The sequence below is a fragment of the Pseudochaenichthys georgianus genome, chromosome 21 (assembly GCF_902827115.2).
Source record: "Pseudochaenichthys georgianus chromosome 21, fPseGeo1.2, whole genome shotgun sequence".
Lineage (NCBI taxonomy): Eukaryota > Metazoa > Chordata > Actinopteri > Perciformes > Channichthyidae > Pseudochaenichthys > Pseudochaenichthys georgianus.
The window spans coordinates 5,377,427-5,449,515 of NC_047523.1; positions in this window are offsets into that span (position 1 = coordinate 5,377,427).

A 72,089-nucleotide genomic window follows, 5' to 3' on the forward strand; every position below is an offset into this window, starting at 1 on the left:
GCCCACCTGCCTTGATTGATGATTTTGTTTTTGGAAAGTGAAAATAGTTGAAGGTTTTTTCACTGAGGGGCAGGGTGTGATGGGGGGGGGGCGAGACTCTCGCACCAAAAAAAGTCACATTCCACTGGGAATAAAGAACGCCATTGTGGAGACTAATCCACTTCAGGAACAGGACCGCTACTCTGTGGTGAGCGTGTGGGGGAGGACATCAAGTGTGTTATCTTGTCGGTGTGACTGTGGGTGTGTGTTTGTTTGTGGGTTTGTGGAACATTTATCTTTGTCTGGGTATAGAAGTGTGGCACATGCTTCCATTACAAGCTGTGTGTGTCCCTGTAATGTTTGGGTGACTGCATGTATTTAAAGGCACCATCCCCTAGTGTTACGAGTTGTAGAACAATGTGCAGTTTATGAAAGTATATACTGTATGTATCCATTAATCAATCAATATGTTTATTTGTTCACCCTGTACAGTATTGCAAAGGGCTGGAGTCTACCCAAGCTCCAAATGGGCCAGGGTTGGGGGGTCAACAGTCTATTAAAAGCCATGTAGATTAGGTCAAACTAATGTTGTTGTCTCAGTAGAGACTGCGGGAGCAATTCATGTTCGATATAAAGCCAGGAGTGACTACATAAAGGGAATACCGGCAGATTGCTAAGCTAAATGCCGGCTGCTATCTAACATTCTGCTAGCGGAAACATTTCCAGCAAGCTAACCAGCTATTACCATCCGTTAGTGATGCTCAGAAACTCAAGTGTAAATTAAAACTGACAAGAAAGCTCAACAGTGCGGAGGAAACTCATCAATTGATCGGACTTAATTGTCAAATATATATGTGACCCGCTCTATCGACGTGGATTTGTGTACAAAAATATTTGTTCGGGTGTTTTGTTTGATTTTAAATAAACAGAGTCTTGGCTTTCAGAATATGGAACTTTTCATTCGAAAATCACACGATAAATACATTTTTGAATCTTGTTAAAGGCCCTGTCACACTGTCCCGAAATTGACACCCGATGGACACACGACTATGGAATTGTGAATTTCGCACGAAGATGGCCCCGAGCCACACGAAGGCAACATTTACATTACATTTAAGACATACAACTGCAATGAAAGTACCAAAAACAATTATGTTACAGTACTATGATACTGTACTGATATCTTCAGACTTTTTTCTTTACTTTATCCGTCTTTATATGTAGAAAATATTATGTTTTCTCCGTAATGTTGTTTCCATAACAACAACAATTTCCTGTCAACTGTCCTTCAAAATAATATATTATATCCTTTTTAGTTTCACAGAACACAAATTGGGTTATTTACATAATATATTTACATGATTTTGTTGTGCAATAAAACAACCCGATGGACACACGATAAAGGAAATGTTCAAATTCGGCTGTGATCGTAGCAACATCGGGCCATTCGTGAGGGCATCTTAAGCCTTCGTATGACCGCTGGCGGAGTTTCTCAGGATCCGGTAGCAACTTCGTGAGCGGAGGCAAAATCTTTGGCATGCCAAAAAATTGCCGAAGGACCTTGCGAAGGTTCATTTTCGTGTTGAATTCGTGTGTCAATTTTGCCCTTCGTAAGGCCATCGTGAGGGCATCTTGTTATCCTCGGTGCCATCGGGCATTCGCCCCGATCAGAGTGTGTGAATGCACCGATGATAACACGAAGATGACACGATTTGACAAGATGCCCTCACGAGTGCCTTACGAAGTTGCCGCTCACGAAGTTGCTGCCGGAGCCTGAGAAACTCCACCGGCGGTCATACGATGGCTTAGATGCCCTCACGAATGGCCCGATGTTGCTACGATCACAGCCGAATTTGAACATTTCCTTTATCGTGTGTCCATCGGGTGTCAATTTCGGGACAGTGTGACAGGCCCTTTAGGGAAGATGACAGGCACCTCTCACTCGCCACTCTGCTCTTCCGCAGGGCCACCCACCTCCCTCCGGCTAAAATTATGAATGTAAGGCGTATAGTAATCATAGATAACACGGCAGGGTCTGTTACAGTTTGTTTTCATCTGATTTAAAATAAACAAAGTCTTGGCTTTCAGAATATTAAACTTGTTTCGGCAAATTCAAATGATGAATTTTGAGCTTCGGCATAAATACAAGCGGAGAACGGAGTAACTTGACGTCACAGCAGGCATAACAACAGCCGGTGTTTCTCGTGAGGGTTTTCCCCGGGAAACAAACACAATACACACAAACGCAAAAATAGACAAACACACACACATACACACACACTCGCGAACTTCCCCCAGACCAGTAATCCAAACGAAAATATCTTCCCTCCGTAGTAGTTTGATAATTTGCTAATAATCAATCAGATCGATGGATTCCCGAGAAGAGGAAACTTTGAAGGCCTTTTTCTCAAAATGATGACTCGGTGACAGTCATTATATAATGTGACATATTTTGCTTAATATTTGGAGTAGAACAACAACAATCCTGATATCATTAGAAAGCTAGGAATCTCCTCTTTCCAACAGTGTACACAACTCAAAATGTGTCTTCGGGTCAATGCGACTGATTTCGATGGAGCAGGTCACTTATCAGAATGTAAAGTTTCACAGCTATTAGATTCCGTGAAGCATTTGTCCGCTTCCATGTTTATCAGCACACCCGTGCATCTAATACAGACGAAACAAATATATTTACTAAATAATGGTATAAACTCACCTCATGGTTCCTTTATTCAAGACATTTTCCAGTCAACTGTAGTCAAATCTATTTCAGAGCCAGAATTTTTGATAAATGTATTAATTATGTTCTCAAGATACATCAGCAACATGTGGCACCGGCCACCAAATGTGAAAGCTTCCTTCTAACCTTGAAAGCAGGGACGTGCAGGTACGGGCTATTGTTGCCCGGGAAACGACCCGTTTTCCCTTTGTGGCTGACCTGCCCCTCTGGAGAGAGCGGGAGGTTTTTTTTTTCTTTCTGTTGTGGTCGAATCAACATGATAAGCCCACAATTAGTATTGTAGCGTCTCGCTGCGGGAAACACACCAGCTTCATTCTTCTTCTACTACTTATGTTACTTCTTCTTCTTCTCCTTCTTCTTACATGTAATTGCCCGCGACATTGTGAATGAAGAACTCGTTTCAGTGTGAACTCATTCCACAGTACGACCACAAAAGTGTTTTAAACCAGGTAGGCCTACGTTTTTATTATTTATGTTCTATATCGCTAAGTGTGTGATTACACATGTAACGTATTATATGTATATATATATATATATATATATATATATATATAAAGATATATATTTTTTTACAATTACAAGGCCTGTGCTGCTGCTCCTCTTCTCACCCTCTGTCTGAAACCAGAGCCCAGTCTGCTCTGATTGTAAGCTGGCATGCTCTGTTGTGATTGGTCACCCTCCCTCTGGAGGGAACACAACGCACACAAACCTATAGAACACATTACAGTAGAGAGAAACCCCGAAAATAGGGCCTCTTTACATAATAATAAGTGGAGGCTGTTCTTAAAATGAGAGGTAGAAATGAAGTTGGTTTGAAGTGTCTGTGGCAAGAAATAAGAAAGCTATCTGAACATTTATTGTACATGCACTTTCAGACAACCCCAACCCTATCATCATTTATTTATTAAGTCAAACACAAAGAACAGGCCTTCAAAATCCAAAGGTACAAATACAAATGTGCAATTTCAGTGAAGCTTTATTTCATTTCATTTCAAACCTTTATTTAATCAGATTGGTCCCATTGAGATCATAGATCTCTTTTTCAAGGGAGACCTGCAGCATATAGGTTCCACATGAAACATAAAACAATAAAGGACATTATACATTATATTTACAGGATACATAGTTCTAGACATTTAAAAGGGCCCATAGTATCAACAAGCATTTCATTTAGCCTAGCTTTAAAAACATGCAGAGGAATGAGATTGCTCAGTTTCAATTATTGCTGTAGATTGTTCCAAGCAAGTGGAGCTGCGCACATAAAAGCTGTCTTAACTAAGACAGTCCTTGCTCTCGGCACATCTAACAAGACTACATCATGTGACCTCAGACAATAGCTGCTTGCAACTCTCTGTGTTATCAGAGAGCCGATATAATACGGGAGTTTACCAACAAAGCTTTATAAATAAACGTGTACCAATGACTGAGCCTCTTTACAGTAAGTGATGGCAGACCTGCCTTGGCATACAGGGTACAGTGATGAGTAAGTGCTTTACAATTTGTGACAAATCTCAGTGCGCTGTGATACGCAGCATCTAACTTGACCAGGCAATAGGCAGGTGCATTCATATACAACAAATCACCATAGTCCAGCACAGGTCAAAGGTCACAGAGCCTTTTCCTGGCCTCAAGCGAGAAACAGGACGTGTTCCTGTAGAAGAAACCTAGCCTAACCCTCAGCTTTTTAAGCAGGTTATTGACATGAAGTTTAAAAGTGAGACAATCATCAAGCCAGATACCTTATAACAGGTAACCACTTCAAGTACTTGTCCTTGCATAGTAACAATATCTAAAACAGTGTATGTAGTCTTTTTAGCTTTAGAAAAGAGCATTACCTTGGTTTACTCAACATTTAAAAGAAGCTTTAGTTCAGAGAGCTGAGTCTGAATAATGTGAAAACAGCCTGTAATTTAACACCAGCCTCCTTAATGGAGGGACCTGCACAGTACATCACGGTATCATCCGCATAAAAATGTAAAGTAGCTTCATCCACATTTTCACCTAAACTGTTGATATGGAGAATAATGATAATAATTATGATTCCGTGCACAACTACTTAAAGCTTCATTTGATCTGTTCTTGTTTAGAGAACATCAAAAGTCCCTGTTCACACGGTTGGCATAAGTTACAGAACATCACTTTTGAAGATATCAAATGTTGATGAATATCATTTTGATCTGATGTTATAAAAAACTGGAAATAGGATTCAAGGATCACAGGATTAAACGACTACAGACCCATCGCCCTGACCTCTGTGGTTATGTCCTTTGAGCACCTTGTCCTGTCCCACATCAAATCCATCACCCCTCCTGGACCCCCTGCAGTTCGCCTACAGAGCCAACAGTTCTGTAGATGATGCTGTGGCCCTTCACTTCCTCCTCCAGCACCTGGACTCAGCAGGAACCTACGCCAGGATCCTGTTTGTGGACTTCAGCTCTGCCTTCAACACCATCATCCCGGCTCTGCTGCAGGACAAGCTCTTCCAGCTGCACGTGCCCGACTCCACCTGCAGGTGACAGGAAGCAGCACGTGAGGCTGGGGAAACCAACACAGTCTCACTCCCTGATAGTCCAATAGCGACGCTTGGTCAGGGTCCTTTGGCGTGCAGTTGGGACGCACCGAGGCTCCTTCAGCTTCATAAACGGACGCAAAGAGCTTTCAATTAATTGCAATGTATTCCCATCGGCGGCGGTATTTGACGCTCAGGGAAGCACCGCATCGGTCCATGTCCGCGGAATTTAAAGGCAATGTGAGCGTCCATTCCCATTGGATAACGGAGGATTTTACACCCGGAAGTAAGTATTCTCCTTACTGTCGATTGCTTTTACAGTGATATCTGCACTACTCATCGACTCAAAAACACCATATTATCCTTGTTAATTACTCAACATTGATTGGCTTAAATTGTGTGCAATGCTTTTGTATTTTTCCCCTTCGATTCGGAGAAACAAATATTTTTTCGGAGTTTAGGATGGCAGAAGACACTACACTACCCAGAATCCTCAGCTATTGTTCCGCTTTGCTCGACAAACCCCGTGATTAGTTCTCAAGCTCTATGATTGGTTGACCTCCAACTGCATTCCATATGAATTTTTTTTCTTTTCGTAAAAGATACAATCATACTTTATTCAGCAGTGCTTCCTTTACTCTTTGAAAGTCATCACATGAATGCATTGTAATAAATGGTTTGGCTGCATTAAATAGTACACATCTATCGTAGTTCTTTATTTATCTACAGAGATTGGGCCTCAGGATAGACCGGAAACTATTCTTTTACCGTTCTGTTTTAATTTCACAATAAAGTTAGTAGTAATATTTTGTTTGATATTATTGTTATTTATTAACTACTAGACCGCTGGGTCATGTTAAGACCATCTTTTCTTTTCTTCTTTCAGCTTTCACTCTTATGCTGATGACACACAGCTCTATCTCTGCACCAAACCGTCCACTCAGCTCCCCCCTCAATCACTTGTCAACTGCCTACAGGACATAAACAACTGGATGTCATCAAACCTGCTCAAAATCAACAGCAATAAAACAGAGCTCATGATTGTGGCTCCCAAGGCGCAGCTCCAGAAGGTTGGAGACCTGCTTCTCTCCATTGACGGCTGCTCCATCTCCCCGTCCACTGAAGTCCGAAATCTGGGAGTCATCCTGGACACCACCCTCTCTTTCCAGGCACACGTCAAATCTGTCACCAAATCCGCCTTCTACTACCTAAAAAACATTGCCAGAATCCGGGCTTCACTCTCTGACTCTGTGGCAGAAACCCTTGTACACGCCTTCATTACATCCCGTCTGGACTATTGCAATGGAGTCCTGTCCGGGGTTCCCAGCAAAACCCTGGATAGGCTCCAATACATCCAGAACTCTGCCGCCAGGCTTCTCACCCACACCAAGCCATGGCACCATATCACCCCCACCCTCATCCACCTACATTGGCTGCCGGTCAAGTCCCGGATTCAATACAAAACACTCATCCTCACGTACAAGTCCCTCCATTCCCTCGCCCCCCAGTACTTATCGGACCTCCTCCATCCCTACACCCCTTCTCGGAGTCTGCGGTCCTCAGACACGGGCCTGCTCTCCATCCCCCGCTCTCGCCTCCGAACTGTTGGTGACAGGGCATTCAGTGTTGCGGCCCCCACCCTCTGGAATGCACTTCCTGCCGAGATCCGTAATGCTGCCTCCCTGGACATCTTCAAATCATCACTAAAAACACACCTGTTCACCCTGGCCTTCGGGCCCTAGCCCTTTTCTGGTCCCCCGGCTTCCTTTATTTATTTTTTTGGTTTGCCCGTTGATTGTCTGTTTGTTTTGTTTGTCCACCATGTACAGCAACCTTGGGTCCATTGAAAGGCGCTATATAAATATCATTTATTATTATTATTATTTTCTGTGTTGCTATGGGCTTTTTCCATCGCTTTTGTGTTACAAATATCAAAACAATAACAAAATATTGTCATAAATAAAGTATAACTGTAAACTTGACAGTGTTTTAACTCGCACCACGTACTGGTTAAAGCACGTTTAGAGTAATTACAATGCAGGTAGATTGTGTTGCTTTTTAAAATGCTTTTTTCTTAATATCTTTCATTTTTTTTAAGCACTTTGAATTGCCTTGTGTTGAAAGGTGCCATACAAATAAACTTGCCTTGCCTAAAGTCTGCTGCATGTTTTGTTGAATGTGTTTATATTTGATGAAAACATTTACATATTAAGACTACACACAAAATAGGGGGAAAGTAGAAGGTCAATGATAGAAATATAGAATAGAATAGATGTCTAGATGACCCAAGTTGTTCATTCATTGCATAACTACACTAGTCACAGTCAGGGTGCTGAGCCCTGAGAAATGAGCAGGCGTTTAGAGTGGCTATATCAATCATGTTGTACCACAGCACCATGGGCCACCTCTGTGTCTGGCGCTTGCAGGTGTAGTAGCCAACCATCTGGTCAACGGTATCTACAGCTCCTTTGTTCTGGTTGTAGAAGAGGATTATTTCAGTTTTTTTCTTTTGGCTGTTTTCATCCACCATCTTGCTGTGGTGCATTGTGCTGAGAAGCAGAACAGCCTTTCCCTTTTTTCTGATATAGCTGATCATGGTCATGCTGCCATTGAACCCAAATTCAGTGCTGTGGACCTCCCTCGACTTGGAAGCCTTCATCACTGGAGGTATGTCTGGCTTGGTCTGTCGCAACGTTCCCACAATAGTCAGACCCTTCTCCAGGAGATGCTCTGCAAGGGGCACACTGGTGAAGAAGTTGTCTGTGGTGATGTTGCGACCTGTGTGTCTGAATCCACTGCACAACTGACGGACAGTGTTTTCCCCTAGATTCTTCTGGACTTCTTCCCCTGGTTGTCTCCCTGTGTACACAATTCCATCAATTGCATAAGGGGTGCGTGCATCACAAACCCAGAATATCTTTATGCCGTACTTGGCAGGCTTGCTTGGCATATACTGCAAAAACGTGGTCCTCCCTCTAAATGGTACTAGTTGTTCGTCCACTGTGACACAATCACTGGGGATGAATTTCTGCCTGCAGTTGACCAGGAACAGGTCCCATATGTAGCGGAAGGCTGTCATGTGGTCTGTTTCCAGTTGGGAAGCTCTGGTCCTCTTGTCATCAAAGCGCAGCAAACGGCGAATATCTTCGAAACATCAAATTGACATTGTGGTTGTGTAGAGGACTCCCAAAGAGCACACGGATTGGTACATCCCAGTTTTTCTCACTTCCTGCAAGAATGGTCAATCCAATGAAGGCCATGAGCTCCTCTTTGCTTAGATTTTTCCACTATTTTCCTCTGTTTGTTGCGATTCTTCTTCCCTCCATGTTTGTGCATCTCAACACCTCTTCTAATATACTATCAGTGATAAACAGCTTCCATGCATCTATTGGAGAGACGGTGCTAAACCCAGGTGCAGGCCCTGACCGACTTCTCAGTAAATCGTGGCTTGGTGTTTTAGCCTGGGTGGGAGGTAACTCTGCCCAGTAAGAGCCCTTGCGGCTCATTCTGTTGGACACAATATCCATTTCCACTTCGGAGGACACAGAGGACTCCTCCGTGTCTGACTGATTTTGTTCGGCAGGGGCAGGTTGGTTCCCAGACGGCCTGACATGTCCAGGTGGACAATAATAATAATAATAATAATCCTTATATTTATTATAGCGCTTTATCAAAGACTCTCAAAGCACTTTACAAATACACATTACATATACAGATCATAAATCTAATGGTCATCTACTGTGGACAATACCCACAGGAGCAAATTCGGGTGAAGTGTCTTGCCCAAGGACACAACGGCCTGACGCAGTGGGGCGGGAGCGGGTTTCGATCTGGAGTTCCTCAACGGCCCCTTGATCTGATGATCAAACGCACAGACCACTGCGCCACCTGTCCCTATGGGCTCTTCATCCCATCCGTTCAGGATCATATCAGGATCATATCTCGAGCAACGTCTTCGGGTATCCTAGCTGGCCTCCAAGTAGCCATGATAGTCTAGATGAGAAAACATACAACAGACAATGTTTGAATGACAGACAAAACTATAAATCAATATGTAAATGTCTGTGCATTTATAGGCACAGACATGCATGTGTGTGTGTACACACACACACACACGCACACACAGACACCAATCAATATTCAATAATCATATAATAGGTTTTAGCACTTTGAGTTTTGTTTACGCAAATGAAAAGTGAGCTTATAAATAAAATATATTATTACCTAACAGGTTAGCTTTTATTAGAAGTAATTATGAATACAGTGAGTCTCTACACAACAAATGCAGTAATATCAGCTGGTTTACTAAGCTAGTGTAATGTTAGCCAGCTTAGTAAGATAGTGTAATGTTAGCTAGCTTAGTAAGCTAGCTAACAGAGTACTAACACTACTAACACATTTTGAAGAATAATGTTCTTCCCCTCTGGGCCATTTTTGACCCCACTTATGCATCTAAGGGTTAATACTGCCGATTTTTTTTTATTCCATATTTTATTCCATTCCATTGCAATGTAAATACTGTTATATTTAACTATATTTAGTATTATTTTTTCTATTTTTTCTAGTTCTCTATCTGTGTTTTACCTGTTAACCCGAGCCTTTTTTTGAGGTCTCAGGCTCGAAAATGACATTCCCAGAACAAATGACCATATCTTCCCTTCTAAAAGGGTTAAATTAATAATCTTTTTTCTCAAAGTAATGATGAACCTGTGAGTTGGATGTAGAAAAGTCAGAATCAATATAGATGTTTTTAATTTTAAAGAAAATTCAGATTGAACATAGTAAAAACTGTAAATTATAGTGTGCGTCCAAATATAATTTTGTATTACTTATAGTGAAAACTACCCTTGGATGATGGGATGGTAGACTACAAGCTTTAGGAATCCAAAGTACAACATATAATAAGTACCCTGTATCAAGATTGATGCAAAACAAGTGAGATTTGACCTTTTGAGAGGTTTAGAAAAAAAATCCCACTTATGGGGTCATTTGGGTGGATTTTCCACATCTCTGGCCCCCCTTGGTCGATTTTGCTGATTGACACCTCTTTCTAACCGTCAGAGCCAATGGAATCGAGGGAAAGTTCCCCATACACACACAGCTTACCAAATAAGGAGTGAGAGAGACGCGTAGAAAAACCGGAAGCTGGGCTAACCTCTGGTAGCTACCATTAGCAGCACATTTTTCTTCTCCGATTTTTGGATAAAAATTGAATTATGGATTATCAATACTTTTTTCAAAGTGACAGACACATTGCTATAATCTATGGATTAACCTTCAGCCGCGAGAGAGGGGAGGCACTTAGAGCGTGCTTGAGAGGGGAGGGACTGCAGGCACGGCTGCAGTGCAGGGAGTGGAAGCAGAGCGCTGAATACACACGGCTCTTATTAAAACAGCGCTTTCTCACCGGATTACTTTCCCCCGTCATTCTTAAAGTACCGATACTAATGAAACGGAGGAATCGTAACATTTTTAACGGCAGAGTATCGCGGTACCTTTCAAGTATCGTTACACCGTGCAACACTATCTCAGACTACTGTTTACATGAATAACTGCATTGAATAGATATAACAGGCCCCGCTATGCAGGGCGCAATGACAGATAATATTCCTGCAAAACAGGAGAAATTATGAACAACCAAATGAGTTGCTGCTCATTTGGCGGATCTTGCAGAATGGCAAGCCAACGGCAGCTCCGTCACCACATCAGTCCATTTGTGGCAGGGGCAAATCACAACAAACCCTTTATGGTAGTGTTACCCTGTAATCTACTACCCCTTGCTGTCCATAGTTTTTTTTAATGATGTTAAATACAAACATAACATTTAGATTGCACACTTTGTGTGGGTCACATATACAAAGACTAGACACTGAAAATGCATTCCAAAATTGCCATATAAAATGTACAACATAGCTAAAGTATTTGCCATCATAGTGAACCCGGAAATGTATAGTACAGGTCCCCAGCACATAGAAACTGCTAGATGCTAACTTGCATATGTTAGGTAATTAGCACAATTAGCATACATTGCATTAATAAAATGAATGGCTTATAGCTTTTATTGTAAACACTATTTAAAAAATGACTTGGCTGATGTGGACACAACCACATTGAGTGGTTTTGGGGGTTATTGGACCAGAAAGTGGCCATGTTTATACTCTGGGTGGGCTGATTTTGACTACCATGAGTACTGTTGCGACCATTGGATATAGAGAGCACACAATGAACATGATTGCCTCTACTGTGGACAATTCTTTTTCAAATAAATAAGCAATCTGTGCAATTCAAATGATGCAGAGTCAAGTAAATCAGCCCAAAATTCTTCAAAATTAGTCGACCGGGACTACAAATATGGCTACTCTTTGGTTAAAACAGCCATCTTTGATCGTGAAAATGTCAGAAATTGACTCAATTAACCCCGATTGACCAAATCTGTCATTCAATTTTGTAACTATTGTCCACATATAATATATAATGGTAATTCATGCTAATTCATGCAAATTGGCCAACATACGCAAGTGAGCCTCCGGCAGTTTCTAGTGCTACTGTAGGGATTGTACTATACATTTCTAACATAAACGTTTGAGGTACTAAACATTTCCGGGTTAGCAATATAACTCTATGAGCTGGCAATAGACTAAGCTGTAATAAAGTTGACTAAACCACTCAAAATGCTATAAAGGGGTGATCAGCAATCTTATATGTTCAAATGCTACTGTGGATGATAGCATAAGGTCTTGAGGCAATAAAATGTCAAACACAATATTTATGATTGATGATAGTATAAAATTGGCCAGAATTGACCCGAACACATGACAATAAAAAAGAAAGAGAAACATTATATTCATTGCCACGGAGGACCTCCTAAATCCCTGGGGGGGGGGGGGTTCCTTAGCCCCCACTTAGTGCCTCAATCATTGTAATGGAGACCCTTTAGCTTTTTCCCAACCAAGAAGTTCTGAGAGGTGGGGGGCAGGATATAGTCACTCAGCCGCTGTCACCAGTGATGATTTATACTTTTTCTCCCCGGGGCAACCGCCACACCAATCCATCCATCCATCTTTTCCTCCACCCAGATCCCCATCCTGCAACCCCAGGCCTCCCCTCCCTTTGTCTGTCCATCCATCCCTTCTGCGTAGGGCATGTATCCATGAATCCAGCTGATCCACCAATCAACCTATCCCATTTTCCTGCCTGCCATACTGAGAAAAATAGTTTTTTATAACAACTAATTGTATATGAATAATCATTCATTGTAGTGGGTTATGCACTGGGGTTTTAGATTACTCTCATGTATTCTTAAATGTAAAATTACAGAGCGGCCTTAAAGAATCAAACAACTAGAGAAAAGTGGTTATGCAAACTATTAAAGCCAGAGTGAACATGTTTCATGCTCGATAAAAATACTGCCAATAAAGTAAAATAAAGTCCATTAATCCTCAGAGAGGCAGAATTATGAAGTAATAGGTTATTTGGGTTTTTTGGCCGTCTTTTGGCAGAAGTTGAAATACTGGAGGAAGAATTCATGGAATGTTCAGTATTTGTAAATCACCGATCATTTCAGAAATCATCAGTTGTTACCCCAAATAAAAAGCAATCTCAAATTAATTGAATACATTATTACCTTAACTTTAGCCCTTATGATCATGAAGACAGCTTTGTTGAAGATAGATATAACATCAACACATATCATTGACCTGATAGTTCACATGACTCAAATATATCTGTTAGAGAATCTGCTATGCTATGTACAGTATATAACAGAAGTGATAATGAAATGGCAATGCTTAAAACCTGCTGTTACAGTGAGGAATTCTGAGGAAAATACAACATCTGAATGCATTAAACCAGCCAACTGTGTGTTATTGCTAAGGAATTTCACTTTAAATACGCTTTTTCTTCTTTCATAAATCATATTGTCCGACTACCATGTCGAAGATATTGACATGATAAGTACAGAGTATGAAACAAATGCAAATAATTGAATAAAGAGCTTAGTTAAAAAAGAAGATGCCATAGATTGATTTAGGAGTATGCACAATGTAAGATACAGTAGGTCTTAGTTAGCCCATGCATCATTAGGCATCAGAATCCATGCTTCCATCCTTAAGCCAGATTTCCATGCACCTCTCGATCCTGCTTTCTGTTCTCCTCTCAGTGACAGCACCGGGGTCACTACCTGTTTCACTTTAACACCCACAGCGCAGCACCAGTGTCAATAACACTATGCCGTGTTATAGACACTGGTGCCGTGTTTGAAACATGTCAGGAACTAAACTTCTGCATCCTCCTGTGTTAGGTAATATACAACGAAGAGGATTAAAGAGGCAGTGAATGCAGAGTGAGAGTTCTGAAGAGAATCCAGGAGTCATTAATGCTGACTGACACAGAGGGAGGGGAGCGGATGAATACAGAGAGCAGAAAGAGAGCAGTTGTTGGACACAGAGAAGTAGAGTGTGCGAGAGTTTAAAGAGGGAGAGGGAGACAGAGGAGGGAGAGAGAAACAGACGAGGGCTCAGGCTGAGCTGACAGCTGTAATTGGAATCTAAATAGCAGAGAGTGACGTTGACTGACAGCAGCTTAAACCTCCCTGTGAAGCCCCGCCCTCCCAGGCTGCCGCACTTCCTCAGACACACAGCGGCTTCATGTTACCCCAATGAAAACAGTATAGAAGAGCGACTACACACACCTCCATGCTTTACTGTCTGCCCTCACTCTGTGACCTGACCAGCCCTATGGAACACAGAAAGAACGTTTTGTGCTCGGATAAAACGAGTCACCTTCCAGCAAGAACGATTTTCACACCAACAAGCTAAACTTTCATCATTGCTTCCTGTTATCATGAAAGCAAATTGCAAACAAACACCAACACACTGCCCTGAATGCAAACAATATGTATATGAGACATTTTTTGGTATGCATTTTTCCCTGATGAAGTACTGTACGGAAGATGCGGGCCAAAGTTCTTGACTCAAAGTGATTTTCTTTTTGAATTAGGAGAAAAAACATTATTTTTACCAACAATTCTAGGATCAAATTTTTAATTCGGTTTTTTATTCTCAGAATTCATTAAAAAAAAAGAATCATTTTTGAAAGAAAGTCTTTATCATAATTAGGACTTTTTTTAAGTAAGATTTAACTTTTCTTTATCAATAATTCTGGGATCAAAGTCAGAATTCAGATGTTCTTTTCTCAGAATGTTGTTTGATATCTCAGAAGTAAAAACATCAATCTTGGTCAGATCTCACTATGTTGTTTTAAAAAGTTGTTGGCATAATTTGCAACTTTTGAGCTACTCATCACACACACACACACACACACACACACGCACGCACGCACGCACGCACGCACGCACGCATGCACGCACGCACACACACACACACACACACACACACACACACACACACACACCTGTTTCCTAAAATAGAAAGTGTTTTTGTAATTATGAAACCACCTAGATATGTGCTTCCATATGGTCGTTAGTTTCAGGCACAGTTTAAATGGTGCACCTAGAAAAATGTAGTTACTGTTGAGCGAATCCATCCTGACTAAAGCTAGCAGCAGAAGCTATGGTAAACAGCACATTATCCAACTAACGTGGGTGTATAAAAAGGTGGCAAGTTGAATGTGTTCTGTTAGTGGTGTAATAGAGGAAGACTATTGCCATGGCAACAGCATTAACACACATGCACACAAAAAGACATCATTGGATCTAATCAGCCGGAAAGCTGACAAGTAGATGCTAACGCTGCTAATGGCTGGATGTGAGGGGAACAGACGTTTTGGAAATGGCAGAGCTTCATCTGGTTGATCCACCTCGTGTTATCTGTCCTCCCGTCCTCCTCGTTCACTCTCAGCGTAGGCCATCCACTGGGGTAAACAGGGATGTTATGAAAGCATTTTGAAAAGACTTAAGAGCCAGAATATCAGTTGAGGATGTGCGCTGACCTGTGCCAGAGACGGCTATCACAGGAAGCAGCTTCAGTACACTAGCAGACCATTAGTACCTGAGAAACAGGAAAAACACATATTGTTCTAGTATAGATCGGATGTATATTGTGTAAGTCTGCTGTTAAAAAACCTGATGCAACTTTTCTTAACATTTGCACCATACTGAGTATGTTGCAGTGTATGAAAGGCAGCTAATATGATGCAAAAACATATGGCAGGCATGAAGAGTAGCGATACACGTCTAAACGTAAGGGTTTCCAATAAATGTTCCTAATGCACAACCAGCTCTTTTGGCTGATGACGACTGTGGCTGTGAGGGAGTGCGTTCGTCTTGTTGGTTCGATCCCAGCCCATGCAGTCAACATGTCGATGTATCCTTGGGCGAGATACTTCACCCTGAGTAGCTCCCTGTGGCCAACGGTGTGTGAATGTTAGTTCCTAGAGCAAGGCACACTGCTCTGTATGAATGAGGTGTGAATGGGTGAATGACTTGTAGTATGTAAAGTGCTTTTAGGGGTCGAAAAGACTGGATAAAGCGCTATATAAGTACAGTCCATTTACCCTGATATGGAAATTGTATTGATTTGAAAAAAATTTAATTGCATGAAATTTAGTTTTTGGCCTCAAGGAGATATGGAAAAGAAAAAATGTAAACCTGTAATCATTGTATGATTTCATCAGACATTTGTTTCCACTGTAAACAGCTGTTTGCTCAAATGTGGTTGATAAAGTTTGTGTGCTGAAAAATGTAACAGTTCAAAATGATTCCACTGAGCTTAAATAGGCCCTTTTTTTCCTGTAGTGCAGCGGTTTTCAAAGTGTGAAGGGCGCCTCCCTGGGGGGCGCCAGAGAGCTTCAGGGGAGGCGCAGCGGGAGAAAGAAATAACGAGAAAAAGACGAGTAAAGTGTCACTTGCACACCTTTGGCTGTCTGTGGAGACCGAGTTCCCCCACCTCGCCAAAAAAGCTGTAAAAGTGCTCATTCCCTTCACCTCCACCCGGGGGCGGACTGGCCATCTGGGTGTTCTGGAGAATCACAGAACGGCCGGTTGTCAGCGAGCCGTTAACGGCCGGCTCGGTTCGATGACGGCCGGCACCGCCCTTTATGTTTTTAAACGGCATCATTTAAGTTGCGCAGACAGGCGACAGAGGTCCGTTCAGCGGGCCGTTTCCACGCAGCGAGGCTCCCCCCCGTTGACAGTTCACTTGCGTGCTCTACCAATTTGTGTGGGCTGGGCTGGGAGAGATTCCAGGGCAGATTGTTAGTCCCAGTCGGCCCCTCGCTCCACCTGAGTGTGTGAGTGAGGGTTTTCCACGTTGACTTTGATCAAAAGCAAGTACCGGTCAAGGCTGCAGCCAGAGGAGGATCTGCGTTTATTCCTGTCTCCATTACATCCCCGCATCATCCGCCTGTGCGCATCAAAGACGCAGACTCATTGTTCCCACTAAAGTAGGGGTGAGTGTAATAAGGAGGCCAAGATGACGTTCAGTGTGTTGCCGGGAAAATATAAGGATGTATCCACAATGTTGAAAATGTAAAAAAAACAAAGATAAAAAGGTTTAAAAAGTTATTATTTCATGTTTTAAGGAGGTGACGCTACTCAGCCAATCAAATCGGTGCAGTCAGTGAGTCAGCACGATATCAAATATAATCAAATCAAGTTTTATTTATATAGCACATTTATAAACGATTTTTGGTCGAGCCAAAGTGCTGTACATATAATAAAAATAGCCTACAGTAGAGACACTTTACAGCAAATACAACAGCACAGATTGTTCAGAATATCAGTATGAGAAAAACGACACCCTCTGTCCTTAGACCCTCTATCCTTAGACCCTCTGTCCTTAGACCCTCTGTCCTTAGACCCTCACATCGTACAAGGAAACACTTCCAGAGAAAACCCACAGTTTAAGGGGAACATGGGAGAAACCTCAGGGAGAGCAGCAGAGGAGGGATCCCTCTCCAGGACGGACAGACGTGCAGTAGATGCCGTGTGGAAATCCAAGAGATAATACATTTGACAGCATATAGACCGAATGTTAGGAAATGCATGTGTCTGTAATAAGAAGATGAATCCACGAGGATGTCAGCTACAATCCTGTGGAAGCCATCAGGGAAGCAGCATGACGAGACCCAAGGCAGTACCGCAGAGACAGGTTCAGCCACGACCCGAAGTCCACGACTTAATCCAGAACTCAGGATAGAGGATCCAGGACACAGGACTACAGCAAGAGGATCAGCCTCAACTCCGGATCCCGGCGTTAGATTCAAACACACAGAGAGACGAGAAGAGAGAAACAGTCGGAGTCATTTCAAATGGCGTGCTCAAAGAAGAGAAAGCTAGACAGCGAAAACAGAGCATTTAATGACATGTTCTCTTACTGGACCTCTTTGAAATGCAATTGAATACCCCTGCATTATAGCAACAAGAACAACAATACTAGTAATAATAGCAATAGTAATTGGGAGGGGGGTCGCGGCTGTTCTTATGTTCTCTGAGGGGAGGCTCACCTTCCCACACTTTGAAAACCCCTGCATGGAGTGTGTTATATAAACTGGTATGCATGCTCATGGTCTGCAAATGCTAACATCCCAAAGTTCAAAGTCTCCCGGTTCCTCAAAGAAGCGACATTTGTGTCACATATCCTCTTTAATGCTGTTGCAAAACAGATGTTAATGAGTTAACTTTCATAATTAGGCACAGTGTTTTTTTAAGTAATGTTCCTATTGCAGTGTCTCTCGCCAACGCTGTATTCACTTAGATGACATCACACTAGTGTCAGGCCCATTTAAGTGTGGCCAATTTCTTCTCACAGCATGCGCCATATTTTCCTGTCATGGAAAAATATGGCAGAAAGCTTCTTTGAGGACCCTCCATGTGCACCCTAACAGCGGGAGGGGCTTCGCAGGATCCAACACTTCTGCAATCAACGCTGTGTTATGAATTATGTTGTCCAAACTGCTTCACCTCTGACATTTTCTTTCTTTAATCCCTCCAAAGAAAAGTAACATCGCTCATTTTCTCGGAACAGTCTTCATACAGTAATAACCATAATTAACATGCCATTGTTGGTTATTTAGGTATGATTGCCATGGCAACGGATTCACCTAAGCTGGCTGGAGTAGGCAGTTCTCCAGAGCCCCATGCTGCCACACAGTAATCTGTGTGGAGGAGAGGGAGGAGAAAAGAGAAAGAATGTCTGAAGAAGGGAGAGAGTCGGACACAGGCAGGGATAAAAGGGAAAAAGAAAGATAAAGTAAAAAAAGAAAGAGGGAGAAACAAAGAGGGGGCTTTATAGAATGCAATGGGGGACAAGGAGAAGCACTCCATGTTTGATTCTCTGGGATTTAAACTAGTTTTTTGCAAGCTCTATCCACATCAGTCACATCAATCCAAAACACATTTTCAGTTATATACACTTTTGGAAAGAGGGGAGTTTAAACTTTACAGTGATACCATTACTGATTTAGTTTTAATCAAATATTCCTCAATGTTCAACAGTCAGCAATTTATTTAAGGAGATCCATCTATGGTAGGCTATATATATGCTAACTCATGTTAAGCTATAAGAGGATGTGTTTTCTACTTGAATGAGGAATAGTTGGGCGCAAGAAGGTTCGTTCGTGTGTGTGTGTGTGTGTGTGTGTGTGTGTATTTCTTGAGGAAACACACACACTGCCTGTTGTAATACCTGTGCCATTAAATTGCTCGTTATCGTAGCTTTCCAGGCTTCAACAACATTGAAGCGTAGATGATTTCAAATACCGCGAAATAATCTGTGATGCATTTGTGTGTATTGTGTGTAGTGTGTTTGTTTCCCGGGGAAACCCTCACAAGAAACACCGGCTGTTGTTATGCCTGCTGTGACGTTAAGTTGCCTCTTGTAATTATGCCTTTACAAGCTTACAAGTTGTATTTATCATCTGAATTTGGCGAAACAAGTTTAATATTCTAAAAACCAAGACTTTGTTTATTTGAAATCAGATGAAAACAAACTGTCACGGACCCTGCTGTGTTATCTATGATTACTACGCTTTTCATTCATAATGTCAGCGGGAGGGAGGGGGAGTGGCGCTGAGGAACAGCAGAGTGCGGGCTGACAGGTGTCTGTGTTGACATTCCCCTTATTGTGGAATAAGGGGAATGCAGAGACTGGCTACAAGTGTTTTAGGTTCAAGTTAGACAACTCATGTCTGGGTTAGTGTTCATGACTTCATGTGTATGTCATCTAATGGTTCATCTCAATACACACACATGTTCCGTGCTTTCCAATAGTTTAAAATAGATTTATTCCACTGTTTAATAACCTGTTCAATACAAACATGCCACTTGTAAAAATGAAATAACATTTCTGTGAACTGATATTTGTTCAGTGAGCTTATTAGAGGATGTTCCCATTTGTTGGGGATGTTCCCTTTGATTGTAAAATGTCAATGAAGATGTCAGACTTAGTATATTTGTTAATAATTACATACAACACATGGAATTTGTGTGTGTGTGTGTTCCAAGTGAATCTGCGGCCCCCTGGTGGCCAGTACATCAATGGTGTGGCCCCCACCACCATCAAAGTTGCCCATCCCTGCTTTAGAGAATTGTACACCCGGAAGTAAGTATTCTCTGTGATTGGATGTTTGAGTGTGCGCCGAGGGTTACATTGAGCATTGTGATGTGTGTTTCGCAACATGTTCTATGCCATGTCTCTACTGGGAATTGTAGTTTTAAAAGACGTTTTCGTATTTCCCATAATAAGAAGTTGCCAGTATTAAACTGTGTACATCCCTGGAGGTTTAGGGGATAGGAAACACTCACATTTAAAACATATAATTAATAAATGGGTGAAAATTGCTTGTGCCCATAATGGGCAGCATTAATATATATACACACATGCCAGCTAAGGTCAGAAGAGCTTTATTTAACAGCTGGTCTTATGTCTGTGACCCCTCCTGTTGTTCATTGATGAGCCTGAAACATGCACTTGTCAAGGTTCAGAGGCATATTTTGCAAATACTGTATGGCAGAAGCCATCGATCAGCTTAAGATAAGATATACTTTATTGATCCCAAGTTGGAACATTTGCGTTATATCAGCATGTGTAACAGTTGTAAATATGCAGTGGTGTTTATTTGTAAATCATTTAGTATAATCACACACATTCTGTGTTTTATATTTAATAATTCTGTGTTCTTTATTTATTGAATGTTCAATACCTGACAAGGTCGGAGATGAACAACTTGGGTCGCAAGTTCCTCAACAGTGCATTACAAGACAACTATCAATATGTGTGTATACCTCCACCATTAAACTGTCGTATTCTGCACATTTCTTATACTATCTACATACATCTTATAGGAGTATAATACATATGTATAATATCAGTTCAAATAAGTGCTTAAACATGCAGTAGTTAACATTGCAGGAAAGCAATATATTAGTACTTTGTCAGGATTAATATGTATACCCCCAAAGCTTTTTTCTTATTCAAAATAAGACCTTAACCTAAAGTATTCTTTAATGTTTAAATAAAGCCTTATTAGTTTGTCTGTCTGTGTCTCCTATTAATATCTAATAATAAAAATAATACATTTCAAAAACGTGCTTTAACCACCAGGTGTCCCTTTCTATCAGCTGTGCGCCGTTATGGTGTAAATATACCAATATACCGATTGGATCAAATGTAAAAGTCAGCCGAATTAGTGTTGATACTGCAAGGAGACTTATATTGTGAAGAGAAATTGAAAATGTTGTTTAATTGATATATTTATGATCCACTTCAGATATTCAGTTTCGGCGGCAGTTCTTCCAGTTTGTCTAGAAGTCTTCTCATCAGGGCTCTATAAATAGCGAACTACGGCAGATATGTAATATTTAATGCAGCCGAACTGTGTATTACAATGCCGTTATGGGATGACCTCTAAAGAGAAAAGCAAGCAAACTCAGAATAAAGTATTATTTTATTTAAAAAAAATGTTTTCGTATTTCACATCAACAGGAAGTCCGGTTAACTAAAATGTCCGTGCGGAACAATACCCCAACCCATAGATCCGTGGGTGAATAATGTCAATCACCACATTACACACATCCCTTTACATTTTAATTTACATTAAAGTATTTTGTGAGGCCTTCTAAAATGTTTTTAACTATAATTAGGGTTGGAGTTGAAGAGTTTGTAAATTATTGCGTTGCCTGGAGTGGCAACGCAATCGCACAACGGCACGTCCATTAATTCCACAACCACACACACATGGATTAATTAATCGGTTTAATACATTAGTGTGTTACTGTTTGACGCTCAGCGTAACCTTGTCGCACTGCCACTCCAACATCCAATCACAGGGCTTGATGACTAATCACGGGGTTTGTAAAGCTAGGCGGATGTTGTAGTCCCAAACGATAGCTGGGGATTCTGGGAAGTGTAGTGTCTTCGGAAACTGTAGTGTCTAAACTCCGAAAAAACTATTTGTTTCTCTGAATCGAAGGTTAACAACACAAAAGCGTTGTACACAATTTAAACCAATCAATATTGTGTAATTAACAAGGATAATCTGATGTTTTTTAGTGGATGAGTAATGCAGATATCACTGTGTAATCATTTGACGGTGAGGGGAATATATCCGGTTTTATTATGAAAACTTCGAGACCGGAAAAACTGTTTTCACCCGCGCTAACTTTACATTGAAGCTGCATACACGTTATCCTGGCGAGACCTCAAATCATCTTCGTAATATCTATCAAACTATAGATCCTACACATCGACTGGACGTGGATTCTAAGAGTACAATATACTTCTCGCCAGAAATCGAATCAAAAAGCATTTTAATGGCCAAACTATTCCACAATTTAGGATTTTCCAGAGAGGGTTATTTGTGAATAAACGTCCCTCCGGAGCGTTTGCAATGAACGGGCCGGGAGCATGTTGTTTCTTACACGACCACTAGAGCACCTCTAGTGGTCGTGTAAGAAACAACATACACTTTAAAACGTGTCTCTGGGTCGTAATAAGGGCATGAACAATCGGCCTATATGGTCGTTTTTTGTAGGAGGACAGGCTGTTCCATTTCCATTTCAAACGGGGGCGGAAGCGCTCTCTTTTCCTCTCTCCCCCTCTCTCTCTCTCCTGACAGCCCGTCAGTATCTCATGCAGCTCACTGATCCAGTAATGAGTGACCCGACAGTGAAGAATATATTTATAACTAGTTTAGCTTGTTCCAGAGGTAGATAAAATAGCTAAGTGTGTTAGGTCTAACTCTTAGTGTGTGTTTTGCTCCGCTCACCGGTCCGTCACAGCGGGTGGAGCTGCAGGATTTCTGCTTCACACACGCTGCATACCGCTATTTTATTGCCAATTTCGGACACCTAAAAAACTGCCAGACCGGTGAAGCCATTTTGGCGAGCTTGTTTTGCCGCACACAGAGAAAAGTGTCATGTATTTTTTTTTAGAGAGCGCCGATCGATCGGTAGAGAGTGAATATCGGCCGATATCGATCAGCGGCCGACCGATAGGAGCATCCCTAGTTTACAAGTTGCAAGTTAATACTTGTGTCTGTTGCTTGGGGTTCATAACAAATATGAAAATGAAATAACAGAAAGAACAAAGGTTAACAAACTCCAAACATAATAAAGATCTCTTGACTTGGAAATTATAAATACTGACACACTGTGATCCACACTTCTCTCCCTTTCCTCTCACCACTTATCATTTTCACACAGAGTCTTCTATTTATACTTGTATCCATCAGCAGATATCAGAGGAGAGGTGAGAGAGACGGAGTTGATAGGAAGAGAAAGAGTGAGAGTGGCATCGTGCATTTCAATCAATGACAGCCTATCTGCTTCTGCTGCTGAGAAAGTTTTGAAAGGAGGCAAAAGGTGCGAGGGGAGTTGAACTTTTTTAGTTTGTATCTTCTGTTCACTGCTGGCAGCATCAGCACCATGACAGACTGGCAGAGCTAACATGCTAACACACTGAGTGAAGCCACACAGGCACACTAACACACCCTGTACATCTGTCACCTCCGGTACCTTTTCTTGTTGTTTTGAATGTTTTATTTCCATCTGATTCTGTTGCCAGTATAGTTTCTTTTATTTTCATACCCCGCTGTTTGTTTCAGATCAATCGTATAATATACTTTATTTGAAAAGTAAATGAGAACAGATAGTATGCTTCCTAAAAACATTTTGGCCCGTGTCTGCCTACACCTCCTCTGGCAGAAATATCCTGGCCCGGTTTCTGTTTTTAATTCAGACGATTCTTTTTTTTCTCTTTACTTTAAATGTAGACCTTGTTTCTGTGTGTATGGTAAAAGTGGATATGTGTTTTCTATACAAGTTCAATTCAAGTGTGTGTGTTTGTGTTAAAAATGTCATACTTTGAAATGGGAAATTGTTTTGATTTATTTTGATCGATGGGGAGTAACAGATTACAATTCCTTAAAAAAAAAGGAATAATTAATGACTGATTACACTACATATCTTTTTTCAAGTAACTGGGTCTCTTTGAATATTGAATACCTCTGATGTCGAGTGAGTGAAGAGGGAGAGACACTGCAATCCAGTCTTCTGTGGACAACCATGAGTTTCCATTCCTGCGTTTGCACCCTGTAGATGGTGGGGGAGTCAGATGGGCCACAGGGCGAAGTGAATAAATCATGAGCTCTCTGATCGCTTCAAGAAGAACATTTATCCCGCTGAAGAAATACAGAAACAGAGAAAAACACTACCCTCTCGAAGCTGTATGTACTTGTTAATTATTCCTCTCTCTCACACACAACATAACTCATAGCTGTGGGCTTTGATGCATGCCTCTACAGTCCATTCACCCCTCCTGGAACTGCTCCAACATGCCCGACTGACCGGGGGAACGACAACTGAAATGCAAGCCAGCGTGTCAGGTAGGGTGGAATTGATTCCCATAAACAAGGCATGACATGAGCTAAATGAGATGCTGATGAGCGGGAGTTAGCTAGCCGGGGTTCTTCACATCATTTGGGCTGCAGGTTGCATGTACATTTGATATCTGTTGAGATTTACTTTAGCCCCAAGTGTTCTGCATTCATGGTTGTCATGCTGTTTAACCTACGCAGCTTTCATTTGCCTCACAGATAGTTATATCTCCCTCTTTGCTTTTTCCTGACACGCTTGTGTGCACGTAGGTGTGTGTCTTGAGTCAAGACAGAACAAGTGAAAGGATCTAAATAGGCGAAGAAGAATATGTATGCAGCAAAGTGTGATACAGTGTAACTTTCGGTCAATGAAAACATTGACAAAATATATGTATTGATGACCTTCTTTCGCACACACACAATTAAATTAAACACTATACCAACTTGAAGAAAGTTGAATTAAGTGCGCGCAACAGCGATAATTAAAGTTCAACAGTCTCAAGAATGCTACAACTACTGTCACAAACTACATGAAACACCACGCTGCTCCTCCGCTCCCTCCACTGGCTTCCGGTAACTGCTAGAATCCACTTCAAGACATTGGAACTTGCGTACCATGCTGTGAATGGATCTGGCTCTTCCTACATCCAGGACATGGTTAAACCGTACACCCCAGCACGTGCACTCCGCTCTGCATCAGCCAAACGGCTCGCTGCACCCTCGCTGCGAGGGGGACCCAAGTTCCCATCAGCAAAAACACGTGGGTTTGCTATCCTGGCTCCAAGATGGTGGAATGAGCTCCCCATTGACATCAGGACAGCAGATAGCTTACACACCTTCCGGCGCAGACTGAAAACTCATCTCTTTCGACTCCACTTCGAGCGATAGAACTATTAACAAAGCACTTATATAATAACAAAGGGCTGGCTTACCTAAAGCCAGTTGAGTAGCACTTGAAATGTTTTTGCTCTATGAAACCTGATGTACTTATATGATTCTGTTTTCTTCAAGTTTGTATTTTGTTGGTCGTCGCTTTGGATAAAAGCGTCAGCTAAATACAATGTAATGTTATGTAATTAATGTGAAGTATTTTGTTAAAGGAGGATGAAAGCGTAATCAAGGAGCACTATTGGAGTGACTTTGATGGTTATTGGACTCAGGATTAATTACATCTGGATTCCCGCTGTATGAAGAAATTAAAGGACGGCGCGGAAGTTGTAACAATTCACAAAGGGAATAAACTGTTTAAAACACATAATCAAAGTAAGCCGGATTTTGCCGATGTGTTTATGTGGATTCAAAAGTCGTAAATAATCTACAAAATGGAGGAGACCGATCTGATCTGAGCAACTGTGACAAATAATCCACCTGAAACCGGCATGGACAATGACTATGTTTTAAAAATGCGCTTATCCAGAAAAGCCTGGTTTGGACACTTTACGGGCAGAAGAAACATTTCTATTAAAGAAAGAATTATACATTTCTGTCTTTTTATGCCTTTAATAGCTACTAACTTGAATTGTTATTCAAATGAATGAATCAATTATTTTCTATATGTTATTGTAATGTAGAGACAAGGCTTTTAGTGACAATCATGTATTGCTTTAAAATTATATGTAAAAAAAAAAAAAAGTCTAAATATGATATTTGGCCTCAAATCATCTGAGGCCTGGCCCTGCGATCTTTGGCGCCCCCCAGGTTGGGAACCACTGTCTTAGATAATGTAATGATATCTTCCTCCTCTCAAGCTTTACCTGTGACAGTGACATGAAGTCCTATAATGCAAAGCGAGGATATTGATAGCAGGTGTAATGTTCAGTCTGCAATTTGAATGACAACTTTATTTACTGAGTCTGTACTTTTCACCGCCCCAAGTGATTTCTGGAGATTCACAGCAGTCTGGTATAGAAAGGTAACAGTGCCTCTTCAGCTAAACTTACAATAGACATTGACAACACCTACAGTACACATCAAAAAGGCAATACTTATAGCCGCAGTACAGCAAGTACACTTGAGTAAAGTAAACTGAAAGCTGGTCCAGTTTTCTTGAAAAGTCAAACCAATTTGAAAATACAGGCCTCACCCTGCAGCTCTCCTCTTAACAAGCACTCTTCTTTGAAACACCTTGCTAACATCGAATATTTTTGGGTTAGTTTGTACATTTTCTTTTGGTTACTTGGCATTGGAAGCAGTTGTTGCCAATGTTGCAGGATATTCTGCCTTTGTCAGGCATTGATCACCTGAAGGCCATGTGCATTGAAATGTATTTGTTTAAGATTTGATAGGCACACTCTCTGCAATAGGGAGTGCAGAACATGTATTTTCTCTTAGACAATTTGAATTACAATATGCTGAAAGCTCAACGTGGAATGTATGTCCAATGACGCAAAACAAACCGCCTAGCCTAAATTAATAGGTAAATATTATCAATATGAGATACCAGAATGAACACTGTTGTCATAGAACAGTAAAAAGGCAGTGTCATGGGGTGAGAAAAAGAGAGGCGGTAGATCTAGGTCTAATTCATGGATACAATGCCAGCGTACACATCCATCATGGAAAGCAATGAAATAAACCTCAACTTGACACAAAGAGGGACAAGAATCAGCAACGGATCCACTTTATCTCAAGTCCAGTTATTTACAGCCAAGTATTCCTTGATTTACAGAGAGTTCCAAGACTTGGAAACAACATTTAGCTAACACAACTTCTTATGTTAATGTTATTGGAGCTATAAATAAGGGCCTTCCGGTTGCGCTGCTAAAAGCTTAGTGTTTATTATTGCTGCTGTGCGAAGGGGTTTAACGTAGAAATAAATGTGTACCATAGCACTACGAAACAGCTATCAGCTCTCTATCTCTCTAAATGACTCTAGCAATTAGCATTAACACAAATGCTATCTTTGATTTGAGCTTCTTTCAGTTCCATACAGGCGAATGAGTAGCTATTACTTTTAGCCTGTTATACATATACTGTAACCATATCTCTCTCAGAGAGAGTTTTAAACATTGTTCTTTATCTTACATGACTTCTAATTTGGACAGACAAGATCAATCAACTTTAATTCACTTTATCTCATGTCCAGTATGCACTTGGAAACAACTTTAAGCACATTGATTGTTTTGGAGCCATACCAGGGTTGCCAACTCTCACGCATCTGGCGTGTGACACACGCTTTCACTCTCAATCTCACGCTCTCACTCTGCCCAAACTATTCTCACGCCAAAAACAAGAATACCGAAGTCAAGAAACGGTTTTGAAAACTTTTGTCACGTAGTGATCGTCTTCTCGATAGAGCATCTTTGATAATGTCTTCTGGCCAATCAGAATCACGATAACGGCGTGGTGTTGTTGCAGGAAGTCCCGACGGAGAATACTTTTGCTGTAGTACATCTCTATAAACATCGATACAATATTACGTGTTGATAGAAATCAACACGTAATGAAATAAGACCTCACGGTTTGATGATTGATAGGTGTGTGGGCTGTCTTTCATTTTAACACACAGAACAATGGGGGCTATCAACCCTTATGGATAAGGGAAGAGGAGGGAAGAGGCTGTGAATTACTTTACATTGTGGATCCACAATGTAAAGTAATTAATGAACTAAGTACAGATCGCGTTCACACCAGAAAAAGTCCCTGGGGGAGGATGAGGCAAATGAAGCCGCTGACGTCACTTCTTCTTCTTCTGCTTTGGGTTTACTGGCAGGCCGCAAACCACTTCACGGCGTATACTGCCACCCGGAGTCCCCGGCTGGAAGTCCCCAGAGTTGGGGACTGCCTTCAGTAGAAGCTGCATATAATAATGTTAAAATGTGCTAAATATATACACTGCAAAAAAACTGAAAAAGAGGAGTAGTAGCTCACGACTTGTTTTATTTTTTAAAAGTATAGTTCTCATCCTAAAAAAGGTTGGAGACCCTGTTATAGAACGATACATTTGACCATTTTAAGCTTGGCCTACCATTTTGTTGGAGCGGCGAGGAACGGGTGGGGCTTGAAAAGGCCCACCTGTTCAAAGTGGGGAATGCCAGAAAAAGTTTGAGAACCACTTAGTAGGCCAACATAGAGTCAAAGAGTATATGAGAGTGAGAGTGTGTTAATTAATATATTTGGCAGTTTGGAGTAAGTCTGTAGATTTGTGTGTGTGTGTGTTTCATGTATAGGCCTCTCACGATAATTAATTTTGCTGGATGCATTTTCCCAGAAATGATTGCGATAAACGATAATATTGTCGGCACCGTTGTATGACCATTTTAGACCACTGACATAATGATAATATATAATAATAATTCAAGTACATCCTTTCAAACTGCTTACATCCTCATGTAAATGGCAATTTATCGAGTTCATTTTTATTTATCGTACGATAAGTCAATTAATTGCTTATCGCGACAGGCACACAATAAAACAGTGGAAACAAACATGTGTTTGACTTTCATTAGTGAATAAGACTGTGTGTCCTTTATAGTCTGTGTCCAATATTGTGTATTTGCATATATTGTATATATATGCTAAGGTCCCGCTGCTGACACGATAGCAGTCATTTCGTGCACATATGTGTAATTAAACCCATGATATTAAAATCTCACTCCAGCCAGGTACCCAAAGTTGGCAACCCTGGCCATACATATAAATCAGTGCATTCAGGTTGCACTGCTAAAAGCTTAGTGTTTATTATTGGTGCCATGCCAAGCAGTTTCAAGGAAGAAATTAGCATTACCAGAAAGGCTAGCATTGTTTTGAGCGTCTTGAAGTTCCCTACACGCAAAGGAGTAGCTACTCAAGCCTGTTATACATATTGTATACTTTAGCCCTTTCTCTCCCACATAGAGATTTAGATGTTATTCTTAAATTAGTTCATCAGTAAAAAACAAATGTCTGTACTGCATTTAGCTCGCTCAGAACACAATGTAATTAAGAGAGGTGGTTAATAATTCCATGTGTAAATATGTTGATTTAAACATGAAACAAACAGCATGCATAGCATTTCACAAACACAAGGTTGTAAAAAGGGCACGTTAATTTGCCAGAGCTGAGCAATTAGGTGGAACACAGCGCTAATTATATCTCTCTGGTCCTTTGGGATATGATAATGCACTATGCGGAGAAGCATTACACGGGTAGGCACTACACATTCATGCTTTCAAGTGATTGTTAATCATTCATTTAATTTTTTTTTAACCATGTCCAACTGGGAATTGAGAACAACAGTAGGCTACCCAGCATGCACTCTGTGAGAGAGATCCAGCGACAGGATGAATAAAGCTGCTCCATCGAAAATACAAATGTAGGTGCAAATACATGTGTTATATGGCAGAGTGTGTGTGCTTTTACATGTGTACTTGCATTTTCAGACATGTGTGATCATGACCACCCAGCCTGTCTAAATGAAATATGGGCAGACGGGGACTGTCACTCAGAAGGGGCTCACGACAAAAGAAACTGAAAAAAGAGGAGGGGCCAGGGCACATCACAAGTTAAAGTGACATGACCTTGTCCGACAAATAGTTATGATGGTGGATTTTAGTGCTGCAAACCAAAACACTAGGGGGGCCTGTCCAAATCAGGTGGTGATGAAAACCGTCCTCACTTAAAGTGCTTTTGAAAGCCAAGGCCAAGGGGTCTAAATACTACAGCTAATATAATTACACCAGGTTCACACAGGTCCCGCCCCAGGCTTTAGGTCAGCCTCCCAGCCCAGAGAATGTCTCTATTCCTGGCCTACAGAGGCCCCAGAAAGTCCTCAAGCCCCCTCCAGGCTTTCACTTTTCCATTTAACCCAGATACCAGGGGGTTTGGGGAGGGGGGAGGGATAGAGCTTCTAGTACTGGGAGAGTAATGAAAAGCGCTATAGTGAAATGTAGGGGGCGGAGTGAAGCGATCCCAGCCGGGAGGTTCCTCAGGATCAGGACCCATTGGCTGACCCCTTAACCCAAGCCCATGCAGATTAGTCCCAAGGGCCTGGGGTTCCAAATGGATGGTAAGCAGGGGGGTGTGCTGCTGTGGCTCAACTAAGCAGAAAGAAAGTGTCTGGATTTAAAAAAAGGGATTTCATTTTGAGAGGCGACTACTCAGTTGTTAGATGCTAGCAACAGAAAAAAAGGAAAAAGCAAGGGATGAGAGAGACCAATTTGGGATTTTGGGTCTACAAATAAAGTTCATTTTCTCAGATAATGAATGGTTCTGTGATCAAATGTCATGACACATCATAGACCTATAAGATTGGGACATTATCCAGTAGGGTCTTTCTTTTAACCTGTTCAACCCGGAGGCCCCCGCAAAACTGTGTCTCAGGGCTTCTTAACATTTAAAAACCTATTAATGTTTCATACCCACTTAACGGGAAGAAACTCAGCTAACTGACGATATGAACAATTTTTACCGTAACAAAACACAAATCTCACAAGAAGCGTCTAAATGAGCCCTGAGCGAAAACATGCTAACGCACTTAGCACAGAACTCTAGGTATAAATACTCTTATTACATATCTGATCTGCTCAAACAAGATATCCATTAGCAAGCTGAGTTTCCACAGATTCCAGAAATATAAGTATCATCACTGAGCGATCAGAACTCGCGACACGGCCAATTTGTCTTACCCTTCGCTGTTTCTGATCAAAAGTTGTGTTCTATGGCATCAACATGATAACAACGTCGCTGAAGGTTAATCCAATGTGTCTGTGTCACTTTGAAATGATTACTGATAGTCCATCTTCATATTTACTAGTTTGAGCCTAGGTTTCAGTTTTCAGAGCGTAACATAGCTTTCAACTGCATGTGCGTCACTCTCACTCCTCAATGGTAACGTGTGTGTGTATGTGGAACTTCCCCTTCGATTCTATTGGCTCTAACGGTTCAAAAGAGATGTCAATCACCAACATTTACCAATGGGTTCCAGAAAAACGGCAAATCCACCCAAATTACATGAAGTTGGTTTTTTTTCCCTTCTAAACCTCTCTAAAAAGGTCAAATTTCTCTTGTTTTGCATCAATCTTGATACAGGGTACTTATCATATGTTGTACTTTGGATTCCTAAAGCTTTTAGTCTACTATCCCATCATTCAAGGGTGGTTTTCACTATAAGTAATGTTTTGTTTGGACGGACACTATGATTTAAATAGTTTTATAATAAATAATAAAATAATAAATAGTTCAATCTGAATTTACTTTAAAATAAAAACATCTATATTGATTCTGACTTGTCTACATCCAACTCACAGGTTTATCATTCCTTTGAGAAAAAAGATGATTCATGTACCCCTTTTGGAAGGGAAGATATGGTCATTTGTTCTGGGACTGTCATTTTCGAGCCTGAGACCTGAAAAACAGGCTCAGGGCTTAACAGGTTAAGTACAGGTAAGGTATTGTTGAAAGAAAAGCAATGAATAGGAATACAGAAGTAGACTGATCAAACATTCCTTGGCTGAGAACCAGCCTGTGACTCTGGGGGTTTGAAACTTCTGCTTGACTCAAACAGAGAAAAAGATGAATGATCACTAATAATGCCCTGATATGGTAAAAAAGACTTAAGGTCGCATGAATGACCCATGAGCTACCTTTTTTCTCTCTCTCCTCTTTTAGATCCTCCCACACCCCTCTCTCCTCTCCCCTCTCCCTCACAGGAACATCTCCACCTGATCAGGATTCGATCAGCGAGATCTCACAGCCCATCAGCTGGGGTTCCCTGAGGAATTTCCTCCGGACTGATATCCTGTTGATGTGCACTTGGCTCCCATTGATTTCCCCTTCCCCCACGTTGCCAGCCTCCACCACACAGAGCCCACCCAGTTAGCCCGTGAAGGACTTTGCTTGCTAATCTGTTTTAAACCTATTGATCGTATAGGAATGGTATTTGTATTCTTTTGGATATATTCTCACTATGTAACTCTCTTTACCTGTCTTTTAATGTATGACCCCATCCCCCCTTTCCTTAGGTATGGGAAATAATGGAAATATGCCAGTTACATTAAACACCAGCAGGCCTTCACTGTGACAGCGACAGTCAAAACAGCTTAGATAAAATAAGAAATGAAACCCTGAAAACATCACTCTCCTTGTTGACAAACGGCACCACGTCTTCTATTTGTCCTTTGTGTATCAAAGTCATTAATGTTCACACGGCTGAGGCTGACATGAGTTTGAAAAAATGAATTCTCAAACAGTCTGTGGCTGACAAGTGGCATTATTAAGTGATAATGGAGTTCAAAGGTCAGCTTGCATATGGCCAGATGCTCTAAATCACCCAATAGTAAACCAGTGGATAATGACAGCATTATGCAGGGCTTGTTTGCACAATGCTACCCACAATCCCACAAGGGATTTCGCTGAATAAAGGCATCACTTTGCAGTGCAAATAATACAATGGACACCAGTAGTATCTGGGTTTAAGCTTATGAGGAATGTTTCATTCAGAACACATGCATCAGTATCAGGTGCCTGTTCTAATGCCCTGCCAAATAAATGTTGTGATCAAACTCATCCTAAAATATTTAACCGGACACTTATACATTTATTTTTAAAATGATTGCTTTATTTAAACACCATTTATCTGCCTCTGCTTTGAGTCGCAGTGACAGCTTTTAGTGTGTGTATGTGTGTGTGTGATGAAAATGACTGCATCAAAGTCAAATTATTATCCACACAAATAGTATTGATGTGTGGGTCCAGCACTTCGGTCCAGAGTGAAATATATACATATTGGACGGATTGCAATGCAATTTTGTTCAGACTTTCACGGTCCTCAGAGAATGAGTCCTGATGACTTTGATGATTCTTTGACTTTTCCACCAGCGCCAACACCATTTTTGCATTTTCGATGATGTTTGAAATGTCTCGCCATTTTTAGAATGGTTAAAAGAAAGTGCTTCTCCCCTTGGGGGGCAGGTGGTGCAGGGTAACACACAAGTAGTGTCTTAAATATGTATGTATGGTCTGAAACTGTCTGTTTGGATTATCATATTTCCATTGAATTAGGTTACTGGTAAAGTCACATGATATCTCTTCCCACTTTCTTTACTTTCAACACCACATTTCAGTTGTTTCATCTCCCAACAATACTTAAGTAGTATTTTAAACCTGTGATTAATCATGATCAATTACAGATTATTGATGCAATTTTTTATCGATTGACACCACTCATTAAAAGATATTTAAGTATGGCCTCAGCTAGCAATTATCTACACTATGGATTGTTCTGTTTGTCATTTATTTTATGAATGTCCTAAAAATGTAGTCTAGTAAATATCAAATTAAACAATAGCCACAATTTACTCCTGAATTTCCATCCACCTCCTGTTGAAGGCATTCAATACTTATAGTGATGATGACTTTCTGTATCATTACATTATTGGTGAATTTGATTATGTTCATAAAAGACAGGTATTTTGTCCACAAAACATGCGCCTTACTAAGCTGCTAGTGTGGATTACACTCCCAGTCCTTTTCAAAGATGAGCCAGAGTACCTGTTCTAATATCCATGTTAAGTTATTGCTTCAGCTGAACACCATTCATCTGTGTAGAGTTGTAGGGACAGATGAAGGAGTAATAGCATCATGCCAATTCTTTGATATCTCCATTGCTGTTGACAAAGTGAAAAAGAAAGGAATTGAGTGGGCCTGTAGCAGAATGCAGGAGAGGACAAACATTGGGGAATTTCCTCTCAGGTCTCATGTAATCCTCAGAACATGAAATATTTAAAAAAAAAAATGCAGACGGAAAGCCGTAGCAGGAAATGACAGGCGATAAACAGGCTCCATTAGCCGTCATTAATCCGCCCGCCGTGGGAACAGGATACCATTTCCAAATGCTGCTGAGGCCCGCAGAGAATAAAGAGCCCAACATGATTATAGACATCTCATAAGTAGATGTGTCATATCTGTCCAATCACTGTCTGGAGGGGGTTTCTGAATGTTCTGTCTCTGGTCATTTTGCAGGCAAATCTCTGTACATTTTGTCAGTTTGATGAAAATGGAAATAGTTGCTATTTAACTTCATTGTGCAAAGATAGATTGTGTTTCATGTTGCCAAATGTGTCTGTAAAGTTGTTTTATTGACACATAAAAACACATCACCAGCGGTGGAGGACAACAATGTACTGCCTAAAGGGGCCTTTTATTAAATGTTTTAGCATTAAAGGGGACCGATCATGCAAAATGCACTTGTTGATGTATTTTATACATATAGATGTGTCCCCGGTGTCGTAGGGAACTCACGCAGCTTAAGGAAATAAAACCCTCTCTCTTTTCCTCCGTACCAAAATCTGTAAAAACGGGGGAACAACGGAGCTGATCCAGATTAGCGGCGATTTGACGTCATATCGGCGGTGGACCCACAGCACTATCAGAAACAATGCCCGACTGTTTTGGACGTAATATGGTTGGTGCATGTTAACATTAGCATCACTAACATTCAGAGCTAACCTGTACTGGAGAGCATGTGTGTGAACAGAGATGGGGTCGTTACTAAACAAATGTAATATATTACATATTACTTTTTAAAAAAAAGTAATATATTACACTACTTCGTTACTATCTACATAAAGTAACTCGTTACTTTACTAGTTACTTTACTCGCCGAGCACGTACGAACTGCGCATGCGTGAGTGGCAATAACTCTCCTTACCAGCAGGCGGCGGTAGTGTGTATTTGTCATTCAAAAAGAGAGAAAGCCTTTGAGCTCCATACTGTTTCAGAAATAATCCTTGATAATCCATGATATGGCATTTCATCACGGCAGTATCTACCGGTAGAATCTCCCGCATGAGCAGGCATAAATTCCTCCCCTCTTTTTTATCAATTTTTTTTTTTTTTAAAGTTTTATATTGAATCAGCACTTTTGAAACAGGAAGTGAAACAGAGGGATATGAGGCATGGCTAGAATGGGTGATCTGTTTGGTATTTTGAGCAACACACTTCATAGACATGTTTTTTGTACATATATCTGAGACCTACTGTATGCTATTGCCTAAAAATAGCATGATGGGTGACCTTTAATATTTTCAACCATTGACCTGTATATTAGTGTTAGTAAGTGTGTGTTGGAAGTTTGTTTTGCTGAAGCTGTGCTGGGGATATGACTGTGCACTCCTTTATCGTATCTGAAGAGGGAAAGAAAAATCACCCCACCGAGAACAATAGCTGCTGAAAAGTGATGGGGGGGGGCAGAGAAGGAAGAGAAAGAGGGGGTGTGTGTGAAATGCAGTCACTGAGATGGATGACAAGAAATTCCATCTCTCAGCGTGCTTTTCCCTTATTCTTGCAGTCTCTCTGCATCTGTTGGAAAATATGACCCAGCTAAAAGCCTCCACACATGCTCTCTCCCCAGCTTTTTGTTTGTGTAAGTGCAATGCTCGGAGAGGGGGAAAACAAATTATAATGTGAATAACCTCCGAGAGACAATGATTATAAATGATTCTTCAGTTGGAGCCGATTATTGTTCAAAATAGCGCAATTAAAACTAAATCTGTGCAACAGTAAGATGGAACCAGCCTCAAATCTGTTACTGCGTTTCATTTCTTCTGACTTCTGCAATTTGCATAACGTTGAGATTTGTATTTCTTCAATCTTTCATAATGCACATTTAATTCAAAGCTTGTTCTTTTGTCCTTAATGTCTTAATGATCACAAAAAGGCAACCATAATTTTGGAATTCTAAGACCATTTGGAGGCCTTTGCAATATAAAACCTTTTGTTTTAGCAGGCAGCACGGGGAAGACCCTGACATTATATAACATATCCAAAAGATGTTCAATCTTCTTAGTTTTTGTATTTGTTCTAGATCTTTCTTCGTGTGAATATGTTCTGAAAACTGTAAATCAACTTGGTTTAATATAGCGATGGTCGAGACTGCTGTTCAAAATGGCACTTAAACAGTCATAAAGCGCTTTCACACCGCAGTACTTTTCCCACAAAGGTTCATGAGAACTCTTTAGTTCTCATGAACCAGAGCCATATAATAGAAGAGTTACGACAACGGAAGTCCAAAAACGGTTATCGTCACGTGGTTCATGTAGACGAGGATCGTTCCCCGGAAGTTCATGGCGGGCAATGTGAATGCATTGATAACAGGTGTTGAGAGCTTCATAGTATGTTGAATACTTAAAACGAAAGTTAGTTATAATCAAATATAATAAATTATATTCTTGTATAACACACAATGAAAATGCTTCATATTTTAGGTTTTTCTATATTTACAGCATAAACAAAACAAAGTGGTTTGTTAAATTGAGTGTAAGATTTATAATGATTTATGGGTGTCACTGATAAGGGAGTAGGCAGTTTCTTTCCTCTCCTCTCACAGCAGGGAGGTGGGCTCCAGACTTAAGCAGAAACACATGGAGGCCTCAAAAAGGTGGTTATGTCATAGTCATAGAATATGTCCAGTCATGTTTTGTTTTACACAAACTTGGGAAGGTGTGTCTTATGCCAGAGCCAATAGAATATGTTGGTTGGGTATAGAGGAGGTGTTTGTGGGTTTTCTATCCGGTTTTTTGAGCATAAAAAGACTGGCTTTTTTGGTTTTCGTTGGGGAGAGGGGGGGAAACCCCTGGTATACTCTCTCCCGGTAGGCTCTGTCTTTCAGAGCTGGGTTAGACGGCTCTCGGTAAGTGGTTATGCTGGTGGTTAATAGAGCTATCCGGAATATATGATTTTATACCGAAAGTTGCTATAACCAACGGAATCCATACATGGGTTTTATGCTGGTAGTTAATAGAACTATCCGGAATATATGATCCATACACGGACTTTTGAATAAATATGAATTAAGGTTTTAGATACAAAATATATAACCCCATTTTGATATGTTTTGTATGATTATAATGTGTTAAAAGGTAAAGACTCTGTACTGGTTTGGACCTATTTTTTTCTTCAAATAAACTGATCTCACCTTTTGGATTGGGACAATAAAAGGGAAAATCTGTGCTCTCCTCTCCTGCTTCAAAGGTAAGATTGCACCCTGCCACACACATGTTTAGGTAGGAACACACCCCATTTACTGATACCAAAATCCTTCGGGATCGCTTAAACAGATTAAAAAGAGTTGTCTGAATAGAAACAGCAGTTAATTGAACCTGGTTCTTCGGGGAGTTAATAGAGGTGAGATCTTGCTGACGTTTGGTGGATCTGAGCCAAGCAGTAAACTTACATAGACTCAGTAACTTCGGTCGGGTCAATTAGTGAGGTCAGAGTAGTTTACCGGAATAAATTAATCGGGGCCTCACCTAGAACTCTAAACACAGGAGATAGAACTACGATTTTTGGTAATTATTAGTGAATAAAGGTTTTGATTGGCAATATTTATACAACAAATCGATATGTGTATGTATTTACATCAATATGTTTTAAAAAATAAAATAGAATTTGCTAATATTAAGTGATAATATTAGGATTAGTGTGAACAACTAGTTTACATGTTACTAACAGTGCCTTGGTTAAAGAGCCTGTTGCTGTTTATTTATAGCTTTGAATTCTTTCAAACCAATATTATCTTCTTAAACGTGTATGGTAGTCAGGAGCATCACTTTATAATGTGTATTGATACATTTAGAGGGAGGGGATCTAAAGTAATGCTTTAAAATTCAGATTAGATTAATTTCTCCCATTTTCTTAAATTCATGGTAGTTTCAGTAATCCCCTGGTAATTGAGGACACAAGTTATCTAAATGACTAATGTCGTCTTTATGGCTTTCAGAAAGGACAGCAGACCGACAGGTGACTATCAAAGGACTAGCAGCAGCATGATGATGATGATGATGATGATGATGATGATGATGATGATGATGATGATGATGATGATGATGATGATGATGATGATGTTAAATGTGTTGCTTTAGGAACATCCATTGCAAATACATGGGATTCAATAAACATTGAATAGCATATCATGCAGTTGGTCGGTGCCTTTTCCTCCGTGTTGTCCTGGTTTGCTGTGCTGCCTCCTAGTCGCCACCATGGTTTGCTGTGCTGCCTGGGGATGCTCAAATCGCTCCGAGAAAGGAGTACGAATGTACGGCTTCTCCACTGACACAGAGCGGAGGAAGCAGGAGCAATTTCACGACCAACAGCAAACAAATATGGGATTTATATACAAACACTGCATTTGCACTTTTTCACAAAACGAAAACCACACCATTGGGAAAGTTAATGTTTTGTTTAATACAAAAAAAAACAGGGAAAGGCTTGAAAAACCAATAGTTGAGACTCAGGGTGCAGGGTGAGGGTCTCAGTGCAGGTATTCAGGCTCCATTGAATCCCCCTCTGGTTCTTGTGCTGAAAGAGGGAGTAACAGACAGGAGAAAGGGTTATACACACACAGCACACCTGTTGGATGGGAAATGCCTTGGGGAGATAAGGTGTGGTCTCTGTTCCCAACTGAAGTTATGGTACTTTATTATTTGTGAGTTTAACAAAGTATGACAAATGGCATCAGTAACAGATGTGATATGAATTTCTATAAAGTTGTCTCACATTCTGTGTCATATTTTATATACAGTATGTAATGAGTATAACATGTTCAGTAAGTATAAAGTGTTTCCTAATACTGTGTATTCAACCACTATGGCATATGTATGTGGGCAGACACAACTGAGTTGTTCTGTGTGTGAAGTAACCTCAAGTCACTCGTTTGTCAAGACAAAAAAGGGCAAGACTAGGCTGAAAGCAGAGGCTATACCCACCATCTTCGTGCATCGCCCTGTGGTCAGGGCCCCTGTATCTACAAAGCCCATAGCTCATGATGACAGCTATAGTGTGAAAGGTGACACAGGTATAATAAGTATGAACTCTTATTAACAAAAGTAATATTTCTTATTTTTAAGTGGTATAATATTTTAAATGTTCCAACATTTACAGTGCCATGTCTTCTCTCAAAGATTGAAGGAAGAAGGGAAGGGATCACTGCCCTCCACCTGCCAGCACCCAGCCAGAGGAGCGCAAGCAACAAAAACAAGCAAGGTGTCCCGTCATGTACCTGGAAGTTTGGGTTGGCAAAATGGAGCAAGAGAGGGACTTGAAAAACCTTGGTGGCTCTCTACTCATGTTGTTACAGTTGTCTTGGTTACAGCTCTCAAGTTTTTTTTTGTGCCATTTCCACATCTTTAGAATATATGAAAAAATTGAAGTGAAATCAACCTCTTCTCTGGAGAACACACCTTGATTTATCTGTCTTGGGAGTTTGCAGTCTTGCAGTTTTGCTCCTCCACCTGAAACATCACTGCCCCTCCACCTGCCATACAGTAGGTTACTAACAAGATTACTTATATAATACAGTGATAGAATACATGTTTAGTATGCTTAAAAACACTCACTCTTACACGCACCAAAGTTATATTTATCTAATATTTAACTCCCTCCACCCCCGCATACAATCCCGTTTAGAAGCCCCTCTTCTCTAATTCAACAACGTTGGACGAAATGACATTAAGAGAACGGAATTTACAATTGAAAGGCTGTTCAACGTGTGTTGCTAACTTGCTTCGGTATCCTAGCTTAATCTGTTATCTGTAAACGTTCCCTAAATCTACTAATTTAGGGATAATCCACGGACATCCTTTAATACACATGTTCATTTGAATCAGATGTACTGATAATATCCGCAATATACATCTTTAAACTTCTTCTTACCTTTAAAAGTCCGTCACGAACGGTGTATTATGCTGCAACTCCACAGCTCTGCCAGCCTTGGCGCTAACTTCCGGGGAACGATTGAGAGGCTCCACGATCCGCCATTGCTGTAAAAAAGTGGTCCATTGGAGTGAACGGAGATGTCGTAACTCTTCTATTATATGGCTCTGTCATGAACTAAGTACAGATTGTGTTCACACGGGAATAAATCCCTGGGGGTGGATTAGGCAAATAAAGCCGCTGACGTCACTTCTTCTTCTTCTGCTTTGGGTTTACTGGCAGGCCGCAAACAACTTCGCGGCGTATACTGCCACCCGAAGTCCCCGGCCGGAAGTCCCCGGAGTTGGGGAAGGCTTCAGTAGAAGCTGCTGGGACTCCCAGCAGCTTCTACTGAAGCCTTCCAAGTAAATCGCAGAACGCCGACACCTCCTCATCTCCACCGCTCCCATGTTCTTTTATTGTTGCCATAAGTTAGTCTCTCTGCATTTCTGCGCTGGGCTAATGCTAATAATGCTAATGCAAGGATAATAAAATGGCGGCTTCACAAAACTTTTTGGGAGTTTTACGGGGCGTGGTTTGCAATCCGCCCAGCCAATCAGACATAGGAAGCTTTTTCTCCCACGAAAAGTCCCTGCTCTCTAGCAGGGACGGAAAAGGGGGTGAAAAGGTTCATGAACTAAATTTACCTCCGGATTTTTTTGGTGTGAACGCGACATTTCGGAACTATATCGGAACTAAAGTGGGAAAAGTACGCCTATTTAAGTACGCGCCTATTTTATTTACAAGTGCAATTTGAATGGGAAAAAGTAGCAAATGATTCAGAATGGCAAAATATGAAACTCGGTCAAATAATATATAAACTATGTTCCCTTTAGATTATTTTGATTTCAACAAAACAACTCAGTTAGAATAAACATAACTTTCCCAACAATTCACAATTTCTTTTCCTAATGTCTTGTTGAACTAGGAAGAACAGTTTAGTAAGGAAAACAAATATATATTGTTCAGGAGCATGCATGAAGCACAAAGACAGAGGCTATTCTTATTGGAACATAATCAAGTTGAATACGAAACAAATGTCCTTTATTAGAATAAACTTTGGGCATAGTATTGTACATCTTCCCTCTGCTATCCAAAGCACATTTTATATTAAGTGTTTTATGTGCACGCTACCAGAATTCTGAATAACCTAAAACATTTATCATAACTATGATATCATTAATCTATTCACTGTGATCTTAAATTAATATAAACAGAGACACAGAATATTAGGGTAGTACAGAAAATAGCATTAACGCTCTAAGGGATATATAATAAAAAGTGATCCTTTTTTCATATACTCTTATTGTTTGATATAAACACAAAGGATAAAGAAATACGCTAAAGTACATGTTTAAGTGCCACTTTTAAAATACTGTTGTTAATATTTTAAATGTATTTGTTCTGTTCACTTGTTATTGTACTGCTGTGGAGTTACAGACCCTGTATTTATATTTGCTATACATGAAGGAAAAAGCTTTTCTGTTCATAGCTGACTTCATGTTTGCCTCTTCCCTCTGAGTGTGGTGTGAGACAGCGTAATGCTCTCCACCCTCTGTAGTGTGGAACCAGAAGAGGGAGTATTGTTTCACTGGCAGAACGTCTTCATGACTTCCACTGGTCTTTCCAACTTTCTATGCACACAATCCCTCATTAAGCCCAGCTCTCCAAACGTCACAGCGTGCCAGTGGACCGCTCTGTTTCCAAACTGTGATGAGAGTGCTGATCTGGATCAGTTCTCTTCATCCTTCAAACATGCAGGAATGAAAGGGCCGGTCTGCAGGCAGGGGCTGTAGTCCTTTGGATATACATTCACTGTGATCTTTAAAGACTTTTTGAAGGAGAATTGACCTTTGCACTATGACTAACCAAAGATGGAGAGATTGGAAAGAAAAACAGTATTTAACTTGAATGTTTCACCTTGCGATCCATACTAGTTTTGTGATCCTGTCGTGGTGCGCCCATAATACGTTTAAAATCACAATATAGATAAAGAGATGCAGTAACGGCCATATTTACAATTTGATGGATGTTTAAATAGTCTGCAGCAAGGCTTAGAATGAGCTAATCACGAAAAAGCCTGACAGACTAGTTGAATATGGGCAAATAAATTATATATAATAAATAAATAAAAATAGTACCTCACAAGGTCCCTTTAGCTTTTATGATTATGTTACCCAGATATGTGAAGAGGATAGGCTCAACTGTGAGAAGAGGACACACACACGCTGTATGTAAGTGTCTCAAAGTTGCTAAGGTGAACTATGAGAGCAGACCGTTGCTAAGGGACTATGTGCAGTCATATCAATCTGCAGAAAATCAGCTGTGGAAAATCGTTTTTGAATATTTCTTTTTATATTTCAGGAGAGCAGGAAACGTTTGATCCATGATGGCTTAACTGTCCCCAGTAAAGAAAAGAGAATAAGAACATGACAGAGGTTAAAGGGCAGAGTGCTGTATATCAGATAAATCAACAGAAGAAGACAGACAGGAAGCAAACACTAAAGGGAACACAGTGTGGGCTCAGGGTTTAACTGGTAATGGAAAAGAACATGTGAACAGACGTTGACAGTCACAGAAAACCTCGATCAGTGCTGCCACCATTTTAAGTTGTGTTGATGTTGCTGCAGTGCTAGTCGCTGGTACGCCGTGGAACAGACTGTATTTTACATGCAGTTGTAATAAGAGGGATAATGAGCAGCGGGTAGTTGGTTTTCTTATTCATTAATGACCGCCTCGCTGCTCATTATTCCCTCCAACAGCAACAGTTAGCACGGCCACTCATCATTGTCTGATTCTCACTAATAGTGAAGCACAGCTGAGGCGGACGGTAATGTCGTTATAGTTAATAGGTTATCTAATTTAAATGATGACCTCATGATTTGGGCTCCATGTGTGCCATGTTTCCTTTTTAAACGTTTACCAGGCCTGTTTTCTCTCTGTAAGATTCCTATCTATGTGTCCATCTCTGTGCTCTTCTTCCAATAGTTTCTCTGTAGCCTTGGTGGCATGGTCATTATCTACGGAGGACAGACTGATAAACACAGAAGCCAGATTGTCATTGACCGTGATGTCACACACAGGCCTTGAGGACCGTGCAGAGGGAGAGCCGCAGATGAAAAACCATCCAGAGTGCAGAGCGCTGCGAGATATACGGCTGAAGTTTGTTTAAAAAATGCCACGGATAACAATTCCTACCTCGCCAGCCATCACCAATAATTCAGGCGGGGCCTTTCTTAAAGCCCGTGAAAAATTGTACGCCATAAAAGAGAAACATGGCTTCTTCTTTTGCCGGCTTTGTTTACATCGTTTCCTCAGTGGCTATAAAGCACAGAGAGCGATGTTTCTGTCAGTGCAGGGATGGAATGTCGGGGAGCGGCGGATAGTGGTGAGGGAAAACACATTACAACAACAAATAGGTAGTGACGCGCATGTGTGCAGACGAGCGTGTGCACACATACACACCCGCTGCGCAGACACTTAGGAACAAGCCCCAACTCCCAGAGACACACATTTACTTCCCTGTTCCCTCACACACACGGGAACAGTCAGACCGTCTGTCAGTGTGTCAGGCTTAGTGAGCTCCGCGGTGTGTGACCGCCTCAGCCACTTCACACTGTGTGTGCAGTGCTTATCTGAGTCAGGGGCCGGGTCAGGAGGGGTCACTGCTCTTGTTTGCCATGCTGATAGACTGGCTGATGAAAAAAAAGGCTCCCAGCTCATGAGCCACACGCGCCGGCACCAAACACTCAATGGTCTGCTACTCTGCATTTCCCCCTCGGGCTGTACATCACACACAGGGGGCTCTCTTTACATCGTGGCAATACTTTCACAGCATTTAGACATCATGTCATTTGATACATTTTACATACATATTGAGAAGTTAAAATCATTTCTTAGAACCTTTTCACACGTACCTTGTTTGTTTGGAAGTGGATTGGGCCATATGTGAGTATTATATTTGAAATCTGAGCAAAAGTGTTTTTTTATTAGTTCTGAAAATAAAAGTTCCGAACTTTTTTAGAATTCTGATTTTGTTCTCAGAATTCTGACGTTAATCCACTTCTGTATGTTTGGTACGGACTTTCAGACTTTTTTGTTTAATCAGAACTAAAGTTACAGCTGTGAAAAGTTTGAACATCCCTTCAACAAAACAAAAAAGGGGGTGGTCTAAGTCCCAGTGACATTGTGGGAAAGCATTTTTTGGGAAGTTTTGGAAGGCCAGCGTCATACAGTAAGCGGTGCTCCTTTGGTCCTTGTTTATCAGCTGCTGGGTTAAGTGGTTACCACAGTTCGAGAACACTCACATTATTATGCGATAAAGGAGAGTCTATATCCAATAAATCAGTCCGTTCACCTGCTCATGTAGGTGATTAATAGAGTTCCTAAGTGTGCTCTTATATTGAAATATAACACCTAAACCAACCAGATCAATTCTATTTAATTTAACAAAAGCACCCTCAGCTGTGAAATAAGTCAATAAGATGGCTTCTCTTCTGTATAACTTTGCTTGGTGTAATATGTAAGACAACAAAGCAATGTATTCTTAGAAGAAGCCAATATATTCAGTATCGGAAATGTAGGTGATTAATTTATAAATATTTTAATTGAAGTAAAAGTGATTTTGGTGCTTCTGCTAAAATAGATATTCATATTTTCTGTTTATTTACGTTTTTTTTTATTTGTTTTGCTTTAGCTGTCATCGATTGTGAAGCTACCTTAACTGGATTGCAAAGTGTTTCCTATAGCTTCATGTTGTGTGTCACACATATGTTCTCCCTTTAGACATCATACAGTCAGTCTTGCCAGAAGCAGCTCTGTTTAAGAGCTGGATCAGTGTTCACTGGAGGCTATGATGACGTTCTAATCTATTTTACATGCAATCAATTTCACATATATGCACTAAAACCCACTGGAGACCCACACCCCCCCCCCCCCCTCTTCTCACTATTTCCCACCTCTCCCTCTGTCCTCAGTCTCTCTATCCATCAGCGCGGCTGTAGTGTCTCTGTCTCCCCCTGTGTTAGCAATAACAGCACCGACAGCGAGAACACCGGCCAACCAAAGCCTCGGCTCGTTCAATCACCCTGATATGAATCTGCTTAAAAACTCAGCCATCGAGCACTCAGCCAAATCCATCAGTGGGGCTTAAGATGGGCGGCGCACGCGGTGCAGATAAGACGTTCTCTGTGGTGGAGTTCTGTGATGAGGAGCAGAGTTACAGCCTCTGGATGGCTATCTGGAAGTTAAAGCAGTGGTAACGGATGATGACACTCCCAGCTTCGGTTTGTTTCTGCTGCTGTGGGAGTTCTGTGTCATTGGCGCAGCGGATGTTTTTTAAGGCATCATATGATATTTGTCTTGACTGAGAGCTAACTTGGACGCCTGCCCCTGAAGGCTGCGGTGTCTTTTTGTCCGTGTGTCCCCTTGACTCTTTTACCCTTTCACAGGAGCAAAAAAGGGAGAGTTTTTGCCTCTGCACCTCTTTTCACCCTCTGTCTGAAACCAGAGTCCAGTATACTCTGATTGGGTAGCTGGCCAGCTCTGTGAGATTGGTCAACCTCTTAGAGATGTCTCGCCCCTTAGCCTATCACGAGCAATGTGTTGGGGCGCTGGCCAAATGAAAAATAGTAACATAGTGACATTACTGTGTAACACTGTTACACAGTGATGTCACTATGTTACGAAAGAAACAAAGGAGTCTAATGGAGGCATTTCAGGCAGGGTGGGGGGGGGGGGTGTGTTGGAGAGAAACTCACTCTCACTCTGGAGGGAACACAGGGAGTTTAGCCTTTGTAGACCATTTACATGCACAGAAACCTAAATGAAACAATGCAGGAAAGGGAGAACCCAAAAAGCATAATAAAGCCTCTGTGTGTGTATGATGATAATAATGTATATGGTAATGCAAATCAGCATTTTCAGCTCAACACACACTGCTTTAAAAGCTCATGGACAGTTAGCTGATAGAGTGTGTGGGTTCTGAGAAATGAAGCCTCCACAGATGGGCGGGTCAGGAGAGCAGGGGCCTGCTGGGCGTCGCAGCCAGGGGCTTGATTAAACACCGGCCCCACTGCAGGGGCCCCCAGAGGGGTCCACAGAGGGCTCCACAGAGGAGTCCGCAGAGGGAGAGGGGTCCGCAGAGGGATCCACAGAAGGGCAAGAGAGGGGTCCGCAGAGGGAGAGGGGTCCGCAGAGGGATCCACAGAAGGGCAAGAGAGGGGTCCGCAGAGGGATCCACAGAAGGGCAAGAGAGGGGTCCGCATCAAAGAGCCCCAGAGCTTCTCCACTCTGAAAAGAGAAACTGAAAGTTTGTACGGAGAGGGTCAGCCGAGGAGAGGGGAGAGAGCGGGGGAGGGGAGAGAGCAGGGGAGGGGTGAAAACTGCCTCTGAGAAAGTAACACGTGAAATATCAGGAAGTGAGGTATAAAGTTAACTTCATCAGAAAAGATCTCAGCCATAGATAAAGGGACAGAAGACAGAGATAAGGACGCAAGAACAAGTGATACAAACAATTACAATTAGCGACAACCCCCTTTTAAATGGCTTTATTCTTTATGTATTTGTATATTGTTTCATTTATTTTATACATGTTTACTTATTGTTTATTTTACAGTTGTATTAGCAACATTCCATTTTAAGTTGGTATTTTAAGCGTCCTCATTATTATTCTTTATTGAGTTTGTATAATTCTTATTTTATTTGTTCTTTTAGTTTTTTGTAATTGTTTTATTTATTTCACAAGTTTTTATATGTTATTGTATCATTACATTTTGTCTTATACTTTCCTTTATTTTACCAAAAGGGATCATATTTTTGTATTGTGTTTAATACATCTCACCATGTACCTCCTTGTGCCCCCGGTGACATCAAGCTGCTGCTGCTGCTGCTGCTGCTGCTGCTGCTGCTGCTGCTGCTGCCGCCGCTGCTGCATGTGTGCAAAAAGGTGTTATCTTCTGACTTGAAGTGAGTTTCAATGTGAGCCATGCTGACGAAGCACCTGGAGCTGCACCTGGTGACCAAAACACGTCATACCAAAAATGAGATTTCATGTCTCCTCTCTCACATCCTCAACACTTTGATCCAGGCCACATCTCTCTGCTGCCCGCCGCCACCCCCCCCCCTCAGGTTTCCCTCAGCGCGGTAAATAAACATCTCTTCCTCTCCTGTCGTCGGCCATGGCATTAAAGAAGATTGGAAATTATTCAGTTGCCCATCTATCTTTCACTCCCAAAATTAATAACAGAGCAGGGCTGTTATCGGCTCTCCCCCCCCCCCCCCCCAAATACATCCAGAACCCTCACATGATTTCACTTTCCCTAATCTCTCTGCTCTGATTCCTTTATGGCGGACCGCAGCCGATCACATTCTTCTTCTGAGAGAGGGCAATCTGCTATATTTAATAATTCACAAAGCAATCTACTGTTATGCTTGTCACAAGGCTCAGGACCCAAACGCACGACACCAGAGGCAGGTCAGGATTAACAAAGTATTTCATAAAAAGGCAAAAACACAAAACGCTCACTAGGAGGATCAAAACTGAGAAACTATAAGATCAAAAACGCTAAACAAAACATCTACTAGGATTATCAAAAATATAACACAAAGAGTCTATCAAAAATATACTTAGCAAGGTCAAGGAATGACTGGCAGACTCGGTGAGACAAGACAAACTGGCACAGGACAAGGGGAGACGCAGACTATGGCCGTTTCTCAATGTCGAGTAAACCTGCTGCAGAGCCACTATTTCAAATATACTACGTCATCGAGTGGCGCCAAATGACTGTTTGAATGCATTGTCACTGTCACTACCCGATCCGTCACCCTACCCGATCGGTTCTGCGCATGTGCGAGATGGTCCGGAAGTCCGGACGGCAACCCAAGATGGACACTTGACACAGTGGCTTTTAGCAAAGCTCAAAAAGAAAAACCGAGAGAGATGAGTTATTGTTATTACAACGTGACTTCACTATTATTTAACAACTCTTTTTATTGGGTTCTTTTATTTGGGGTTAAGTACATTGTCAGAATAAGTGAGAAATAGATTTAACTTCTGTTAGACAGCTATCATACTGAATACATATTTACTGTGAATGTATGCAAAAATGTACACACAGGTGGCAACAATGAAGGGAGGAGCTGACAATCACACTGGAGGGAAAACACACAAGGGCAGGAAGGGCTCTGAAACGAGAGGGAAAGGTTACTACAAAATAAGTCACAAGACAAGGCAAAAGACAAAGGATTGAACTAAATTAATTAACAACATAAATGTCTAGACACCACATCTACCTGGTCTCACCAGAATGCGTGACTCCACCACGACTCCTTAACACCGCATTGCGTGGTGGAGTCACGCACTCCGCTACATCTACGTGTCTGCACCACGCAAACAACCCCAATAGGTGCATTGAAGGAGTAGATAGCACTTCTCCGCGCCGTTCCTATGAGTTTGCTTTAAAAGAAGGAACACTCAAAACAACCAGGACGAGGGTTAATCATAAAAGGTAATAATGCAATACAATATAATACATTACCATACCATATAAAGCCATATCATATCATATCCGTAATGTAAAGAGTAGGCCCACTCCTGCCCTGATTCACGTGCTGCAAGACCCTCCGGTCTGAGCAGCGCGAGAAGAGAGGCAGAACAAAAGGATGAACAGCTTCTTTCATACCAACACCAACAGGAAGGGGTGGAGTTTACTCAGCCTCCACACACACACCCCCCCACATTCCAGATACCTCAGATGTGTCTTAAAGGATATTTCCTTGCTTCCAAAGATAACAAAGATTTAATCTCTCATATCTCCAACTTCTGGTTACACAGACTGCTTATTATTAATACAAAGTAATTAAACCCACACATATACTATTCAAGATATGTAGACTTCCCTGAAACATGACATGCTAGAGATCTTAAGCAGAATATACTCTCATCCACCCAGCACCCTGTCCTGCATACCTACACCTCCCCCATAGAGCAATACAACCCTGTTTACTCTAACCAGCCCTTGTTTATAGCCATTTTAGTCCTCACATTTATGAAAGGATAAAACAGAGAAATCAATATAAAACACAAACACAGGTATTGTTTGAACAGTATTCACTTAACTGCTACTATTGATAATTACCAGAGAAACTCAAGGGACCTCTTTTAATATCTGGAAATTGCAACAAGACTTTCTGCCATTTCAAATGTAACACTTCTTAAATATCAGATGATAATATTCTGCAGCATTCACACTGCGGTACTTTTTCCACAAAGGTTCATGCAAACTTAGTTCATGCAAACTCTTTAGTTCGCATGAACTAAGTACAGATCGCGTTCACATCGGAATAAGTCCCTGGGGGTGGATTAGGCAAATGAAGCTGCTGACGTCACTTCTTCTTCTGCTTTGGGTTTACTGGCAGGGCGCAAACCACTTCACGGCGTATACTGCCGCCCAAAGTCCCCGGCCGGAAGTCCCCGGAGTTGGGGACTGGCTTCAGTAGAAGCTGCTGGGAGTCCCAGCAGCTTCTACTGAAGCCTTCCAAGTAAATCGCCAGAACGCCGACACCTCCTCATCTCCACCGCTCCCATGTTTTATTTTGTGTTGCCATAAGTTAGTCTCTCTGCGTTTCTGCGCTGGGCTAATGCTAATGCTAATAATGCTAATGCGAGGATAATAAAATGGCGGCTTCACAAAACTTTTTGGGAGTTTTACGGGGCGTGGTTTGCAATCCGCCCAGCCAATCAGGAATATAGCTCTTTTCTCACAAAAGAGCCGCTCGAAAGTCCCTGTTCTCTAGCAGGGACTTTCGAGGGGGTAAAAAGGTTCGCATGAACTAATTTTAGTACCGGCTCTTTTTGGTGTGAACACGATCATGAACTAAGTTCGCATGAACCTTTGTGGGAAAAGTACCGCAGTGTGAATGCGCCTTATGTAAAGTGAATGAGGCTGCTTTGAGCTTTTATTCTATAAAACGTTTTTAAAATCTAGTTTATAGCTTGTAGTAACTCACGGGAGGCTTCTTTTATTTTATTTGTATTCATAATCATTTACATTTTTCGTCAGAATGTAAAAATTACATTAGTTACGAATGTTTGCTCTCAAAAAACAGTGCATTGTGTGTAATACAACTGTGCTTTTTATTAAATGAGTTCGTTTTTAAGGAAGGCCAGAGATTCAGCTGTGTCAAATAGATTGTTCCCTTTAGTTAACGTTAACGATTTGATCATGTCCCCTTTATTGTATTACAAGCATCCATTCCCATTGGATAACGCAGGATTTTACACCCGGAAGTAAGTATTCTCTTTACTGTCGATTGATTTGACAGTGATATCTGCACTACTCATCAACTCAAACCACCAGATCATCCTTGTTGATTACACAACATGGATTGGTTTAAATTGTGTACAATGCTTTTGTATGTTCCCCCTTCGATTCGGAGAAACAAATGTTTTTTGGATGGCAGAAGACACTACACTACCCAGAATCCTCAGCTATCGTTTGGGACTACACCATGTGCTTAGCTTGACAACAAGTCAACAAGAAGTATACAAGTGTGCTGGCTACGAGTGGTTTGTGGAAACTGCTGTTTGGGAACAAAAACAAATATGTTTGCACGCATAGACATATTTACAGTTTTAACAATATCCATGTCCATGAGGAAGATTCACTTCATTTGAGACAGCAAAGACCGACTTTAAGAAAAAACTATATTCAGGATCTTGCTGTAAAAAATACTTTTTGAAGGGAAGCAGAATGAGCTTTGCACAATGTTATGCTTCCAGAGAAATGTTTTCTGGGTTGGATAAGGAATTCTTCATTGAAGGCCAATGACTTCTAACATCTTTCTAATTAAGGAGCCGTAGAGCTTTGCCACGCCAAGGGAAACAGATTAAGAGCCGTTTGTGTTGGAGATAAACTCCCTCTGGGCCACAGGGATGTTAGCCTTTGCAGACCGTATGCACAACAACCTTTATTACACGCTAGGAAAATTGCATAAAGCGTAATATTTCCTCTTTAACACAAGCTATTTGAGATTTTATGAAGTTATGAAGAGTCAAAATTAGAATATGAAACATATTTTGGGAAAACTCTTTTGATAAATAAAGCTGTGCATGCTCCAAACATGTGTAAATTCTAAGGACAGAGTTGGGCAGTATTTCACTGAAGTCTATGATATTCAATAAAGCATTGTGTAACTCATTTGGCTACTATTGTGTCAAGCACATGCTCAAATATGACCTTTATGAGCAATATTTATTTAAGGTTTAAAATTATCGTAGAATCCTCCAACTTCAGAGTAATGCAATGCTAAAGAGCTTGAGTGCCCCTTTAAACCACTTAAAGTAAACCCTGCACTCACTAGTACTCCAACTCAGAGATAGGAACAAGAGAGTCTTCTGCTCAGCTTCTCGTGAGTCAGCAGCAGGTGCACTGGGCAGGTGAGCTATGTGAAGTAGGGCAGTGCTAAAAAAGGAGAGTGCACAATCAGCAAAATCCTTCAGTGGGAAAACACAAGGACAGCTCTCTCTTCTTCTTCATTTTCATTTCACATCTCTTGGCTTCCTCATGTTTGCTCTCCAGACTCAGCAAAGCTTGATCGACATGTCACTGACTTCTGTGCACCGTGTGACAATCACAGCATTCATATGGCTCCCTTTATTAGCTCTGAGAGTGAGATGCCCCCGCCATAGGAGCACAGGGAGGAGGCTCAGAGCGCTATGCAATGATGAGGAGCAGTTAACTCTCATCCTAACAGACAGGCAGGCGGGATTATGAAGGCTTCTCAAAACCCTTTGTTTGCACATTTGTTATTCACTTCATTGTTTCCCAAACATCTGTCTCCCTCCTCCCTTTACAAATTGTTTGTTAATTAAGGAGCTGTGTGTGTGTGTGTGTGTGTGTGTGTGTGTGTGTGTGTGTGTGTGTGTGTGTGTGTGTGTGTGTGTGTGTGTGTGTGTGTGTGTGTGTGTGTGTGTGTGTGTGTGTGTGTGTGTGTGTGTGTGTGTGTGTGTGGCCTAGTATTACTATACTTGTGGGGACCTACATCTGTTTAAACAGTCACGTGTGGGGACTCGCCGCCCTTATGGGGACAAATTGGAGGTCCCCATAAGGGGAATCATTAATTTTAGGGTGAAGACTTAGTTAGGGTTAGGGTTAGGGTAAGGATAAGGTTAAGGGTAAGGGTAAGGGTAAGGTTAAGGGTAAGGGTTAGGCATGTGTTGGTTATGGTTAAGGTTAGGATAAGTCTCCAGGAAATACATGTAAGTCAATGTAATGTCCCCTGAAGTGATGTGTGTGTGTGTGTGTGTGTGTGTGTGTGTGTGTGTGTGTGTGTGTGTGTGTGTGTGTGTGTGTGTGTGTGTGTGTGTGTGTGTGTGTGTGTTGGCAGAGATATTCAGACAATACAAATAGGAAGGGATTAGCAGTGTACTTCTGTTACGCTTGACCACATGGGGATCTGCTTCAGAGGAAGGGAAGGAAAGTGTTGGTGTTGCAGTTTTCAGGTGGAGGAGGAGGGGGGGGGGGTGTTGAAAAGACAGAGGGAAGGGAAATGAGTTATTGTTTTGGGGGTGTGATAAAGAAAGTGAGACAGAAGTGAGATGAAAAGTGTTTAGTTGGATCTCAAAGCAGGGAAGAAAGTGCATGTGGGGTGAGGCAGCTGTGTGTGTGTGTGTGTGTGTGTGTGTGTGTGTGTGTGTGTGTGTGTGTGTGTGTGTGTGTGTGTGTGTGTGTGTGTGTGTGTGTGTGTGTGTGTGTGTGTGTGTGTGTGTGTGTGTGTGTGTGTGTGTGTGTGTGTGTGTGTGTGTGTGTGTGTGTGTGTGTGTGTGTGTGTCTCGTTGGCTTTTAATGAAATGTTTTACGTCATCAAATGGTAACATAATTGTTTTTAGGTTAGTTGAAAGCATAACTAAACAATATTAGGTTCAACTTAATATTATTGCTTTCAACTAACCTGATACAATGATGTGTAATTTGTTGACATCAAGACAACCTTCCAGTCTTTTTGTGCATGCATGTGTATGTCTTTCTTTTTGCATGGGTTTTTTAAGTTCTCACAACTGCACTCGCTAGCACATTAGCAAGGGGGGGGAGGCCGTCACAAGAGGGATGCTGGGACATCCATCTCTATCTCCCAGCGCTGAGATACAATATTTGGAGCTACCGGTGTGTGCGCACACACACACACACACACACACACACACACACACACACACACACACACACACACACACACACACACACACACACACACACACACTCACCCTGGGAAAAGCCTTACACGTGATGCAGGGTTGGATTCAGACCAACACCGAGGTAAAAGAGCAATGTGTCGGACTGTCGGTAGACCTACACGCACCCACAAAAAACCACACACACACATACACACAAAAACACACACAAGCTGGGACATGAATATACATGTATTTGCAAAATTAAAAACCGCTGGTGAGTGGAGTGGCCTGGTGATGGAGCCCGGTGCCTCCCCTGTAGTTAAACAGCATTCAGCAGAACTTATGCAAGTGCCAATCACTCCAAATGAAAAGTGCTAATTAAACCCTCACGCTCAAATGCATAATTAGACCTCTGACTTGGCAGCGGAGCGTAAACCATTGAGGCTGGAGAGTCGAGGGCCAATGCAGGTTTGGTTGTTTTTGGTTTTTGTGCTTGCAGACTTAGACACAATGTCTTACTACACACTGCACTATATTATGTATTTAAGTGTTTTCAACTGAAACACAAACCACATATTGCTGCTATCAAAGAACGGTGCTTACTTCTTTACAAATCAAATCTAATTAAAAGACTACAACCAACAATGAACGTTTCCGTTAGAAAAACATTGTGCGGGTCAACCAACGTGATCGGTAAGATTTCAAATAGCTGGACAAATGGGAAATATTCGGTTCAAATGTTGAACGGTGCAGTGAAGACGTATTTTGTAGGCCAGACCTGGAAGGTAAAGTCACTTGTTAGCACCAGATATTCACCAATGGGGTATTTCCTTCCGATGTTATGCCGTAAAACTAAATTTGAAAATATATTAATCTTTGAAGATGAAGCCTATGGTTTTGGCTTATTTTTTAAACTGCTGTCAATCTGCACTACACATGAATACATGTGGGTGATGTATTCAGTATCTGCACACAGATGCTTTATTTTAATAAACCCTCGTTCACTTCAACAAAACGCAATCGCTGTCGTACATCTAAACTATGTGACCATTTACAAGAGAGAATCAACAGTAACTATTATTACAAATTAAAATGTTCCTCAGAATACATTTTCCAAAGTGTCATTCCAGTTTGCCGTCCTCACATTGATGGCATCTTACTGCTTGTGCCATCCATGATCCAAGTCTGTTTTCCAGTCAAGCCACACACCATCCTGCTACCTCAAGCAGGTGTAATAATAAAGGTGTAATAATCCGCTGCTGAAAATAGTCCCCAGCAAACCCACTATGTGTGTAACGGGTCACAGAATTCACGGTTCGGTACGTACCTCGGTTCGGGGGTCACGGTTCGGTACGGGTTCTGTACAACAAGAAAAAGCAAAAAAAAGTCCCAGATGCATAATTCCAAGTTTGTTTTTTATTTATTTTGAACAGTAGTGCACGTTTCAGTCTCAAAATAAGGAACTCTGACATTTTGAATAATTAACTTTATTACACAGTTAAAAACAAACCACAAACAGTACCACACACACTCAGATGGCCATATTATCTATAATGGCTGATGTCAAACAAAAAGGTTCAATAAGCTGTAAAACTAAAAAGAATGTCTTGAAAATATTACAAAATGAATAATAAGAAAGTGTTTCAATCACTTTCAATCACAATCAATAAAAGCCGGGGTCCTCCACTCTTGCATAAGGGCGCAGCATAGTCATTGAAAAACATATGCCAAAAGCTTCCGTTACTTATTTTGGTTTCACGGCTTTCATGTCTCTTGGCTTCTTAAAAGCAGCGGGGATCAGCTGCTGAACTGCCGTTGTCTTTTGCCGGGCTCCGGTGAGTGGCAAATCTGGCTGATGCCTTCTGATATGATTTAGCATGTTTTGCTTGTGTTACCATTAGCATACTGCACCGCTGTCGAGGGGGGGGGGGGACTTTGCAATGAACCTGCAGAACCTCTGTGCTCTCACAGCTGACTGAATTTCTGACTTAAATTGTGTTACAAATGCTAGTTACCTATAAAACACTGTTATAAGCAGCCTAATCTGAATAAAACAATTATAATAAATACTTATCATTTAGAAGCCATATTCAAAACGTGTGTTATATTAAGGAATATAAAAACATTGCTCAGACTCCTGAAAGTTATAACTTTGGTCCACTTTGGACTGAGCTCGAACCCTGAAATGTTAGATAAATTGGCCCCTAAAGGCTTTCTTCTTACAGAACCTTATTTTGTCAATTGTCTTGTACTGTGTATTTGTAATGTTCCTCTGTTCCAATTGAGTGAAAGGAGAGCCACTGGAGTTCTTGGAGTGTTTCTCCTCGTCTTGTTAAACATCTTTCCAAAAAAGTGGAGAAGTGATCAGACACAACTCAATCCAGGCTCCATAAACTCCTCCTTTTCTGTCTGTTCATGTCATCGTGACAAGTTGTTTGATTGGAAGAATATGAACAGTTACTTCAGAAGCCCTTTGACCCCCTGCACCCCCAGGCCTGTTCCCATTCAGTAATCAATGCATGAGTATGCTAGTGTAAATTATTCACTACCCAGAGGCAGATGGTGATGACAATTAGACCTTTAGTAAAAGCAAATCCTTTTCTGTTGATTTGCATCCAAATGCTAACCTTCTGGGTGAAGCATTGGGCTCTGAAATCTCTGAATACAGATTTTGGCACAAAAACAGATTTTAACATGCAAAATATAACCACATTAATTCAATCTTTTAAGCATGGACAGAATGTTACATGTGTTGCAATCACGCATGCTGAAGTGTTGAGGGATTGATAAGAACAAAGATACAAGCCTGAACACACGCTCCAGGCTCTTTAATTGGAATGATAGAGTAGCCAACATGGCCGACAGCACTGGCCCGCTTCCAAACTCTAACCACTAAAGGTATGTTTCCTCTGGCGCTTGGCATTGATTCATGAGCAGGTTTCCAGCCTGCACTTACGGCCTCTCTAACACCGAGGCTTAGGTTCGGCTAAGCAAGACATATCTGTTGCTCCTTCACTGCCTGGAAACCCGGGAGACAGTGAATAGAGAAATGATCTATTTCAAATCATAATGAAGCCAGCACACAATTTCTATTCAATTGCATTTTTTTGCCCAGATCGGGGAAATTCAAGCTCCTCCATTCATTCCCTGTGAACAGGCAGCACATACCAAAACAAACGAGCCAATTTACAGCAATAGCAGGAAAACTGAAAACAAGAGGGTGCATTACAGACGAGGGATAAAAATCCGAGGATCTGGGATCTATTTGTACATGCAGTGTTGGCCAAAGAAAACAATCACCCGCTTCCATTTTGGATTCTTTAACTCCAGACTTTATACTGCACGACTCGCTGACCTTTCTCTGGTAACCGTTGGCTGCAGGCGGACAATATTTTACAGCAGATGGGCTGAGAAACTACCTGTGGATATAGAGAAGTGGAGAGGCTGTTTCTTTGCTTCTCGCATTTACCTTCATACGTGCGAGGTGACTTATAAGCCACTCAGACCACAGGGCCAATTTCAGGTGCAATTTCCTGGCTGGCCGACGGCAGCTGTGCTCAGAGCCTGGAGCCGGGTGCTTTAATGCAAAAGCAAATGGAGCAAGGCTTGAACTCCTGTCCATTTAGCCTCACATGTGGTCACATTGCAGGGGAAAAGGAGAATATGGATCGATTTCTCAGAACATATGATTCTTTTAGTAGAAATGTTTAGGTACCATTGAGCCAGAGTGCAGCCTTTTTGTTTTCCAATCAGCATCAACCCTTATAATATATAAGGGGTAGGCAGCCTTTACCATCCAAAGTGCCAATGTTCCCTCTCTTCCATCAAATAAAATGTGTCTGGAGCTGCAAAACATATTGATAGCACCAGATGGCAAAAGTACACACATCCTTTACTCAAGTAGAAGTACAGATACTCATGTTAAAAAATACTCTGGGATAAGTAGAAGTACTGACTAAACTTCTTTACTCAAGTCAAAGTACAGAAGTATGGGCTTCGAAATGTACTTAAGTAAAAAGTACCCATACTGTAACTAGCAGCTGCTTTAAAGAGTACCCGAGCTCCCTTTATATTAATAGAACAATAATGTCATTGTTAGCTAATGAATGTTTCCATGCTGAACAACGGCAACATGACAACGTTTCCATTGGTCCCTCTTCTTTAGAGAAGACCAGGAAGTGATGGATACACGGATCGTGTTCAAATCAATAGGCACGCAATGACTCTAAAGAATAATGATCACGCCACCAACACACATTCAGACTAAAGGAACCAGCTGTTTGGGAAATGAGAGAAGTAGAAAGTACAGGTATTTGAGTTCAACATGTAAGAAGCAGAAAGTACAGGTATTTGTGTTCAACATGTAAGAAGTAGAAAGTACAGGTATTTGGGTTCAACATGTGAGAAGTAGAAAGTACAGGTATTTGAGTTCAACGTGTAAGAAGTAGAAAGTACAGGTATTTGTGTTCAACATGTAAGAAGTAGAAAGTACAGGTATTTGTGTTCAACATGTAAGAAGTAGAAAGTACAGGTATTTGGGTTCAACATGTAAGAAGTAGAAAGTACAGGTATTTGTGTTCAACATGTAAGAAGTAGAAAGTACAGGTATTTGTGTTCAACATGTAGGAAGTAGAAAGTACAGGTATTTGTGTTCAACATGTAAGAAGTAGAAAGTACAGGTATTTGTGTTCAACATGTAGGAAGTAGAAAGTACAGGTATTTGTGTTCAACATGGAAGAAGTAGAAAGTACAGGTATTTGTGTTCAACATGTACGAAGTAGAAAGTACAGGTATTTGTGTTCAACATGTAAGAAGTAGAAAGTACAGGTATTTGGGTTCAACATGTAAGAAGTAGAAAGTACAGGTATTTGTGTTCAACATGTAAGAAGTAGAAAGTACAGGTATTTGTGTTCAACATGTAGGAAGTAGAAAGTACAGGTATTTGTGTTCAACATGTAAGAAGTAGAAAGTACAGGTATTTGTGTTCAACATGTAGGAAGTAGAAAGTACAGGTATTTGTGTTCAACATGGAAGAAGTAGAAAGTACAGGTATTTGTGTTCAACATGTACGAATTAAAAGTAAAAAGTCGTAGTGGAGTAAAGTACTGATACCAGAAAAATGTACTTAAGTACAGTAACAAAGTATTTGTACTCCACTACTTCCCACCTCTGGATAGCACAAATGATAAAGTTGTATATATAATTATACCATATGTGTAAAATCTATAGTTTATTGCATTTATACAATTATAGAACAATAATAAAGAGAGCTGTTGACTTTTTTGGTATTTGTATTTGCCCTATTATGATCCTTGGGGTGTTCCATTCCATTGCATTTAGCTGACGCTCCTGTAGTGTGTTCTATAGGTTTTAGTGCAATGGTCTGCAAAGGCTTAAATCCTAGTATTCCCCCCAGGGCGAGTTTCTCTACCTCGAGACAAGGCAACCAGAAGAGGTAAAATGCTTAGTTTATTTCCAGGTTTGAAAATTAGTTTCTGCACCACTCTATTGTCAAAGCTCCAGGGAGCCCCTGCAGATGGACGGAGCCACATTTAGGGTTTTAGGGTTGCCAACCCTTGGTCCAGGGGCGGTTCTAGGGGGGGGGGGGGGTCCATAACACTGACCAGGGACCCCCCTGTGGCCCCCCACCAAAACAAGGTTACAATATTACGATTTATTGGTACTAAATCAAATCAGAGACCCAGATGTACAGTGGAAACTGTTCATTACCTTATATAAATACTAAATACTAAAACAAATACCTTTACAAAAACAAATACCAATTACTGCATTTTATGTTTATTTTACACAATTACTTTATACTGTCTTTGTCTTTTGAACCTGCTTGTATTGTGCCCCTCTCATGAAATAACCGCCACTGCCTTGGTCTCTATACCATTAAAAAGCAAACCGTTCCAGGACACTTCTAAGGCTTGTTGTATTTAGCACCTGCACGTTTGTTTTGCATGACTCTGCCTGCTCATTTCCTCGTCCTCATGGTCAAGGTCTGAGGGAATATCATGCAAATGAGATGCAGGGGCAGTTAACTTGACAAGGCCAGACCTCACTGTTACATCTCACCTTTAATTTGGTCTGACACATGAGCCAGTTGTTGCTTGAAAGCCAACAGCAGTATTTTATAAGTAATTTCCCAGTCAGGTCTCAAGCCCATGCTGCTGGGGGCCGGCCCCGGGCCCCTCAGCTGACCTCCTGATCAGCCTGCGGCTCCCTGAGGAGGAATCAGCCTTTCCAGAGTGCTGTGTCAGCAGTTCTGTTAGGGGGGGGGGGGGATGTCCTAGCTCTGCAAATCAAAATACATAAACACAATTTTCCAATCCCTGTGACCAAAAGCATTTTATACGTCAGTCAGTCTCAATTAATATTCAGCCCACTCTCCCCAGAATGAATTGTTCCACACTGGGATTCAGGCCACAGTTTGCTAAAATGGTATGTAAAAGAGATATAAATAAGATGTCACGAGACAATTAAATGCTTTGAGGGATGCTGCTACTTCCACTTATAATCTGTGGCTAAATGTACATATAATGCAAATGGACACATTTAAGGCCCTGTCACACTGTCCCGAAATTGACACCCGATGGACACACGAATATGGAATTGTGAATTTCGCACGAAGATGTCCCTGAACCACACACGAAGGCAACATTTACATTACATTTAAGACATACAACTGCAATGAAAGTACCAAAAACAATTATGTTACAGTACTATGATACTGTACTGATATCTTCAGACTTTGTTCTTAACTTTATCCGTCTTTATATGTAGAAAATATTACGTTTTCTCCGTAATGTTGTTTCCATAACAACAACAATTTCCTGTCAACTGTCCTTCAAAATAATATATTATATCCTTTTTAGTTTCACAGAACACAAATTGGGTTATTTACATAATATATTTACATGATTCTGTTGTGCAATAAAACAACCCGATGGACACACGATAAAGGAAATGTTCAAATTCGGCTGTGATCGTAGCAACATCGGACCATTCGTGAGGGCATCTTAAGCCATCGTATGACCGCTGGCGGAGTTTCTCAGGCTCCGGCAGCAACTTCGTGAGTGGAGGCAAAATCTTTGGCATGCCAAAAAATTGCCGAAGGACCTTGCGAAGGTTCATTTTCGTGTTGAATTTGTGTGTCAATTTTGCCCTTCGTAAGGCCATCGCGAGGGAATCTTGTTATCCTCGGTGCCATCGGGCATTCGCCCCGATCAGAGTGAATGTGAATGCACCGATGATAACACGAAGATGACACGATTTGACAAGATGCCCTCACGAGTGCCTTACGAAGTTGCCGCTCACGAAGTTGCTGCCGGAGCCTGAGAAACTCCACCGGCGGTCATACGATGGCTTAGATGCCCTCACGAATGGCCCGATGTTGCTACGATCACAGCCGAATTTGAACATTTCCTTTATCGTGTGTCCATCGGGTGTCAATTTCGGGACAGTGTGACAAGGCCTTCAGGACAGTATACTTTATGATCACCCCACAATCTTTGGTCTGGTCTTGTGACTCAAAACTAACTTGTTTTGCCGTTGAGTACTGGTTATATACAAAATGCTGCTGTAGAACTGTGGCTTTAATTTAAATTATACTATAAAATCAATAGAGAATGACAATTAAATAACATTTGCATACACTTAGAACAACTTATTTGGAAAAACTAGAACATACCGTCAATAAAGTATAACACCTTATAACTATTCGGTCGGGGAGCCAAAGGTTATGGAGGAATTTCCTGTGCAGTTCATTTGATCCCTCCGTGGCTTAACTAAACCCATTAGGGGCCCCGGGGCCATAGGAGCTGAGGGCCTCTGTTCACACCACCGCCATCATTCTCACTTAACATCATGCGCACATATGATCTTTATATTATACGTCTATGTAATCACAAAAAACATGTATGGAAGGCAACTAAGTACTACTACTCTAGAACTACAATTTGAGGTACTTTACAGTAATTTGTTTTTAATCAGGTTACATTATCTTATACTGTGAATAGGTAACTGATTACAGTTTTTCTTTTTCTGTGAGGCAGGGGGCGAGGCAGGGGGCGTGGCTGGTATTCTCCTGGATGCAGACGAGGCACACTTGTTCCCAATCACCAACCTGCTCCATAAAAGCCCAGTCCTCACTCCACTACTCTGCCAGATGATTCCATGCAGTTGGATGAACCAGCATCGAGCCTTCTGTTCCAGATCTTCAGTTTTTTGAGTGAACTCCAGAGTTTTTCCCTTGGACAACTCTTTCTTATATTAATGCTAACCAGCCAGCTTTCTGCCTTCACTGCCTGCCTTTTTGTTTAAGTGTTTAATTAAACACCTTGAAATCCTAACATGAGTCAGTCTCTGCTTTTGGTTCCTTTAAATATCACAGTGTTACAGAAATGTCAATTATAACATATTCTATGTATCCAGCTGTTATTCGATCTTGAAACATATGGCAGACACTTGGCAGATGTAAACAGCTTAAGGACATTAAGTAACTTTTGGATGCACATACACAAACTCACAAGAGGAACAGCTCATGCACACAGGATAGAGACAAAGAGAACGATCATGTTAATTTTTTATTAATAAGAGTTTCTTAATACTCTGAGTTTAGGAAAAGTAAAGCTTGTTTAACAATCTTAATCTTGTAGTGCCATTACAGTTTTAAGAAAAAAGGATTAATAAACATTCATCACAGAATACATAATGATGCTTAAGAACTACATTATGAACAGTATAAGTACACTCAATGCTTACACAGTAAATAGTCCCGTAAAGAAGCCTTTACTGAATAATAATCCTCGTCAGCCTTCAGTAAAAAGTGTTTCATTATCACCTGTCTGCATGCTTCTGTATGCTGAGGTAAAGGGTGTTAAGGTAAAAGCACTCATTCTTTCACGCTCAGAACTGTCTCTTCTAATTAGTGCTTGAGAATCTCAGGGTGTAAAGTGTTCATTAAAAACGACATCTACCATGTTTACTTATATTCAGTAAACCACACAGACTGTGCAAATTGACAGGGAAGTAATTCAGGATAAATGAAGGACCTTTTTTAATTAGCTTATTAGTGGCATAAAAGCAGGGTTCATATATATCTGTTTAACATGGATACATGGCACTGAATGAGGGCATGTGAACTATTGCATCATGACATAAAAATTACAGACAGCAGCTCCTAGAAATTCTGAAATATATTGCTGTTATTTTTTATTTTCCTCCTATCTTCCTCCTCCACCAAGGTTATTATTATAAATCCTATTTCAAATCTTTAATTACCCAATCCACATTTTTTATAATTATTATGGTTTTAATTATTATTTAATATTTGCAATCATTTTTTAAATCTATATTTGTTTTCAAAATATTAACCCCATAGATGAGAGTAACAAATCCGTCACTTCCGGGCAAAAATAACGGCTCCGCCCACTTTTGGGGGAAAAGTTGAACGGCGGTCAATACAAATTCTGAAGTTTTTGCCAATCCGATCAGAAATGTAAGAAAACCAGAGATTTTTGGATCTTCAAAGAGCCCGATGCCAATGGCCAGACAGGCAAACAATTGCATTAAGCCATTAGAAATCGACAATCGGGCTCGATATGGTTAAATATAGCAGTAGGCGATTGATTTTCATAGATGAGAGTAATATCTACGTGACTTTACGGCCCCGCCCACTTTTGGGGGAAACAACACTGTAATTTTAACGGCGATCGAGCCTGAAGCCACAGAGATCTTCTTTTACTGTCCTTTCTTCTTAGAGGAAGTACAGAAACACGTAACTCTGGATTATGTTTTATGGTTGAGGTGCAATAAACGACACAGCAGCTTTTTGGCATGTTAAAACGATTATGTTCCGCTTCGCTCATGAGAGTAACAGCTGGAGAAATTACAGCCTCGCCTACTGATTTTAATGTAACCATATATCGAGCCCGATTCCCAATGATCGAATGTAATTGTTTGCCTGACTGGCCATCGTAATCGAGCTCTTTGAAGTTCCAAAAATCCACGGTTTTCAAAAACATTTGATCGGATTGGCAAAAACTTCAGAATTTGTATTGACCGCAAGTCTAATGACAGCGTTGTTTTCCCCCAAAAGTGGGCGGGGCCGTAATTTTTCCCCAGAAGTGACGTAGGTATTACTCATCTATACATCCACACTTTTATTATTATTCTTTTACTTTTTTTTGTATTATCTTTAGATATATTATTATATGGAAAAGTAATTGAATATTTCTTTTTTTTATATTATTTTAGAACAATACTAGTTGTTGTGGTAGTTCTGTGGTCATTTTTCCTGACTTACGTAGCCTAGTTGTACTACAGTAGCTGAGATGTGCATGCCACAGTGAGGCTGCATATGCATAAATAACAAGGGCCTGAATCTGAAATCCAGTGATCATTTTTGATTGTGTGGATGACCAGTAGTAATCGAGTGGGAACAGGAAGTGGTATGTGGCCTTACACAAACACAGCCTGCAATATCGTATGCATGGAAAATGAAATGTGCTCAGGCAAGTTGAGTCTTCCAGCAGACTTCAGCTTGACTGCAGCGCTGCATTACTTCTGCTCATACGTTTCTCACAGCCGCTGAATATAAATAGAACATTTGGATGGCGCAGTGGCCACTACTACCGCTACTTCTGGGATCTACTCCTGGAGTTATATTTCCATCCTCTGTCTGCTTTCACCCCGGCTTTTTTAATCCTGAGTGTGGAGACATTCTTGTCAGTTTCCTGGTTTCTGGCTGCAGAGCGGATGCTGTCTATTGTGAGTATCAAGGCGTGGTGCGGTGGCCAGAAGTGACAATCATCGCAGAGACCCTGCTCCATTGTGCCAGCCTTCCTCGTGTTCCATGTGTCACCCTCTCTTTAATCACAGCCCTCCCACCCACTTTACATTTCATTTGTTCACCTCTGCAGAGTAGAAGCTGTTCAACCTAATAGTCTAGTTGCCAGCTCATAGAGTCCTATTGTGAACCTGGAAAATTAGTACCCAAACGTTTTATGTTAGAAATGTATATTACGGTTCCCCAGCACGTAGAAACTGCCGGATACTAACCTTCATATGTTGGGCAATTTGCACAATTAGCATAAATTGTGTTATTAGTGGTGTAGTGGGGATTTTTTTACTGGGGGGACGCTATTTTAATTAGGTCATCCCAAACAATGCCACAAAACGGGCAGACAGGTCCACAGAAACTACCGGTAAGCTTAGTCCTACTTTAGTTACTAAACTGCAATAAGCAGACGGCGCTGCGCTCAACACACACAGAGACTCAAAACCATGGACACACTGGCACATAAACAGACAGTCAGTCTCTCTCTCTCTCTCTCTCTCTCTCTCTCTCTCTCTCTCTCTCTCTCTCTCTCTCTCTCTCTCTCTCTCTCTCTCTCTCTCTCTCTCTCTCTCTCTCTCTCTCTCTCTCTGAAATTCTAAATTATTATTCATTATTATTATTGCGCACACACACACACACTTCGGTGCTGCTAGACTCTTTCTTCTTGGGAATTATATTCTTTTTAGAAAATAAGTCAAGTAAAAAAAATGTTCCTTCCATTATAAATGGAGCTTTTTCGTTAGCGGTCTTGAGGGAAAGAGCTGCCTCAAAATCGGAGAGGGCTGTGAGCTGGCCGTGGGTGTGTCAGTTTTATTTTGTATTATAATTACTGTGAAATGTATTATGTTTTTGTCATTATTACAACAATACGACTAGCAATGATATTAGACTATTAAAAAAAAAGATCATGGTTCAAATAAGTGGGGGTACGGTGCAACGCCCACTACACCACTGATTAGCATGCAATTGCATTATATCCAATGTAGACAATAGTTTCAAAATTGCTTTTTGGACAATTTCGGGGATCAAGATCAACAATGGCAGTTTCAACCAGAAAGGGCCATATTTGTACTCCTGGTGGGCTGATTTTGACTATCATGAGTAGTGTTGCGAAGGTTGAATATAGAGAGCACAAGATGATAATTATTACCTCAACTGTGAACAATTATTTTTCAAATAAATAAGCAATCTGTCCAATCCAAATGTGTCCTGTAAATCTTCAAAATCAACCAAAACGTATTCAAAATCAGCCCCTTGGGACTACACATATGGCCACTTCCTGCTAACTAACACAATTTAAGGCTAATTCACGCAACTTGTGGTAATTCGGCAAATTGCCCAACATATGCAAATTAGCATCTGGCAGTTTTCTATGTGCGGAGGACCCGTTTTATACATTTCTGACATAACACTTTGGAGTACTCAACATTTCCGGGTTCACAATAAGACTCTATGATCTGGCAGCTGGACATTAACAGGCTCTCCAGCCACAGAACACGCTCCTCCTCACACTTCCTGAGGTAAATACGTCCCCAGCTGAGTCAAAAGATAATCAGAGCTTTTGTCTAGTGATTGGCAGGACAGAACACCCCTCCCTCCATCCCCCCGATGCACACATCCGTCTCTTCCTCGCGGCCCCTGCACTGAGTAAACACGTTCTCACAGTCCACATCCAAACAGCAGGAAGAGTGTCGTAAAAAGTGGTGGAACGCTGGAAGTGAAAAACTGCACTTTCAAATGGAAAAAAGGGAGAAATACTCAAGTCTTGCCAAGTTTAAAGAAAGAACGCGTACTTCCAGATGGAGCTGTAAAGGGTCGGACTAGAAGTGAACCCCTGATAGTGACTCAGGCTGGGATTCTTCTCCTTACTCAGGTGTGCAGTGAAACCTGATATTATCACATGTGGCTAAGTAGGATACGGTGTGTGTGAGAGCTAGTGAGTGAGGATATCGTGCATTTCTTCAGAGGGCTGTTTGGCGTTAAGACTTCAGAAGCTTTTCCAACTTCTTTATTGTCAACAAATCATCTGCCCTGTCTGTGGCACTCAGCCACAAACCACTGGTTCCTTCTGGCGGCTCACAAATAGTTTATTTTCTTTCAAAGCTCGGCACTGTAGTTTATTCCAACAACACACAAAGTGCACATTGTGCAATATAGGGCGCTGCAAATGCATACAGTACATCTTTTGGTATGTATAGACATGTGTTGCTCTTGTGAGTAAAGGGCTGCAGTACAGTGTATAGAGTGGAGCAATCATGGTGTATTTGTGTAGGCCGAGCCGAAAGATAGCATCGCAAGGGCTCCCTCGACAAAGAGCCATTTTTGTTGGAGGAATCTTCCATTGGATTTCAATATATTGTAAGAAAAATAAGCCTTGTGGCTTGTTTATGAAACTCAACACGTTTTGTTCTGCAGGATAATATATACCATATACCTTGCTGTTTTTTTTTTCCATCTCTAGTTTCCCTCCCGGAGCTGTCAAGAGTAGCAACCACTTTGCAGAAAATAAAACAAAAATATATTCCAATTCATATATTATCCCACTATCCCACTATTAATATTGCCACAATATTGCCATTGATCCAAAATGATCAAGAAATAAGGTTTCCCGATTCTTTGGAATGTACTTGTTTGTTTCTTTAGTTCAAGATATTTCATTATATCTCTCATTAAGTTAAAATGCTATGTTGCCGGGTTTTTTTCTCCAAATGAGTAGGATTAACCTGTGAAACCCCATCCCTGTTTTTCAGGTCTCAGGCTCGAAAATGACATTTCCAGAACAAATGACCATATCTTCCCTTCTAAAAGGGGAACATTAATAATCTTTTTTATCAAAGTAATTATAAACCTGTGAATTGGATGTAGAAGAGTCAGAATCAATATAGATGTTTTTTTATTTTAAGGAAAATTCAGATTGAACATAGTAAAAAACTGTAAATTATAGTGTCCGTCCAAAATATATTTGTTACTTATGGTGAAAACTACCCTTAGATGATGGTAAGGTAGACTAAAAGCTTTAGGAATCCAAAGTACAACATATAATAAGTACCCTATATAAAGATTGATGCAAAACAAGTGTCATTTGACCTTTTTAGAGAGGTTTAGCAAAGAAAACTTCACCTCTGAGGTGATTTGGGTGGAAATGGGCGTTTTTGCCGTTTCTCTGGAACCCATTGGTCGATTTTGATGATTGACATCTCTTTTTTACCGTTATAGCCAATAGAATCGAAGGGGATTTTCCACATACACACACATATTACCAAGTGGAGGCTATGCGAATGCAGTTTCCCCAAATTGAAACCTGTCTCACGCTCTGAAATTTGAAAACGGAAAAGCAGGTTTATTGCTTATGAATTATCAGAAATCATTTAAAAGTGACACAGACACATTGGATTAACCTATTGATTAACTTCAGCAGCGTTTTTTATCATTTTAATGCCATTGAAGACAACTTTTGATCAGACAACGACCAAGGTAAGACATATTCTCGTTTTGGCTACCTAGTGCCACGTGTTTTGATGTGCTGTTTTTGTTAATAATGTCGCAAGTTCTTATCATGGAGTGATGATATACATACCTATCGATTCTGTGTATTCTCACGATGCTAATCGATATGTTGGATGTGCAGTTACGATAAGTAATAAGGGTGTTATGAGTGAGTTTCTGTGCAAACGGCGTTAGCATTTTTTCGCTCGTGGCTAATTAAAAAAAATAAATAAAAAAGATCAGTTAGCTGAGTTTCTTCCCGTTACATGGATATAAAACATTCATAGTTTATTAAATATTAAGAAGCCCTCAGACGCTGTTTCCTGCAGATGATGCGTTTTTGATGGGGTTCAACAGGTTAATCTACGAGCCAGTAGACTGACGAATGATATCTTCGTCATCGTTATGTTCCACTATGCTTTTTATTGTATCGTCCATTATTCCTAGAATTTCCGTCAAAGGGTTCAAATGAATATCCTTATGCAAGACTCTTGACAGTGTTTGAAAAATGTAATTCCTGTAATTAAGTATCCTTGGACAGCTCCAAAACATATGACGTGATGCCGGAGGAGATACACAACAATTATCTAATTCAATCCAACTGTATTATAGCACATTTAAAAACAGAGTTGACCAAAGTGCTGTACATCATTATATAAATATATATACATAAAAGGACATAAAACTGCACTTATCTTTTGTGAGATTAAGTTCAAAATAAAGTACAGTGTGTGTGTGTTCATTGTACTAAGGAAACATGTCATCCAGTGCAACTGTGTGACTCATTGATGTGTCCAATAGCTTTAGACAACAATGGAGCTCTATGGCACAGAGGAAGAAGATATATCAGACTTTAGATATACACACAACACTCAGTAACTAGTATGATCAATTAATTATTCTCCCTTGTTACTGTATGTCTTTTGTTGACATAGAAAACAAAGAGTGTCCACAATGTAATCCAATAATCAGTGTTAAGTTAAAGTTGTATTTGTGTAGCATTGTCATTGAGTTTCCTCCCAAGTGTAGAAGTACAAGATTCTAAATAAAAGCAGTTTTGTTTCAACCAAAACTCACAGAAGTTGATCAGGTTACATTACTTAAGATTAGGTTACTAAAACAAGTTAACATGTTACTATTAATTGTAACAGAGTCGATTTTTAAAGTAACTCTCCCAACCCTGGCTGTGTGATATGTGTTTCTGCATGTTCTTCTGTGTGTAGTTGTGTACTGCTCCAAACCAAAGTAAATGTGTTTACATGCCAATTACAACCTGTCAGTTCAAGCTTTCCCACGACTCCCCCCCATCCTCTCCTCGATGCCACAAATAGAGTAACCTCCGTACAGACACAGAGCCTCATTTCTCCTGAATGCTGAGAGGACATCCGCTCTCCAATAACACTCACACCTTCAGGCAGGAGCGTCCCACACCTGACAGCTTCAGGCTGGAGATGCAGAGTCTTGAATAGTTTATGGCAGGGGTCTTCAACTAAAATTCAACGAGGTCCAGTTAGAGAAAATCTCCCCATGCAAAGGTCCGGAACATCAAAATGTCTAACTTGCTTCATGAATTAGTGTGATATATATTGAAGTGACCTGTAGCTTTATCAACGTCTGCATGTAATCAACAACTGACTGCCAATCAAATAAAGTACAATTCAAAAACAACAATATTTATTGTCAATTAACATTGAACTATACAGTAAATACTGTGGATATGTGTAATGTTCCTCTCTGGCTGCATTTACAAATAAAATAGAGAAGATTAATAAAGTTAGCTTTTGAAAATATGTGCATCTTAAAAGTGCTTAATTTTAGATAAATAAACGGAAAAGCAGGTTTATTGCTTATGGACAGGGCCGCCTTAATGCACGGGCTGACCTGGGCTGAAGCCCAGGGGCCTACGGAGATCAGGGGCCTATCATGAGCCAATAAAACAATTAATAAAAATGTAATTAAAAGTTTTTTATTTCGGATGTTTTTCAAAAACATTTAAATAAACAAAGTCTTGGCTTTCAGAATATGAAACTTTTATTTCCAAAATCACACGATAAATACATTTTTGAATCTTGTAAAGGGAAGATGACAGCTCTCACTCGCCACTCCTCCCTCCAGCTGACATTATGAATGTAAGGCGTATAGTAGTCAAAGATAACACGGCAGGGTCCGTTACAGTTTGTTTTTATCTGATTTCAAATAAACAAAGTCTTGGCTTTCAGAATATTAAAATTGTTTCGGCAAATTCAGATGATAAATACAACGTTGAAGCTTGTAACGGCATAATTACAAGCGGAGAACGGAGTAACTTGACGTCACAGCAGGCATAACAACAGCCGGTGTTTCTCCTGAGTGTTTTCCCCGGGAAACAAACACAATACACACAAACACAAAAATACACAAACACACACACTCGCGAGCTTCCTCCAGACCAGTAATCCAAACGAAAATATCTTCCCTCCGTAGTATTTTGATCATTTGCTCCGCTAATCAATCAGATCGATGGATTCCAGAGATTTTTCTCAAACATGATGACTCCGAAACAGTCAGTGGGCACCACTTAACAGCCAATCAGAATGAGAATATGTTTCACATGTGACTTATTCAAATTGCGAGTGATTGAGTGACAGATGAAGGTTGTTTAGGAGAAAAAGTTTGAGAAGAAAAAGTTTGAGAGTGGCGCTCGGGAAAGGAAATTGTTGAGGGAAAAGGAGTTTCGAGACAAGCAGCTATTACAAAAAATGCCGAAGCTTACAGGTTATTTTAAACCTGTAGGCCGGGATGAGGAGGAAGGACAGATGAGTTCTGTACCGAGCAGCAGCGGTGCCGGCCGCGGGGCCTCGCAGCCAAGTAGGCCGTCTGGTTCTGATAGCGATGGAGTTGCGGGAGAGGAAAAACAGACAGGAGAGACATTATCTGTTGGAGGAGATGGAGAGGACGACGAGGACTTGCTACGTGGAGGGGAGCCAACGGCAACCGGACAAATACATGAGGGAGGCCCGATACGTCACTCATCTGGAGGAGAGGACCAGGCGTGCGTAGAGCAGAGTGGAGAAGTGCGATCACAGAGCCTGCCGAGGCTATAAATGACTTTCATTTGTTGTTTGTTGTTTAAACCTTAAGGGGTTTTAAAGGAAGTCCTGCAAGTCAAAATGTTACTCGAGTAGAAAAGTATTGACATCAAAATATACTTAAACTACCAAAAGTAAAAGTAATATACAGTATATAATATGTTTTATAATGATTGATCATGAAAGTGTTCTCAAAGCTGGTAAAGGTGCAGCTAGTTTGAATGACTTGCAGGGTAGCTTGTGGATTTACTCCAGGTTGAACTAAAGTCTGATTTAAAGGTCATCATGTATCTTTAGGCAATAGCATAGGTCTCAGATATATACAAATATATAAAAAACATGTCTATGAAGTGTTTTGCTCAAAATACCAAACAGATCGCCCATTCAAGCCATGCCTCATATCCCTCCATTTCACTTCCTGTTTCAAGAGAAGTTGATTTGGGGTATAAAGCTTTAAAAAAAAAAGATACTGCCGTGATGAAACACCATATCATGGATTATCAAGGATTATTTCTGAAACAGTTTGGAGCTCAAGGGCTTTCTCTCTTGCTGGTTATACCACAAGGTGAATTCCTTTTACTTCCTGCTTCTTCACACACATGCTCTCCAGTACAGGTTAGCTCTAAGTGTTAGCGATGCTAATGTAAACACCGACCATATTACGTCCAAAACAGTCGGGCATTGTTTCTGATAGCAACGTTTCTGATAGGGCCGTGGGTGTAAAGCCAGCCTACATTTCCGATAATACGTCATATTGGACGCAAATCTGGATCAGCTCCGTTGTAGCCCCGTTTTTAGAGATTTGGGTACGGAGGAAAAGAGAGAGGGTTTTATTTTCTGACGCTGCGTGAGTTCCCCGACACACCGGGGACACATGGTGATATATAAAAGACATCACAAAGTGCATTTTGCATGATAGGTCCCCTTCAAAAACCTACTGCTCACTTACAAAGCCCTACATAACCTGGCCCCCCCCTATCTGGCTGACCTTCTTCAGGAGTACCCCTCTCGCTCCCTCCGCTCCTCCTCTGCTGGTCTGCTGACCGTCCCCACCCCACGCCTCGTCACCATGGGTGCTCGGGCTTTTAGCTGCACTGCTCCCAGACTCTGGAACTCCCTCCCACATCCGACAGTCAGACACAATCACCTTATTCAAATCCCAATTAAAAACCCACCTGTTCAAATTTGCTTACTCACTGTAGTGCTCCCCATTATATGTTTCATTTGTGTCCACTTGACTGTCTCCTCCATGATTTCCTGTTTGTGTTTTTATCTTGTTCTGTTGCCTCTTAGCTTTTATTTTATTTTTATTTTTATTTATTTTTTATCTTTTTTTTTTTTAAATAGTACGGTGTCCTTGGATGTCATGAAAGGCGCCTAAAAATAAAATGTATTATTATTATTATTATTATTATTATTTAAGACTTGATTATAGTTCACATCATTAATCCAAAGGTGCAAAGTATCTAAAGATATTAAATAAAGTGGAGTATAAGTACATAATTTAGCTCTGAATTGGAGTAAAAAGTAGCATAACATGGAAATACTCAAGTAAAGTCCCTCAAAAGTGTACTTAAGGCAGTACTTGAGTAAATCTACCATAGCCTATAGTTACTTTACACCACTGTACATCAGTTTCAGAACCATACTTGAATAAATGAATCAAACACTGGTTCATGTATTTGATGAAAGAGAGGAACAAATGAAAGAATGTGCTAGTCCCTGTCTCCCTGCAGAGGGCCTTCAGAGCTGCTTTCAGAAACAACGCTGTCATCTCAGTAACCTGAAACTGT